This window comes from Miniopterus natalensis, chromosome 11 (genome assembly GCF_054644295.1).
Source record: "Miniopterus natalensis isolate mMinNat1 chromosome 11, mMinNat1.hap1, whole genome shotgun sequence".
NCBI classification, from domain to species: domain Eukaryota; kingdom Metazoa; phylum Chordata; class Mammalia; order Chiroptera; family Miniopteridae; genus Miniopterus; species Miniopterus natalensis.
The window spans coordinates 76,286,801-76,354,993 of record NC_142091.1 but is presented as its reverse complement, the minus strand read 5'-3'; the positions used below and the strand labels follow the sequence as shown (position 1 = coordinate 76,354,993).

At 60.1% G+C, this 68,193-nt stretch overlaps 3 protein-coding genes across 3 annotated transcripts; 1 reads left to right on the top strand and 2 right to left on the bottom strand.

The window, feature by feature from the left end:
• Nucleotides 1-11,740: 11,740 nt before the first annotated feature.
• Nucleotides 11,741-12,608, bottom strand: MRGPRG (MAS related GPR family member G). The gene is given in 2 exon segments (XM_016217096.2): nt 11,741-11,788; nt 11,790-12,608. Coding segments are annotated over 2 exon segments (867 nt in total).
• A 9,546-nt stretch (nt 12,609-22,154) lies between these two features.
• NADSYN1 (NAD synthetase 1) lies at nt 22,155-42,352 on the bottom strand. Its single transcript, XM_087822069.1, has 21 exons — nt 42,136-42,352; nt 40,659-40,719; nt 38,905-39,021; nt 36,328-36,381; nt 35,936-36,025; nt 34,628-34,679; nt 33,976-34,064; nt 33,715-33,832; nt 33,492-33,623; nt 32,190-32,264; nt 31,224-31,348; nt 30,835-30,883; nt 30,118-30,220; nt 29,417-29,585; nt 28,891-29,026; nt 27,855-27,961; nt 27,495-27,626; nt 27,052-27,121; nt 24,610-24,738; nt 24,013-24,189; nt 22,155-22,397 (listed from the first exon to the last, which is right to left on the bottom strand). Exons 1-21 carry the CDS (start codon nt 42,218-42,220, stop codon nt 22,347-22,349), a joined length of 2,121 nt encoding a protein of 706 aa, XP_087678195.1. The 5' UTR covers nt 42,221-42,352; the 3' UTR covers nt 22,155-22,346.
• Nucleotides 42,353-54,051: 11,699 nt separating this feature from the next.
• DHCR7 (7-dehydrocholesterol reductase) lies at nt 54,052-64,156 on the top strand. Its single transcript, XM_016217107.2, has 7 exons — nt 54,052-54,154; nt 54,561-54,783; nt 55,959-56,049; nt 57,670-57,883; nt 59,943-60,147; nt 61,039-61,170; nt 63,692-64,156. The coding sequence occupies exons 1-7, from the start codon at nt 54,084-54,086 to the stop codon at nt 64,154-64,156; spliced, it is 1,401 nt and encodes a 466-aa protein (XP_016072593.2). The 5' UTR covers nt 54,052-54,083.
• The last annotated feature ends 4,037 nt before the right edge of the window (nt 64,157-68,193 follow it).

Here is a 68,193-nt window from a genome sequence, read left to right as displayed (position 1 = left end):
TCAGTGCCCGCAGCACTTGGCATTGAGGAGGGGGCAGGGCCCAGGTGGGCATTACCGTGAGGTGGGGTGATGTGCCTGGGAAACCTCTCACGGTAACAAAGAAATGCCCGGAGGTCCCACATCCTGGACAGTGCCCGGAGGAGTGGGCAGGCCGCTCTGCCCTAAAGGGCCGCTTTCTCCCCGGCCTTGGGCTCCTGCAGGGCCACCTGAAGCTCAGCTGGATCACCTGCAGCCTGAGTCACCTGCTGCCTCTTCTCGGGACTGGAGCAGCACCAGACTCAGGGCTGGGACCCAGCTGGAGGAGGTGCGGGCAGTCCTTGGCTTGCGGACACATCCCTCCTGTGGCTGCCTCCGTTGTCCAGAGGGCGTGTCCCCTCTGTGTGTCTGTGTCTCAAATCTCCCTTTCTTTTCTCATAAGGACACAGGGTCCACCAAGACCGTCCCAAATGATCTCATCTGGACTCCTTCACTTAATTACACTAGCAAAGGCCCTACGTCCAAGTTAGGTGACATTGTCAGGTGCCGGGGGTTTGGATGCGGGGCCCAGGTGTCTGTGAGGGCCCTGGTTTCTTCGCAGCACCTCCCTGACCCCTCAGTCTCCTCCTCCCCCTCCAGGCTGGCCCAGGGCCAGGCCCCTCCTGAGACAGGGGCGTAGGGAATGCTTAGGCCAGAACCAGGGTGGCCCATCTGGCAGGCCTGCCAGGTACTCCCTGGTCCCATGCTGGGCAGGGTTGAGGGTGGACCTTTCTCTTTCTACAGGGCCCCCTGGGCTTTTGCTGGCTACTGGGGCTCTCTTGCAGAGTGTACCCCCTTTCACAGAGAGCTCCCCTGAAATCCAGGAGGAGGTTCTCTGTTTCTGTTTAATGGCCTCTAGATACCTACTGCTCTGCATCCTATCTGCTTTGAATGGGTTGCAGTAGCGGTCCCTGCTAATTTATTCTAGGGTGTGAGTGGCTGCTAGCTTATCTTGAGTCATCCATTAAGAAGCTTTCTGCTCTTAATGGGAAATGACACCTTAATCACCTTGATCCAAAAGGCTTGTGTGATAATCCTGTCCTCCCTCAAAGATAACTGTTGAGCAAGGGGGGTGGAGAAAGGTAGGGATGACTCATCCGGAGAGCTGAGACTCCAGTCTAGTAACAGGTTGTAGAACCTTTCTGAGCCTCAGCCACCCCATCTGTAAAACGGAGATTTTAATAACACAGTCTGGGCCAGGGTTTTAGGATCGGACGACAGAAGGCCTGTGAATGGCGGGTCCTGGGCCTGGCTCAGGAGGTGCTCCACGAACCCCACCGTCAGGATGGGTGAGTTCCGGTGCTGGGAGAGGCCCTGGCCCTTCGCTGCAATCCACACGAATTCATTAACTCACGGAGTTTCAGCTCCCTGTCCATGGGTGGTCACACGGAACATGGGTAGCCTCTGGCTCTGGCTGCCCAGCTGGGCACAGCTCGGGTCTCAGCTCTCTCCCCACGGCTCTTCCCACCCCACCTATTCCCTGTGCAGCCAGTAAAAGGAGATGGGACAAAAGCCACCCGTGGCCATTCAGCAAACCCTTACCCCACAGTGACCGCTGCTGGGGGGAGCGGAAGTTGCTCTCTCCCCATGGGAACACCGAGGCCTCCCAGGGCTCTGACTAGGGTCTCAGGTGGGCTCACGTGTGGTGACAGAGAGCAAGTGTTCCCAGGGCACTGAGGTTGGGCAGTGATTGGCCAAACCAAAGGAGGCCCTGATGCATCTTGGAGGAAGGGAAAGATGTCTCAGGTGTGGGGGCTTATCAGCTGGGGATCTGGCCTGGCCTTGGGGGCCCAGGACCTCTCCACCTCCTCCAAGGAGGCCTCTTGGCAGCTTCCTGTCTGGCCTCTGCTTCCGGTCCACCCAGGTCTCTTTACTGGAGCTCTGGCTGCACCGTAAGCACCTCCAGGCTGGGTGGGGCCCCCTCTTCCCCAGCGTTTGGTAACATGGGTGCAGAGGCTGCTCAGCCGTGTGCTCAGTGGCCACATGCGCAGGAAGCCCTTAGCTCGGGCCTGGCACCCAGGGCCTCCTGCTGAAGCACTGGGCACAGCCCCAGCCCACTGACAGGCTCAATTAGGGACAGGGACTTGGGAGGATGGGAGGAAGCCCCTCCTGTCCGAGTCCTCTGGGCACTGCAGAGAACCCCGAAGGGCAGAGAAGGTCGCGGGAGGAGACAGCGGAGACGGCCTTGCCGACCGGCGTGGGGCGAGCTATAATTCGAAGCAGCTGACAGGCCCCATCTGTGCCAGGCGCCCGCACAACCTGACTTTCTCCTTCACACACCTGGCAAGGTCGGCTAAGGCCTATCCACGGCCACAGCGGGCTGCAGGGTGCCCGAGACAGCAACGGGGCGCCCCCAGGCCTGGACAGCAGGCTCTGAGTTCTGGGGCCATGGCCTCCCTGGCAGGTGTGGGGGCTGCTGGAGCTCAGGCCCCGGGAGGGGCACATCCAAGGGCAGGCCAACCGAGGGGGCAGCTGAGCAGCGTCCCCTGCTGGCTCCCACACTTGAGCCCCTGGAACACTGGGGCTCCGGCCCCAGGAAGATGGGTCTCCAAGCAGCCCCTTGTGCGCAGCCATATGTTGGTCTGGAGACAGGCAAGGGGAGGAAGTCCCTCGTGGTCCACGGGCTCCGTGATGGGGACGGGTCTGTAAGACCAACATGCGTGTGACAAAGATGAATTAGCCAAGGACAGCCATCCAGAAAGTGCTGGCTCCTGACTCAGTCCGACAACTGACATGTGAAGTCGGCCAGTGGGATTCAAGCTCAGATCCTGGGTCACCCTGGTGCTGGCCACCGAGCAGTCTTCTCTGGCTGGCAGCGTCGGGGGTGCCCTTGGCCCTGCTCCAGTCTCACCCACGGCAGTGTGAGGAGGAGGCAGGAGCCTTGTGTGCTCCCTGGTGGGTGTGGGGACCGGGAAAAGCAGGAGGCAGCAAGGGTCTGGGGAGGAGGGAGCCCCCTGGGAGGGAAGGAGGTATCTGGGCCCAGGGACCCGGGGGCTGTGGGGGCTCCTTGGGAAGGGGGACAGGAGCTCAGCCAGGAGGCTGCCCAGCCCCCCTCATTCTGTCACCCCCATAAGCCCTGCTCCCCACCAGCCTATTTGTACCCCAAAGCATCTAATACATGCTCCCAGCTTTCTGCCAGCTCCAGCGGCCCCCAGGCCGTCCCCACCCCATCTCCACAGTTTCCCTGTAGGAAGAGAGAGTCTAGCTGAACCCCTCCAGCCAGAGGCTTCAACCCAGGCTCCAGAAGGACCTGTCTCGTGGCTCTGAGGGTCCTCCTTTGGGGACAGACCCAGCAGCTGGGGTCCACTGGGAGGAGCTGGGAGGGACCCAGGACCACCCCCCTCTGCTGCTGACCCCTCCGTTCCAGGCTATGGGACAAGAGCTGAGTGTCTGGTGTTTGATATTCCCCTTGGCCCAATTAGTGTTCCTCTCTGCACCTCCTCTGCCAGCCAAGGCCGTGGGGTGTTGAGGAACTGGAGCCGGGTCCCCTGGGGGGACAGAGGGTGGAACTTTGTCTCCTGGGAGGGTGCGGCCCAGCCCAGGGCTCCTGCCGGGGCACCGGGTGCCGAGCAGAGCAGACTCCCCTTGCTAAGGGGGCTGGGTTCCTATGGAAAGGTCGGGGCGCCTCCCCTGCTTGCTTCTGGGGTGGTTGGTGTCCTACCAGCCGGGTGAGAGGCTCAGACCCAGGGCTGACGGCTCAGAGCCTGGGGGTGCAGACCCCAGACAGATGCCAGGCACACACAGGGCTGCAGCGTTCACAGAGCCCATGGCCGCACACCGTGGGGCCATGCGCCCTGAGTCCAGCACCTTTCTCTACCTTGCCCACGGGCACCTATCTTGTGCCCACCAGCCTTTTTAAAAAAAAAAAAAATATATATATATATATATTGATTTCAGAGAGAGGAAAGGAGATGGAGTGAGATAGAAACATCCATGATGAGAGAGTCATTGATCGGCTGCCTCCTTCATGCCCCCTCCTTCATGAACCCAGGATGATCCTGCAACCCGGGCATGTGCCCCGACCTGGAATCGAACCGGGGTCTCCTGGTTCCTAGGTTGATGCTCAACCGCTGAGCCATGGTGGCCGGGCCCCGTCAACATTTTGAGGGCTACCTCTTTATCTGAGACTTAGATTTGTTGGCTCTCAAAGATGAGTAGAAAACACAACCTCAGAATTAATGAATGTTGCCCGGCCGGGCGTGGCTCAGCGGTTGAGCGTCGACCTAGGATCCAGGCGATCGAGGCTCGATTCCCGCTCAGGGCACAGGCCCGGGTTGTGGGCTCGATCCCCAGTCAGGGGCCTGCAGGAGGCAGCCGATCAATGACTCTCATCACTGATGTTTCTCTGTCTCCCTCTCCCTTCCTCTCTCTGAAATCAATAAAGATATATTAAAAAAAAAAGAATTAATGAATGTTCATTAAGTACCTGGTGACAACAGCCAACACTCACACAGTGTCCTGCCCCGACGTGCTGGGCACCCCGCACCCTGGCAGAGCCCATTTAATTCTCACAGAGACGGCGAGCGGGCGCGACCGTTGATATCACCACCCATTTCACAGGCGGGGAAAGTCAGGCAAGGAAAGAGCGCAGGGAGCGCGGCCCGGGAAGGACCGGGGATGCGAACCAGGTGTGTGATGTAACCTGCAGGCCCCGCTGGTCAGCTGTCCGGGTCTGACCGCAGGCCCGTGGAGGCTCCTGGGCTGGCGCTGCCCCACCTGAGAGTCTCCCTCTCCGTGTCCCGGAACCAGCATGTCACATAAACACCAGAGGAGACAGCACAGCGGGGGCGGGTCCCTGGGGGCCAAGGGGCTGCCTTCCCCGGCACCAGGCGAGCCCAGGCTGGGACAGCACCAGCTCATCCACCATCCCATTTAACTGTCACAGCTCCGGGTGTGTAAATTCCCATTGTCAAAGGATCTCAGAAAAGTCAGGAATTCACCCAAAGGCAGAGAGGGGATCTGCTCCAGCGCCTGCTCCCTCCCCAGGGCTGGGGGCTTGGGTCAGCCACTGGCTGCTCCCCATTGATGCCAGGACCTGAGCCCCAGGTCAAAGGTCAGCTCTCCCCCAGATCTCAAGCCTGAGCGGCCTTCCTCTGGGTGTCTGGACTGGCACTGTCAGCCTCCCTGCGTCCGCCTCCGGGGCTGCACCCGAAGCTCCGGTTGCCACCTGAGCACCTCTCAGTGTGGCCCTGCATCCTGCCAATGCCATTCGACCAGAAATTATAAAATATCCCTTTTCGGGTCTGTTTTTTAAAAGAAATTGTTGGGGCAAAAGAATGCAGAGTTCAGGTGGTGGTCATTGGAAGGTGCCTCAGACCCTGAAAGGGACAACCAGCTGCTTAAAAGTCCTGAAGCTACTGCCCACCGGGTTCCCCACCCCAGGAGGGGGATCAGCGGTGCCCTCAAGGTGGCGCTGGCGGAACTAACTGCTCAGAGGAGGGGTGCGGGCGAGCTGCGGGTGCAATGCAGCATGGCCCCTGTGGGCCCTGTGTGCTGTCCTGGGGCCCGCTGCCCACTTAGCTCTGCAGCTGGGCATTGCTGGGGCTCAGTGGGCAGACCCAGCCGTCCGGCCAGTGTGCCAGCCCCTGAGGAACTTGGAAGAAGTCAGCAGAAAACTCAGCTCCCGGACACCTGCCGCTCCCCAGCCCCCTCCCCACGAGGTTCCAGACACCCAAGTCCAGCGTCCACAGTGCCCACCCCCGTGGCTGCAGTGTGGCCCTTCCCCCAGCACCCGGCAGAGCCCCCCCGCCCCCCGCAGGCGGTGGCACTCACCGTGCAGCAGGGCATGAGGGTGCAGCGTGGCTCCCCCCTCCAGGCTGGTCCGCACCCCCCTCTCCGAGTCTCTCTTCAGCTCTGCCACCAGGGTGGGCTGTGACCGCCCAGCGGACCGCTCAGCCAATGCCAAGGACTGGCAGCCCCAGCCGAGGCTCTTCTAGGCGGGTCGCAGCTCCAGAGCTGCCCTGGATGTGAAGGGAGAGCCCAAGAGGTCTCCGGGCTGGTGTTGCCGAGGCTGTGCAGTGAGTGGGGTGCAGGGGACGGTGGCTCCCGGGGGTGCGTGAAGGAGACTGTCGTCCCAGCTGAACGCACAGCTGCCCTCCTGCACTTCTCTGGAGCCTGCAGTGTCCCCTTTAGCAGCCACCAGCAGGACCAGTGCTGCACCGCCTCTGCCTCCCGCCTCCCCCCGCGGGCGCAGCCAATCTGGGCTGGCAGCAGCTGCGGTCCGCTGCACGCTGGATGCTACCTAACTTCCTGAGGTGCCCACCTCCCTTTGTCAGGTTTGCTTAGGGGTCACCGTGAGAAACAAACACCAGGAAGACCCTCCTGAAGGGGCACCCCCATAACCTCCCGTGGCCTCTCCCTCCAGGGGGAGCAGAGCCTGAAGCACAGAGAGGGTACACAACAGGCTGAGATCACACAGCAAGTCCTGGCTGCAAGACTCAGCCGGTTTTCCCGTATGGTAGTGTCACTCCCCACCGCCTCGGGGACCCAGCTCCCTCCCGGCACCAGCCCAGCCCAGCCCAGCCCAGTCCAGCTCACCCTGCTCTGTCCACACCCCCACGCCCACCCCGGCTTACCCCCACTTGCCCAGTCCTGCTCAGGCTGGGGGGGGGGGGGTTCCGGCAGCATTGCTGGAGCAGCAGCTGACAACTCATTCCTGGGAAGTTGGCTTGGAGAGCTGCAGGTCCCCAACACAGAAGTGACTCCTTATGTGGGCAGTGGGACAGACTGACTTTATCTGGAATGTGTTAGCCACGGTGTCCCTGGTCCTCGGTTGGAGGTATTGCTGTCTCCCAGGTGCCAGTCTCTCCCTAACATGCTCAGCTTCACCGCTGCCCAGGGTGGCCCTCAGGCTGTAGCATTCAGGGCCAGGGTGCTGAGAGGGGTGGCCTGGGCGGCCCCGTACTCTCTTGTAAGCATGACCCTTGAACCGCTGCTCTCTTGCCCAAACTTCTCACATTGAGGTGGAGGCAGAAAACCTGGGCTTTGTTGACACATCTCTCACCCGCTGGGCAGGTCCCTCAGCCTCTCTGTCCCTCAGTGTACCCAACCTCATGAGGATGGGCCTGTGATCGCGCCTTCCCCGCCCCCCCTTTCTCTCCCCCATCCTTCTAATCAGCTTTTACTGAGCCCCTGGCAGTTCTGGGCCCAATACAGGGAGTACTAAGTCAAAACACAGCTCCTGGCCCCCGCGCTCACCTGCGCTTGCCAACAGGCGAGTACACCTGCCGAGGAGGCTGGTGTCCGTTAGGATTTAGAACTGCTGAGGTCAAAGCCATGAAACTGGGAGACCTGCTCCGTGAAGGAGGCTGCATGTGTGCATGGGACCGGGGAGGGAGCTGAGGCTCGCGAGGGGCATTAGGGCAGGCAGTGAGCTGAGGTGTGCAGCGTGGAGGTGTGGGGTGGCTCTCTTCCTCCCTCCTTTTTCGTCTTTGGCAAGGAGCAGGGATGCCTTGAGGAGGAGGAGGAGGAGGAATGAAGAAGATGGTGATGGTGATGATGGTGATGGTGATGGTGATGGTGGTGGTGATGGTGGTGATGGTAATGGTGGTGATGGTGGTGATGGTGATGGTGATGGTGGTGATGGTGATGGTGGTGATGATGGTGATGGTGATGATGATGGTGATGGTGGTGATGGTGGTGATGGTGGTGATGGTGGTGATGGTGATGGTGATGCTGGTGATGATGGTGGTGATGGTGATGGTGGTGATGGTGATGGTGGTGATGGTGATGGTGGTGATGGTGATGATGGTGGTGATGGTGGTGATGATGGTGGTGATGGTGGTGATGATGGTGGTGATGGTGATGATGGTGATGCTGGTGATGAGGGTGATGAGGGTGATGATGGTGATGATGGTGATGATGGTGTTAATAATGATGATATAATAGAACAATAAAAATGGGTGCTGTGACAGGCACCTGGTGTGTGGTGGCATCACTGACCCTGGGCTCTCCTAGAGGCCTGGTGGGTCTCCCACTCCCTCTCAATGTGGCAGTCAGAGCCACGTTTAACCTTGAAAAGCTGCTCTGCTCACTCCGTGGCGGCTGGCCAGCCCTGGGAGCCCATCTCTACTCTCTCACTTCCTGCTCTAATTAGTAAATCAGTTAATCCCCGCTCCCCCCTGAGTGTGATGCGGGCGGTGGAGGTTCAGATCCTGTGAGGGGCAGTGGAGGCAATGTTTTGGAGCAGGCAGTAACCCCATCCTCAGATCCGCTCCATAAAGGCTGCTCTGTGAGGGGTTGGCCCTCTCCCTGCAAGCAGATGCCCGGCGGCCTCCCAGTGAGACGCTAATGAGGAGGTGGCCTTGCCAGGCCGGCCTTGCTGACTGCAAGGGGACCTCTCAGTCTGTCTGCTCCTGGCTGCCTGGTCTCTGGCCAGACTGGGGCCTGGCTACCCACCGGGAGCCACCAAATGTCCTTAATCGGTTCCTCAGCCACCTCCGCTTCTCCTGCAGGCCAGCTCTGCCAGGCCATTAGCCCAGCGCAGGCCCCCTGCTGCCCCCGGCCGGAGGGCCAGGCTGTCTGGGAGGCCGCTCACCGGAGCCCCCAGGGCCTGTGGCCCAGCATCTCAGATGTGCTCATACCCATCAGAGAAGGCCTGGCGCCCCTGCTGCTCCAAGCAGGACCCGAGGAAGCCCATCCTGCAGGGCCTCAGCATCTCCAGCTCTGGAACGAAGGGCCCAGTCAGGGCGGGGGCTCTTACTCTCCCGGGAACTCAGTGCCATGTTAGGGATGAAGGAACATTCACGACACCTGCTGAAAACAGCTCTCCCCTGTTTTTCTCAAAACAGGGCTCCCTGGGTCTGTTTTGCCCCACTTTTCACCCTAAATAAATGGGAGGAAAGGCCCCGTCACTTTTCTCTTCAGTCCAGAAGACAGCTGTGCAACATGGCGAGGAGCTGCCTGGGGCCAGGGTGACAGCAGACAGGCCCCCCGCCCTCCCCTTTGGCCGGTGGCCGGGCAGTGAGGCTTGCGGGCCTCTGACATTCAGGGGGAGGCCGGAGTCTGAATTCTGAAGTGAAAATTCCCGATTGTTAAGTGCTGGCAACCAATGAAAAAGGACCCATCCTCGAAAGCTAGCAGGCACCTGTCTGCATCCTGCTGGCCATCGGGGGCTGACCGCTGGCCACAGGCCACCAGGGGCTGACCTCTGGCTCAGGAACTGACCGCAAGGCCTCCCTGGACCTCAGAGCAGTTTTCGTCCAGGTCCCACATCCATTCCCTCGAGCCCTTGACTCCTGCTCGGGGCCAGCCTGCACCCCGAGCCAGCGGAGCACAGGGCTGAGGCAGGGCCAGCTCTGAAGGTGCAGCACACTCTGGAGCAGTGACGACAGCCCTGGGCCCTTTCCTGGGATGGGGGTGCTCACCTGAGGCGCCCCTGGGGCGGAGAAACCACCTCTACAGCTGAGTTTAGTCCACTCTCCGCCCTGCTGACCCCTGTAGTCTCAGGCCTGGGTCTGCCCCTTTCACTGTGACCAAGTGCCCAAACCAAACCTGAGTGTCGAAGCCCTAACCCCAATGTGGTGGCATTAGGAGGTGGGACCTTTGGGGGTCCAGACACTGGGGCCACATTGCTGTGTGTCCATACCTTGAGCTTCGGCCCATTGCCCAGCAGGGTGTTGGGGTGAGGAAGTTGAGGGGCCTGGGGGTGGCTGTGCTTTGCACTCCGCCCTCTGCACTCTGACCTCTGCACTCTACCCTCTGCACTCTGACCTCTGCAGGGAGCCACCTGGGCCTCCCCAGTCCCATGTCCCACTCAGGCTCCAGGTCAGGGGCCAAGACTCAGCGGGCCAGGAAGGTTCCAGGACCAGCTTGGTCAGACTCCATTCAGTTGCTCTGTTGCGGCCATACCACTGTACACCAGAGGAGCTGAGAACATGCCCTGCCTCCTGCCAGGAAGCTCCCTGCGTCACAGGACAGACAGACAGACACAAAGACAGATCCTGCTGGCTGGGCAGGAGGTGCCGGGAGCAAGGACGCCAGCAGGCAGCTGGGTGGGTGTGCTGAGACATGGGGCTCTGCCCCGACAGGAGGGGTGTCACTGTGGACCTTGTGGGTCAGGCCTGGCCCGCAGGGCCGCCGCCCTCGGTCCCTCCCGGGATCCGGGAAGGACACGGTGCTCTACCACCTTCTGCTGTCGGTGACTTACTGGAGGTCGCCCAGCTCGAGCGGTGCCGGTAGGATGGGAGCCCGGCCCGGTGACAGCAGGTCCCTCCAGTCAGCCATGCGCTTCTCCGGGACCAGGAACACTCACCAGCTCATTGGAGCTCATCCGGCCGTTCCCACCCCAGCAGCGGGTGTGAGGCCAGAGGTCCCAGGCTCCCCATCTGTCGGGACTGGTCTGTTGATCACGAGCCCCAGGCCCTGTCAGCTGCTGGCTGCCCACCTGTCCCCATGGCGCATACAGAGGACGGCCCCACAGGGAGCCCTGCAGCTATTTCCTTTGGGCTGATCCCTGGGCACCCCTCTTTTGAAGCCGCTCCTCACCCCATTCTGGCCCCCCAGGAAGGAGGCCTCGCCCTCCCCGGGGTCTGGCAGGAAGCACTATAGGAACGGAGAGCCCCTCTGGTCCCACTCCCCAAAGCCAAGCCTCCTCCACCGATGGGGGGCACGGGTCTCACCCACCTCCCTGGGCCCTTGCCTCCCTCTGCTGGAATCACCCGGTCCTAAGGGCGAGACCAGGCGGGGACTCCATGTGGCCAGAACCACATTGGTCCCAGGGAGGGACAGAAAAGGTGGGTGTCTCCGGGTTGAAGCCTTTCTCCTTCCCGCTTCTTCATACTCCCAGATCCCCATAAGAGGCCGCACACCACTCTCGAGTGAGAAAGCCGACAGCCTCATAAACGCGCCCCCGCGGCCGTGAGATGCTGGCTCGCAAGCTGCGCACGCATAGAGAGGGTCCTCATTTAGGTGAAAGTAGAAATTTCTGTGGCCTGTTGAACAGGTTCTGCACCCGAAATGTCTCCCCTTTCTGGGTCCTAAGAGTTTGCTGATTTCTCTCCGTATTCCCCGTAGGGCTCGGATGTCTTCACAATGACCATGAACCGTCTTTTTATTAATCATCAGAAAGCACAGGGAATGATTTGTGCCTTGAAAGCTAAAAAGCGTGGCTTCATCTACGCCTCTGCCTGCCTGCCTATCTCCGTAAGGAAAGCCAGAGGCAAACCCTGGCTGGGTGGACTCTGCAGGGTCGGGGAGGGATGCGGGGAAGGGGTGGGCAAAGGACTTGGGGAGGAAGGGAAGCTGGGGGTGGGAGCTGGGCAAGAGCGCCCTCCAGGCGGCAGGGTGTCCGGGACACTTGGTCCCTGGGGGCTGGGCTGGGAGGGAGGGCGTGGCCCCCACCCTTCCGCACAAAACCCTGGACGGGGTGCGTTTGGTGGGAAGCAGCCGCACCTGGTGGCCAGTTGAGGCCATGGGGGTTCGGGGACCATCAGCGACACAGGCCAGGGCCTGGCCTCTTTGACTCTTTCGTGGAAGCATCGGCCTTAGCGTGCGCAGTGAGGCGACAGCCCCCCCGTGGGCTTTGGGTCACCTCTCTTCACGTCCGCCCCCATCCTGGAGGCTCCCTCATGCTCCCCTGATCTTCCCAGGCTCCCCATGGGGGTCAGGACAACGGCTGTCACTCTGTCCCGGGCCCTCTGGTCCCAGAGCAACTGAGCTGGGCGGGGTGGGGTTCCGCACGGTCCTGCAAGGTGAGGGGTGGCCGGCCAGGCAGGGCCCAGGAACCCTACACGAGGCCCATGGGCAGGGCCAGCCCCCCAGCCCCCAGCCCCCGGCCGGGGCCCGTCCCCCAGCGCCCTCTGGAGGGCGGCCCGCAGCGGCTGGCGTCTCCCCGGCTGCCGGCCGGCCGCGAAGTAGATGAGCGGCCTGGAGCTGGCGGGGACACAGGCCAGCAGGGCGGCCAGCGGCGGGAAGGTGGGCAGCAGGAAGGCGAGGAGGGGCCGCAGGCTCCAGTAGGCGACGTAGGGCAGGCCGCAGAGGGGCAGCAGGAGCACCGAGCCCAGCGCGGGGCGGTAGAGCCTGGGCGACGGGCGCGGGGAGCAGCAGGCCACCCAGAGAAAGAGGCTGAGCCCGGCCACGCAGGCCACGCAGGCCAGGCCCAGCAGCCACGCCACGCTGGCCACGTGGTACCGCAGGCAGGCGCCCGGGCGCGCGCCCCCGCCCAGCGAGCCGCAGGCGCGGGCGGTCAGCAGCACGGCCGGCGGGGTCAGCGCCCAGACCAGGCCGCACACGAGGCCCGACGTGTGCCTGGGGCGGCAGCTCTGGTAGCAGGTGGCGAAGACCTCGGACAGGCAGAGCTCGAGGCTGAAGGCCGCCAGCAGCCAGAGCCCCGCGGCGAAGCCCAGGAAGGAGATGACGAAGGAGAGGGCGCTCTGGGAGCCCAGGGCGGCCTGGGCAACGCAGGAGGCCACCTGGCAGCCCAGGAACAGGAAGTCGGCGGCGGCCAGGTGCAGCACGTACACGGCCAGGGGCCCCTTCCTGACGTGCAGGCCCAGGTGCCAGAGGACGAGCCCGTTCCCCACCAGCCCCCCACAGCCGAAGGCCAGGGTCAGGTAGAAGACCACGCTGGTGAAGGCTCTCCACAGCCCAAACATGCTGGCAGGCGGGCGGCCGTCGGAGGGACCCTGGAAGGAAGCGGAGACGGTGCTGCTGGCATCCTTCAGCCACCTCAAGGGAGGGCAGGAGCACTGCCCCGGTTTGCAGGGTGTCCTCCGGGCGCAGCCGGTGGACAGGGCTCCAGCATGGGGACCCCCCTTCCAGGTGAAGCCCTAGCCCTCCAGCCTCACGAACCCCTTTGTAGGAGGACTGGGTGAGGCATGGTGCCTCATGCAACATAGATGAGGACTGACCAGGAGGGGGGCCCTCCCCTGCCCCCTCCAGCCCCGCCCCAGCCCGCGGGGTGCACCATGCGCCAGGGTTACGGGCCCTGCGTAGGGCAGTGCGGCCCCGCAGAGGTTGCTGGGTGGACAGGTCTCCGCAGGCAAGGGGAACACCCATGGGGACCACAGGGGAAGGGACCTCCTCCCTCCTCCATCAGGGGCCCTGCGGGTGTAGGAGCTTGGTGACAGGCCGCAGGGCCCGGGGTCCTCTGGGGGAAAAGCTAATTCAAGGGTTTGCTGTTGGCCAGTTCCCAGCAGCAAGAGGCCAAGTCCTGTCCTTGTCCAGGCCGGCGGCCTCGCTCTGGGACATCCCTCGAGGGGAGAGAGAACCGGCCACAGGGAAGTGAGGCTGGGGCAGCAGAGGGTCTCAGAGCAGCCCCTGCCTCTCCCGTGCCCCCTCCCCCGGGGTCCCCACGGGTCCTTGATCTCAGCCAGGGTAAGGGGTCAGCTGAGGGGCCATCAGGACCTTGGCGCTGAGGCAAGGGGTATGGAGGTGGGAGGGCAATGGTAGGGAGGGGAGAGACAAAGACAGACAAAGAGAGACAAAGAAAGAGACAGAGAGACAGAGAGACAGGGACAGACAGGGAGGCAAAGCTGGAGCAGGAGAGAGAGTAGGAAAGGGAGACACAGAGCGCACCGAATACACGCCTGGCACCCCTGGCCACCTCTGCGGGGCCGTGCCCCTGCCGAGAATCCTCGCTCCCTCCCCCCTTGCCTGGGCCCCAGCTGCTGCGAGGCCCTGGAGCCTCCACAGTCCGGCTCTGAGCCCCCTGCCTCGGACGCACCCCAGTGTCCTTACTGGCTCCTTTCCCTGTGGCCGGCCTGGCTCCCAGTGGGGGTCTCACCTGGCCCTGCAATTGGCACACAGCGGTCCTCTCCTGGGGGTTCAGTGAGCCAGGGCGGCCTCTGTGTCACAGGGTGACTGTGCTGACCCTCCCTCTCTGGACCTCACTTTCCCCAGGGTATATGGAGGGAGCTGACCAGGCTTCTGGGCTGTTCTGGGGAAAGTGAGGAGGGGGCTCTGCTCCTGGACGGAGGTGAGGGGGTAGGGGGTGGGCTAGGCGGTCATCAGAGCTCTCAGGTGGGCGCACCTGTCCCTACACCCAAAGGAGGGAGGACTCAGAGCCCTGGCTTTAAAAACTACCCCTCAGTCTGCTTCCTGCCCCCATGCCTCACTCCCCTCCCTGCAGTGGAAGCCAGACCACCCTCAGAGGTGCCCAGAGCTGACCTGGGATGAGCAGGGCCGCTCCTCGCCTGGGGAGCGGGTGGGCTGGGCTGAGGGGCTCTGGGCCTTCTCGCCTGCTGCCTGGTGCCTCTCAGACCAGCTGGGGCTGCTGCGCTCACCACCCGGGCTCTAAATTCCCCAGGGGCCCGGCGGGCTGGACCGTGGGCATCGGGCCAGTTCCCTGGAAGTGAGAGGAGTGAGCTCCCCGTTCCTGGGATGAGCTCAGATGGAGCTGCCCTCAGTGTGGGCAGGTCCTTCCCTTCCTCCTCAGCTGACCGCCCGCCCAGCTGGACCGCAGGCTCCACACCCGAGTGCCCCGCCCCGGTCCACGGGCTGGGTCACACCTTCCCGTGGCTGGGTCCACTGTGGTGGCACCTGCTCCGGCCCTTTAGCTTGTTGTGCAGGTAAGTGTGAGCCAGGGGCTGTGGCATGGCCTGACCCTTCCTGGCTGTGTGGCCCTGAGAGAATGCCCTGACCTCTCTGGGCCTCAGTTTCCCCTCTGCTTGGACTGACTTTCCATGGACCGCTCAGCGCCTGGCTCGGGGCTGGACCCATGACGGCTCACCCGCGGGCGGTCGGCAGACGTCGCCGCGCCCTTCAGAGAACCTCACCCCCCCTACTGTCTCCACTGGCCAACCTGCCTCACCTCCGGGTCCCGGTGTCCACGGGTCTTCTGGGGTTAAAACGCTTTTCCAAATATTGTCTGCAGAGCTCTGTACCCCAGGACATCCCTGATGAGGGGCTTCCCCTTTCCTGGGGGTACCCGGGGGCTGTGTTCTGTTTCTGGGTTGATCCCTGGCCCGGTTGGGGTGAGTGCAGGAGGCCACCAGTCGGTGTGTCTCTCCCCATCCCTCCCTCCCTCCCTTTCACTCTCTCTAAAAATCAATGGAAATAATATCCTCGGGTGAGCATTAGCAACAAAAAAGAATTACAATAGTTTGCATGTCCTGCAGGTCCCGTGGCCACCCCTGCTGCGGGGCCCAGGCCCCGCCTGCTGCTCCACCTGCCCCAGGACCTTTGCTCAGCGTGCAGGGGGTGCCTCCTTTCCTCCAGGGTCGCCTCCACCTGCCCTGCCCTGCTGCTCCGGCCGCTCTGTCCCCACACTCGCCCCATCTCCCACGCGCCCCGTGTTTTCTGGCCCCTCTCTCCTGAGACCCGGGCCTTGTGCACATGGAGCTCCCAGCGCAGCCTGGAAAGAGGCATCTACTCTCAGGTGTCGGTGACAGTGACAAGAGCAGACACCCGTGTGAAGTGTGTCAGGGGCGGAATGGGGCCCCCAGGCCATACCCAAGTCCAGTCCCTGGAGCCTGTGAGTGGGGTGGTGTTGAGAAAAAGGGTCTTTGCAGAGAAATTGAGGATCTGAGGTGAGGTCATCCTGGGATGCCCAGGTGGACCCTGAACCCAGTGACAAGTGTCCACATAGAGAAAGGAGAGGAGAGACTCAGAGAGGATATGTGACGATGGAGGCAGAGGTTGGGGGGATGTGGCCCCAACCCCAGGGAGGCTGGGAGCCCCAGGAGCTGGAAGGGGCAGGAAGGACCCTCCCCCAGAGCTTTGCAGGGGGCATGCTTTCTGAGTGTGGCCTCCAGAATGAGAGGCTACATGTCCGTGTCCTGAGCCACCCTGGCTGCGATCCCTTGTCACAGCCACCCCCAGACACGGGTACAGTGACCACGTGTGCATTTCATTCACCCTGAGCCGGCCACCTCTCACCCCGCCTGCCGACGGGGAGACCGAAGCACAGGACACGGGACGGGCTTGTGGGAGGCTGTGTAGGCCTCAGCGGGCGGGGGGTCCGGCCAGGCCACAGAGGCACCTTCCTGAGCTCCTTCCACAGCTGGTGTCCCAGCTGCCAGCAAAGCTGGGTGACAGTGTCCCAGCCTGTCACAGGGCGGCTCCACCGCGGGGCGGGGCTGGTATCCTACCACTTTCACCACAAATGGGCAAGTTCACCCAGTTCCGACCTCAGCCCAGCTCTGTGGCCTGGGCAGGTCTGCGTGCCTCTCGGGCCCTCTGAGTTTTCTGGTCTGCGGGCTGGGCCGTGGTCTGGTCACACCTCTGGTGTGTCATGGGGACCCAGTGAGGAGCGCACGCTGGGAGGAACTGAGGAAATGTGAGCGGGATGGGCGGATCCAGGAGGTCCGGCCGCAAACCTCTCTGTTCCCCTAGTTTCCTTGGCCACCGTCCCATCCAAACCGCAGGACAAAATCGACTGACTCTGAGACCCAGAGTGGACACAGGAGGTTACCCAGGCCCCCCAGGGGCAGATGAGGAGCCCCGGCTCCCGGCAGTGGGGTGTCCTAGCGCCACGCCTGGCCCCACCTGTCTGCGGAGGGCTCTCTGGAGACAGGTGTCTCAATGCTCTTGTTTTTATCAGGATGGCACAGCGACCCACCGGGGACGATTGTCACTGAGGAGAGAGGGCTACTCACAGTTCTCTGGAGGAAGGGCACGCCGGGGACCAGCCGCAGGACCACCGCGGGGGAAGCCGGCTGGGGCAGTGCAGAGGGAACGGGGTGTGGTAGGAGCAGGGCCTGTGGTTTTCGAGAGGATGGGCGGCGAGGCGGGCGAGCGGGCGTGGGGTTGGCTGGTGTGAACAATTTCAGGGGCAGGGGGGCAGGGCTGTCCCTGGTCGCCTGGGACCTGCCCTGGTGATCAGGGCGGGAGATTGTGGCCTTGAGCTCAAGGAGGAACCGGATAGAGTAGCGGGCGCTGGGCAGTGGTTTTTAGTTGTAGGAATTGGTTCACCCTGGGGGGCAGCCCCGCCAGGCCTGCGCCCAGAGCTCAGGGCGTCGGGGGACAGGAAATACAGGACGGTCCGTAAGGCAGGTGCCCTGAACTGAGGGGCAGAAGGACGGGGTTTGGGGCTGCAGTGGTCCCTCTGCCACCTCCCAACCCCCGCTCCTCGCTCCCAGGGGGGTCGTGCTCGGCCCCTGCCTCCGGGCTGCCTGCCGCCTCCTCCCGGCCGCGGGGCGCGGGGGCCTGGCCTGGGCTCTCGGGCTCCCGAAGCCTCCGTTCCCCACGTGTGAGGTTTACGGGATGTCACGCGTGTCCCGTGCTCGATGCCGTGCCTGGCGCACAGGAAAGCTCGGGCCTGTGTTGGTTTTCATTCCTGTTGTAGCTGCAGTGGCCGTGATGGGAGTTTTATTCAGTTTTTCTATAAAAATACCCCTTTCCCGCCCTGGCCGGTGTGCTGCTCAGTGGTTAGAGCGTCGGCCTGTGGACTGAAGGGTCCCGGGTTCCACTGTGGCCAAGGGCACCTACCTCGGTTGCAGGCTCGATCCCTGGGGCACGTGCTGGAGGCAGCCCATTGATGTGTCTCTCACATCGATGTTTCTCTCTCTCTCCCCCTCCCACTCTCTCTGAAAAGCAAAGGGAAGAATATCCTCGGGTGAGGGTTGAAACAAACACACCTCTTTCCTAAAGTGACGGAGCTCGGCTGCTAAGGAGCACACGTGGCAGGTGGTGGGCACAGCCTGCCCGGCAGCCCCGTGGCCCCTCCACGCAGGGACCGGCCCCTCCCAGCCCCCGGCCCCCGGATGAAGGTCCCGGGTTCAGGAAGAATCAGGCAAAGTCCCGAGAAGCGGGTAACACTCAAGTAGATGTGATGCTTTAGGTCGAATATTTTTGTGGTGTTTCTCCAGCTTCGGAGATGATTCAACAGCTGAGGAGGGAGCTTGGTTTCACCCAGGGACTCGGGGGGGGTTAAGCAAGACCGTGCAGGAGGAGCGAGCGGAACCCAGGGGCGCCCGCAGACTTGCTCCCCCCGCCTCGTGGGCGAGGCCAGGCCGGGCGGGCACCCTGGGCTCTCCGCCGGCGCCCTGACCCCTCCACCCCCCCGGGCGGCCCGGCCTGGTCTGGGACAGACCCAGGTCGGCGCCCCGGGGTTGCGGAAAGAGCTTGTTGGTGGCTCCGTTGCTCAAGGCCTATCTGCCTCGCTTCCTGCAGCTGATAAGAGCAAAGCCCGTGGGGGCAGCGAGGCCTCCCCAGGGGCAGAGACGCAGCTTGGGGCTCCCGGTGAGGCCCCTGCAGGCCCGGCCGTGCCTGAGCCTCACTGCGGCTCCTGACGGAACACGGGGCCCCGGGGCACTGAAAGGGTCTCGGGTTCGATTCCCGGACAAGGGCAGGTACCTGGGTTGCAGGTTAGATCCCCAGCTCTGTTCGGGGATGTGTGGGAGGCAATCGATGTGCTTCTCTCACATCGATGTTTCTCTCTCTCTCTCTCTCTCTCTCTCTCTCTCCCTGGGTCTCCGCCCTCTCCCATTCTCTCTAAATAATCAATGGGAAAAAAATATCCTCTGGTGAGGTTTTAACAAAACAAACAAACAAAACAAAGAACCCTGCGCAGCACACGCCTCCCACAGTGTCCGCCTTCCCGAGGCCCTGGGCTGCGTCTCTGTCCCACACCTGTGCTCACGTCACGCCTGTCCTCACCGATCAGACTCCCGGCGACAGCGTATCGCTGGGGCTCTCGGTCACTGTGACGCCAACACCACCGGCTCCCACCTGGGTTCCTCCCACAACCTGTGCCCGAGAGTGACACCTGGGAACAGCACTGCAGGCTCGCTGGCACGGGTGACCAGGCCTCCTCCGTTCCTCGGTCCATCCCAGCCCCCCCCCCAAGTCCCGTGGCACAAGAAGAGGTCCCTCCCCGGGGGCCCAGGACTGTGGCGTGTCCTGGCCTCCGGGCGCTGGGTGGTCGTGCTCCGCCCGGGGAGGGCTGGGGTTTCTCGCCGCCGAGATCGGGGGACTCCCTCCTGCCGGCCGTGGTCCCTCCCACGCGTGCGTGACTGGCTGTCTTCCGCTCCTGCCGCGAGCCCCTCTGGACGCGGCCTCCCTGTGGAAGGAAACAGGGGGCTCCTTGCTTCCCCTTTGTGGTCACGGAATCGTGAGACGGAGGAGCTGGTCCCGGTTAGATCTGATTTATAGCAGAAGAAGAGTGTTCTGGGAAAGCCTGATTCATTGGCTCCGCTTTCGTGGAAGGGCGAGGGATACAGATGACGGGCATCGGTCATTCAAAGAATAAATGTTTTTATAGATCTCAGAGAGAGGCAGGGAGAGGGGGAGGGAGAGGGAAACATCAGTGATGAGAGTCATTGATCGGCCGCCTCCTGTGCGCCCCCCGTTGGGGATCGAGCCCGCAACCCGGGCCTGTGCCCTGACCCGGAATCGAACCCTGATCTCCTGGATCCCAGGCCGATGCTCAACCACTGAGCCACGCCGGCCGGGCCGTGGTCAATGTTTTTCTCTTCTATTATTTATCCATCACAGGGAACCGAAGGCAGCTGCTCCCCGATGCTCCAAGGCGAGGCGTGCTCTGGGTAGAAGGCACCTATGGGTGCCCCGTGGGAGTTTGGCTACTTCTTTCCAGAGAGAAAAAGCCCTTCCTGGGATGCCTGGGGAATCCCGAGGGGCTGCGGCGTAAAGAGGAAGCAGGAAACCAGAGTGGGTGCCCCCAGGAGGTTGGCCACAGCCCGGGCGACCCACCGAGACGGACGCGCCTCTCCCCCAGCCCGAAGTCACGGTGCCGGCCCGGCCGCGCGCCCTCCAGGGGCCCCCGTGGAGGGTCCCTGCTTGTTTCTCCAGCTCCTGGTGGTTTCTGGTCACCTCCAGAGAACCTGGGCTGGTGGCCACATCCCTCCTTCCCCACGTCCGTCCTCACACGGCTCTCTGTCCGGTGTCTGTCTCCTGTCTCTTAGAAGGACACCCGTGGTTGGACCTGGAGGGCACCCAGGTAATTCGAGATGACCGCATCTTGAGATCCTTAACTTAATTACATCTACAAAGACCTTCTTGCCAAATGAGGTCACAGACACGGGGCTTGGGACGCGCACACGTCCCCAGAGGCCCCCTGTTCAGTCCTCTGCAGGGGCCGGGACCCTCCAACCCCTTCCAGCCGGTGACCTCAGACTGGGAGGGACCTTCGAGGGAGGGAGGCTGGGTCTTCGGCTCGGACGTGTGTGGGCCCCGGGGAGGACACTCAGGGCTGGTTTGGAACGACGGGGAGGCAGGGTCGTGGCTGAGGCGAGGCGTGGGCTGCTGTGCCCAGTGAGAGGGGCTCGCGGAGCCCAGGGCCAGGACCCTGCCTGAGCAGCCAACTGGCTCCTGGGCTTTCGCCTCCATTCCTGGGGCCAGGGTGACACCGAGAAAGGGCCAAGTAAGGGAAAGAAAGGCCCCGGGGGGAATGCCTGAGACCCACTGGCCTATGGCTAGTTTATTACCCTTATCGATTAATATCAATATTATAATAATGTTAATTAATGTTACCAACATTAATCAATAGCATTATATTAATTATACTTGTAGTTAATTAGTACTTAACTTGTAGTTTAAAATATTTTAATTATTTTAAAATATTGTAATTATTTAAAATATTTTAAATTATATTTTAATTAAATATTTTAATTATTTTAAAATATTGTAATTTTAAAAAATATTTTAAAAATTTCTAAAATGTTAAATATAATTAATATATTGCTTGTTTATGGTTATGTAGTCATTATTAATTATAACCTTATATTATTTTAAATATAATTATTTAAAAGTTATATAAATTCAACTTATGATTTATTATGATAATCTCATATTAATGATTAGCGTTATCTGTTTATTATAGGGGCCTTCGCTGTAATAGATTAATATAAAGACTTGTGGCCGCCTGGATGTGGTTTGTCACTTTGGCGCCAGGGCACACACGGAGGCTCACTGGGGCGGGCACCTGGCCTGGGACAGCCGCCCGCAGGCTGAGGTGGGCGTCTGGGCAGCTCCCCCTGCGCCGATGTGGGGCCCAGGGAACCGCACTCAATGGCTGGAAGACGCGGGTGCCGCGAGGGGCCCGGGACACAGGCAGGCTTGAGAGGGCTCGAGGTCTGCTCCCTTGGTTACTCCATTTCAAACTGGACGTGCGAAAACGGGACTCTGCCGCCGGCAGGGGTCTGAGCTCGCGGGTCCAGCACGCAGAGGCCACCTCTGACTCGTGCATGTGACACGCGGCCGGGAGGAGAGAGGGTCCAGCTTCCACAATTCAAGTTTTTCGGCAAAACGCAGGCGGCCGTCACCGGGAACGGTGTCGAGCTCCTGACGGGAAGGTCCCTGTCCCAGGCAGAGGGCCACAGACTGAGGCAGGGCCCCAGGGGCCGCAGGGCGATGGGCAGCTCTGCACCCGGTGAGACCGGCCCTCGGAGGTCCCTGGGGGGCGTCGGCGCGGCTCCCGGGCCCGTCCCACGGAGCCCTCCCCTGGCCTCCTCCTATTCCTGGTTCTCCCTTGAGAATCATTTGTATTTTCAAACACAGGACTTTCCCCTTTCGCAGTTTTCCTGGTCTTGTGTGATGACAGTGGCTTGTTCGCTGTTCCGTGTTTGCTCCGTGTTTGTGCACCGCCTGCTTTCCCCAGCGCTGGTCGCGTCACGACAGGCACACGGAACGTGCGTTTTATTGTTTATTTTAAATATTTTGTTACTCATCACGCGAGGATATTTTTTCCCATTGATTTTTAGAGACAATGGAAGGGAGGAGGTGGGGGAGAGAGGGGAAGAAAGAGAAACATCCATGTGAGAGACACATCAATGGGCTGCCCCCTGACCAGGGGCAGGGATCGGACCTGCAACCCAGGTATATGCCTTTGACTGGGAATCGAACCCACAACCCTCCAGCGCTCGGGCGACGCTCTAACCACAGAGCCACGCTGGCCGGGGCTGAGGGTGCATTTTCCCTGCTGGGGGGTGTCAGGAGGCCGGGGAGGGTGGAGGCGCTGGCCCCGAGCACCACGGCTTGAAGCCTCGCTGGTGGCAACGGGACAGAGGAAATCTACATCCCTGCAGGTTCAGGTCCCCAGACAGACAATGACGATGACGGGAAACAAACGAGGGAGAGGAGGCAGTTTAGAGAACAGGGGACAGCGGGAGTCAGGAGGAGGGCAGAGGAAGGGAAGGAGACAGAGACTGCCGGGGAGTCCTCCTGCACCCCTCCCCGCCCGTCCTGGGGACACGCAGGAGCACGTGGACAGAGAGGCGGGGAGAGCGCTCCCCTCGAGAGTTAAAAGTCACCTTCTCTTTATTTAAGGAACTAGACTTAAAAGATCCCTCTCCCTTGAACCGTGAAACAAGCCTTGTTGGTGGTCCCCTTGCCGGGGGGCAGGGAGAGGCTGAGCTCCGCTCGAGGTCACCAGCGAGGCCGATGTCCCAGGCGGGGTCCTGGCAGGCGGGGCGCCCTCCACGCAGGGCCAGGCCTCAGTCCACGCCGTCCAGGTCCTGCCGCTCCCTCCTCTCCAGCTGCAGAACCTAGGAGGAGGCGCCGGGTGAGAAGGTGGCGTCCCCAGGCCGCCTTGAACGACCGCGCTGTTGAAATTCGAGAGTCACACCAGAGGAGGGTCGCAGCCTTGGACCCGGGAAACCAAGTTATCGCTCGGTATCGACCACGTGCGAATGTGGCTGGACACAGACACGTATCCGCACGGCGGGCCCCGCACTCGAGGGACGGCGGGGCTGCAGGTCCCTCTGTCTCTGCCTCCGTGGCTTCTCGGGTTTCTACATCTGCCCATCTTCTGGATGCGTGGCCTCTGGACCCCATTCCTGATCTGGGGGAACCACTGCTGGGCGCGTCGAGGTGGGGACCAAACCCTGCCTCTCGCCAACTCCATGTGGGGCTGGGGCGTCCTGTGCACTGTAGGACCCACGGACCCTCCCCGCAAAAGCGTCCCCTGGACATTGCCTGATGCCCCCTGGGGGCCACACACCCTCCTGAGAACCACGGCCGCAGGCCACAGAGTGCAGTGTGACCTGGCTCCAGCCCCAGTTACCCCTCAGCCCTCAGAGAAGCCTCCGGGTCACCAGGCATAAAGTGGGGGCTCCCCAGCCCTGTATTCTCTAGCTCGGTGGGGCGCTCAGCACAGCTCATGTCCGACGCAGCCCGAGCTCACTACTAGCTGTCGTTTTCCTCCCACCAGATGATCACATGTGCTCGGGGGTCGGGAGTCTAACCTCTGTCTGTCGTGGGAAAGGGAAGGAGGGGAGGCCTATGCCTCTTTTTTTTTACTTTTTTTTTTGTTAATCTTCGCCCCAAGATATTTTTCAGTTGATTTTTAGAGAGCGTGGAAGGAAGGGAGGGAGGGAGGAAGGGAGGGGGAGAGAGAGAGAAACACTGATGTGAGAGACACTTCAATCGGTTGCCTCCTGCATGTGCCCCGACTGGGGGTCAACCTGCGGCCCAGGTCTGTGCCCTTGACGGGGAATCGAACCTGAGACCCTGTGGTGGGCGGGCCGATGCTCTAACCACCGTGACACCCGCCAGGGCTACACCTGCTTTTATTTATTTACTTACTTTAATATATTTTATTGGTTTCAGAGAGGAAGGGAGAGGGAGAGAGAGAGAGAAACATCCGTGATGAGAGAGTCATTGCCCGGCTGCCTCCTGCAGGCCCCCGACTGGGGATCGAGCCCAAAATCCAGGCCTGTGCCCTGACCGGGAATCGAACCCTGATCTCCTAGATCCTAGGTCGATGCTCAATCACTGAGCCACACCGGCCGGGCTGTACCTACTTTTAAGATTGACTTTACTAACCCTCCCTTGAGTCTATTATTAATTAATTAGAAAAAGGGACACAGGGTGGCGTAGAGCCTGTGAAGCCATCTGCCTGTGCCAGCTGTCCAGCACTGACCATGACTGGCCCCATATTCAGACCGAGAGGGACAGCTGCTCATCCTGGGGTAGGTGACCCCAGTGAATACGGCACAGCCTGGAACAGCACACGCCAAACTCTGACGTCAGACCTGCCGATCCCTCTGCAGAAGGAAGGGCGATAACAATGCCGCCGTGCCCACAGAAAGCGTTCCAGCCCCCGACGGCCACGAGCTGGGGCTGCTCGCCGGGCGCCGGGCGGCCACGCCTGCCCCGTACCTGGTTCTCTATGCACCGGAACTGCCACGGCCAGCCCACGTGGTAGAGGAACGGCCGCAGGTCGAACCTGTTGTCGTCGGGGCTGTAGCTCTCGGCGTGGTAGGCGGGCGTGAGCGTGGTCATCTTGTGTCTGTTCATGGAGTACTTGGAGAAGAACCGCTTCACCTTGTCGGCCACCTGGTGGGCGAGCGGGCACCAGGCTTTGAGACAGAGGCCGGGGCCCTGGCCCGAGTCTCCCTGGGCGGCGCCAGCTGGCGGGTCCCTGCTGCATCGGAACGTGCCCGGAGGCGGGCGGGGACAAACGCCGGAACTCGGGCCGGGCGGCGGGCTGAGCTAGAGCCACGTGGGTTCTGAGCGCAGCGCCTGGGAGGCCTGAGCCGGGGTCCCGGGAAGATCCACCTCCCCAGGCTCCCCAGGTCCTGCGGGGACCAGGTCCTCAGGCTGCGGCCCTGGCAAGCCTGACACAGCAGACAGAGGTGATGGTCTGACCTCATGTCCACACTCTGACCCCACAGGAAGGGCGCGGGAGCGTGCTGTGAGCCCCGAGCCCGTGAGCGTGCCCTGGAGAGGGGAGGCTGAGCTTGGGCCGTGGGGTACCTGTCGAGGGCTGCAGGTGTCTCGCCACATGTGCAGGAGCTTGCAGAACATGCTGTAGGGCCCGGCCTTGGCGACCTTCCGGAGCCTCCCGAAGACCGAGAGCTCTGCGTACGTCATCCCCATGTCCTCCTGCGGGATGAAGGGTGACAGCCAGTCAGCGCCCGAGGAGCTCACAGCTTCCCGTGGAGACGGGAGCCGGGGCGCAGGGCGGGGAGGCATCCCCAAGGGCCCCAGGCGGATGCCAGGCCTTGTCCCCCACGCTGACCACCCGAGAAGGAGGCAGGTTTCAAAAAGGACCTGCCCCGGCCGGGTGCTCAGCTGGCTGTAGTGACGTCTCCATACGCCGAGGTTTCGGGTTCGATCCCCAGTCACGGCACATGCGGGAGTCAACCAATGAATGCACAGCTGAGCGGAACAACAAATTGATGTTTCCCTCTCTCTCCCCTTCTCAAATCAATTTAAAAAAACCCACAAAAGTAAAAAAACACCACACGTCATGAATCAGACGTTTGGCTCTGAGGACTGAGATGGGCCAAACGGCGGCCCCTCAAGAAGTATATCCGTTCCTTAAGCCCCAGAACCCCCAGATTGCGACTTCATTTGGAAAAAGGGTCTTTGCAGATGTAATTAAGGATCTTGAGATAAGATGAGCCTGGATTTGAGATGGGCCCTAAATCCAGTGACCGGTGTCCTTAGAAGGGACAGGAGGGGAGAAGCCGAGCGGAGGCCGTGGGAAGTCGAAGGGAGAGGCCGGGCGACGTGGCCACAGCCCAGGGCCGCCTGGGGCCCCAGGAGCGGGAGGAGGCAGGAAGGGCCCTCGCCCAGAATCTCCGGGGACGCGAGGCCCTGCCGACGCCTGGACCTCGGACTCCGGTGCGCGGACAGACAGCGAGCGAGTGAAGTTCCGTTGTCTAAGCCGCCCAGTCGGGGTGTCTCGTTAGAGCAGCCGCAGGCACCCCGATACAAGGACCAACCTCAGGCCCTGTGCCTGCCCCCGCTGGGCCCCTGCCTTTCTTAAGGACAGAGGACAGAGAAAAGGGAGCGGGCCGCGGAAATCGGGGCCACGCGAGAGGCCACGGGATGCCTCACGCCTACTCAAGGCTCAGCTTCAGGCTGAGGCTTCCGTGAGCCACACGCCTTTTTCAGCGCTGGCTCCAACTCCCTCTCATTTCCTGCCTCCAGCCCCCCCAAAAATGGACAGGGTTACAAATTAGTGACATAGAGACATTTTAGAAACTTACAAAATAAAAATAAATGGGAAAAAAACAAAAACTTTCACTCCTAGATAACTGATGGGTCAAAGGAGAAATCCTAGGAAAGTCAGAAAAACGTTGTGAGATGAACAGATAAGAGGACCCAGCGCCGCAAAGCTGCCCGGCTGCCCGGCAGCGGGGCTGAGGGGGAGATCGTCGCCGTAAACGCCTGTATTTAAAAGGGGAACCACCTCAAATCGTCAGCTAACCTCCCTCAACCCTTTTTGTTAATTTATTTGTTATTTTTCAATCCTCGCCTGAGGATGTTTTTCATTGATTCATAAAGGGGGGCGGGGGAGACAGAGAAATGTCGATGTGAGAGAGAAACATCACATCGGCTGCCTCCCCTATTCGCCCCAACTGGGGGTCGAACCCACAACCTATATATGAGCCCTGACCAGGAGCTGAACCCGCAACCCTCTGGTGCACAGGACGATGCCCGACCAGCCAGGCCATGCGGCCAGGGCCAACCTCCCGCCTTCCGACACCAACACGTGGAAGGAAGGAATAGGTCGGGGGGGGGACTCAGTGGGAAAATCAACTGTGTTTCCAGCCACTGGCAACAAACCCCCCCAACGTGAAATTCAGAAAACAATTCCATTTGCAATAGCTCCAAAAAGAACCCATCACTGAACACGTGAACTGAAGGAAACACACGCACACGCAGACCCTGGAAACCACAGAACGTCGCCGACGGACAGCAGCGAAGGTCCAACTAAACGGGAAGGCACCCCCGGTTCACGCGTCAGGAGGCAACACTGAGGGGATGGGGACTCCCCGACTCCCCCGGCTGACCGACAGAGCCAAGGCCACCGCTACGCAAAATCCACACTGGGTGTCCCTCCTGCGGCAGAAACTGACAAGCTGATCTCACAATCCTACGGAAATCCAAGGGACCCAGAGTTACCCTGAGAAAGAGCGAAGGTGGAGGGATCGCACGTCCCCATCTCCAAACTCACTACACCTTGTGCCACCCCCTCCTCGGGGCCCCAACCTCCAGACGGCCGCCGTGGCGTCCGAGTGTCAAAGGCCAGCAGTGGACGGACGCCTCGCCTGGGCTCCCAGGCCAGAGACGCAGCGCAGGGGCGCGGTTCCCAGGGTGGACAGGCGGCCACGCAGGAGCCCGGCACAGACGCGCCGGGAGCGGGGAGACTGGGCGGAGGCCCGGGGACAAGGCCACCCCCATTACCTCGTCGGTCTGGGACACCTGTCCGTTGGTCAAGGGCTCGAGCTCAGCGGTGGCCGGCGCGGCCAGGATGCTGCAGACAAGAGACACAGAGAAGTCACGGCGGCTGGACATTAAGTCAACAGAGGCTGCCAGCCCCGGGCCACCTACTCAGCACTGGGGGGGGCGCGGGGGGGGACTCCCAGCCTTATGATCGTGGGGGACGGGGTGATGGGGGACGAGGGATGGGGGACGAGGGGGCTGTGGCTGCCCGATCTGGACAGAGCCACGGGGACAGGGGAGCAGGAAGGAAGGGAGGGAGGGGGTCCCTGGTCGTGGGATCCCAGGTGCCACGGAAGGAGAGACTCTTCATCGGGCGGCGGGGAGCGGGGGGCGGTGGCCGAGGGGCGGGGGCGGCCAGGGAGGCTCAGGGCCGCAGCCCCAGGCGCCGGGCAGGCGGCACTCACCCCCGCAGGGCCGAAAGCTGGAAGCGCTCGACACAGAGCTGGATGAAGACGCGCAGGTCGGTCTTGCTGACGCCGCCTATGGGGTTGATGTCGGCGCTGGAGCAGTCGTACTTGGTCAGGTAGCCCAGGAGGCTGCCGCGAGAGAGCGCGGGGGGCTCAGGGCGGCCGACCCGGGGGGCGGGGGGCTGGCAGCCCAAGGCTGGCTTTCCCGGGAGGCCTGCGGAGCCAGAGCTGGGCCAGTCGGGGGAGACGGAGAAACCCCCGGGCTGAGGCAGGCCGTGGGAGGGCGGGGCTGCGGGGCTCACCCTCCGAGGCCCGGGGTGCGCAGGGCCCCTCGGGGCGCCCACCGGACCTACGCACCTCTCGTCCACGTTGGCAGATCCGAGCACCAGGAGTCCGCCTGGAGTGCCCCGGGACCAGAGGCTCAGCTGAGCGAAGAGATAGGCGAGGACCATCCTCAGCCGAGCCTGGACGAGAGGAGGGAACGCGTCACCCTGTGCGGGGCACGGGGGACGCGTGGGCTGCCACCCCGTCCCGTCGTGGCCGGGGAGGAAGGCTCGCCCCGTGCAACCTCGGACAACAGGACGGTTAGACGCGCTCGGCGTCCTAGTGTCCAGGGAAGACGGGGTGCCGGAGCCCCGCGCAGGCCCCCGGGCGGGCCCATCTCCACAGCGCCATGCGGGCTCAGTGGTGGCCGAGTCAAGGGCGGAAGGGCCCGGAGCCTGGGGCCGAGGGTTGGTGGATGGGAGAAATCTTGGCCACCGCGTCCACTCCTTTCACCGCTGGCCTTTCCGGAGGGGTGGCCGCCCGCGTCCAGCAGAAAGGACAGCTCCAAGCGCTGGAGCGCAGGGCCCCTCTTTGCCTCCATTCGGCCCCCCTGAGGCAGCCCCAGGGAGGGGACAGTGGGTGGGCCACTCACCGAAGATGCAGAAAAGACACAGACACGCTGTGCACACTCGCACCGCAGTCTCACCAGCGCACAGGTCCTCACACCCACACCCCCGCACTCAGGCACACACGTGTGCACTCAGACGCTCACAACCCGCGTGCACACTCAACACTCGCAGCCCCGTCTCCCTTGCAGACTTTCACGTTCACACTCAGCCACGCTCACACACACTTCCACACACCAGTCTCCGACACCTCACGCTTATGCAACACATGTGCACACGCTCACACTCCTATCACTCACCCGCACCCCCCCCCAGGCACCCTTGCTCTTACATGGTCGCACACGCACACGCACACGCATGCACGCAGACCCGGGCCTTGTCCAGGAGGCCGCATGCTCAGTGTCCCCAGTGGGGCACGCAGGCCACTGACCCCAGCGCGGGCCATCCCCAGGCCCCCCGCAGCCCAGCGCAGGGACCGTGGCCGGGCCGGGAGTCTCACTCACCTGCACGTTCTGCAGGGCCAGGTTCTCCCGGCTGCTTCCTCCGTGAGCCGCAAACAGAGGCCTTTTACCCGTGACCAGGCTGAAGATGCCCAGGACGGCCGTCACGGCGGGACCGATGCCGAGGCTGATGTGGTGGCTGGAGAGAGATGCACATGCGTGTGAGGGGCAGGCGTGAGGGGCGTGCGTGTGCGTGCGAAATACATGAAACTCACCACCCTAAGCATTACAAAGTGCACGACTCGGGCGTTTCGTGCACCCAGCTCTCTGGAGAGAGGTCCTGTCCCCACCTCCCTCAGGTTCAGGGGCTGGCAGCCTGCTCCACGTGACCCCGCACACGTCAGCCCCGCGGCCTGCGCCTGGGATGCAGGATGGAAGGAGGGTGGACATCGGACAGCTGGGATTCGGGGTGAGGCTGATACACAGGTTCCCTGAAGCCTGCTCGGCCCCTGGATGCACGTCTGGTCGTGGGCGCAGTTTCCTGCGGTCACAGCCACAGACCTGGGGCCCTCCCCCGGGACCACTCTACCTTCCGATCTGCTGGGCCAGCTCCCGGGCCCTGTCGCTGGTCTCCTGGGAAGAGTTCTCACTGGCCATATAGCAGGTGGTCAGGAAGCGCCCGCAGAGCTCACGGGGGTCCTGGGGGGTGTAGCTGTCCTGGCTCACGAGGGTCCGGACATCAGCCAGCACCTCCTGATCTGAAAGCCGCCAAGCAGAGCAGTGGCAGCCACATGCTGGGCGCGAGGTGCCCGAGGAGCTCAGTCCCTCCCCATCACGCCAGGAACCTTGTCCACGGCCCTGTTTTTTGGTTCTATCACTAAGGAGACGGCCAATGTCAAGGCCTGGAGGGGCGGATTTGAACTTGGGTTTGCCTGACCCGAAGCCTGTGTGCTCTGCACCGGCCACAGTACAGCACGGTACACGCCTGTGAATCCACGGCCACGGCACATGCCTGTGAACCCACGGCCACGGCACATGCCTGTGAACCCACGGACACGGAACATGCCTGTGAATCCACGGACACAGCACATCGGCCCAAAACCCTGGGCAGGGACTTTAATGGCCTTGCTGGCTCTGGGCCCCAGGACCCAGGCAGGTTAGGATAGCTCATGAAGCCCAAAAAGTCGCCTCCACCCGTGACGCCCATGACCTGGGGTTTTCCTCCGCTCCCCCCACGGGCAGCCTGAGCGCTGACCCCCGGAGCCTCCCTCAGGCACAGACGTCACCTACTTCCGTTTTTCACGGCCTCGCAGACCTGGTGGCACATGGAGTAGACGAGGCAGGCGGTGGCCGCACTGTCCACCCCTCCACTCAGGGGCAGGAAAAACCCCGCCTGGAACAGGCCAACCAAATGCAGGCGTGAGCACGGCCTCGGAGATGCGGTGTGCCCACAGCTCAGCCCCGCTCCACCCGCAGACCGACGGGCGCCCACAACGCTCGCGGGCGTCTGAGTGCACAGGGGAAGGGGGGGAACACGCCTTGCATTCCCCACTGTGGATTTTAGGGGGAAGGGCCTTCCATTGGGGGAGCTGCCAAGGCTGACTCCCTGGTCATTGGAGACGGGCATGGCCCTAACCTGGCCCTACACGGAGCCCTTTGGCCCCTGGCTAGTGCAGACCAAGCTCCTAAGTCCAAGTGGAGAAACGCTTTGGATTGCTTGCATTTAAAAACAAAATCACGCCCGGCTGGTGTTGCTCAGTAGCTGAGTGTTGACCCATGGACCAGGAGGTCAGGGCACACGCCCGGGTTGGGGGCTCGATCCCCAGGAGGGGGGTGCAGGAGGCAGCTGATCGCTGTTCTCTCATCGATGTTTCTCTCTCTCCCTCTCCCTTCCTCTCTCTCTAAAAAAAATCAATAAAACATAAAAATGAAATCACTAGCCTGCCACAGAATCAATGCAAACCAGCGAAAAGGGGAGGGTTGGCTGGGGAGACCCCGCAGTCTTACCTGGTGGCTTCGCCTTAAAAAATCCCAGAGCCAGCAAGCAGGTCCGAGGCTGGGGAGCAATGGGGGGGCATTAGGTTTGGGAACTGCTGCCCGGGGCCGCAGCTCACCTGCGGCAGGTGCCTGGGGGGAGTGGCGCCCGTGAGAACCGCCAGCAGCGCCGGGCTCTCCGGGCACCGGTTTGTTTGTTCTAAGAGTCTCACTGAACTGATGCATTTTAAGTCTCAAAACAGCCCTGCCCTTGGCCCCATGTTGAAATGGGAAAACCGAGATGCAGAAGGGCGAAGGCAGAGCCTCTGTCTCCAGGTCTCAGGGCAAGGAAGCGTGGGCGCGGGGGGTGGGGCCCGGCGGTGTGGCCCCGGGGTCCCCCCTGCACAGGAAGGGCAGCCCACCTGATCTCCTCGCCCGCACTGTGGTATTTCCACTCCACGGGCTCCGACAGCGGCTCCAGCAGGTCCTCGTGGCACGAGAGGGCAAAGTCCACCTTCACGCGGGGGTAGGGGCTCACCCTGCTGGCCTGTGGATGGAGAGTCACCGCAGATGGTGTCCCCCGAACCAGAACCCTCACAGGGTCCGCCACGGGCTGAGAGCAGGACCCTGCCAGCCGGTGAGAAGCGCACGTCAGAACCGCAGCGGCAGGCCCTTCGCACCCGCGGGACGCCACGGTCAGAAAGACGGACGGTCACAACACGGGCGGGGACATGGGGGGACTGGAGCCCTCGTGTGCCCATCACCGGTGGGGTCGAAAATCGGGCGGTTCCTCAAAAGATTAAAACGTAAAATAACCACAGGACGCAGCTAGTCCACTCCCCGCTCTAGGAGACAGGGGAGCTGTGTCCACACCAAAACCGGGGCCTGTGCTCACAGCCGCACGTTCGTCACAGACAAAAACGAGAAACGGCCCACGTGTGCGTCAACGGATGCGGGACAAACACGACATGGGTCCATCCGGGCAACGGAGTATTACTCGGCCATCAAAAGGAATGAAGTCCTGGCACAGGCCGCCACGGGGATGGACCGTGGAAACATTCTGCTCAGTGAGAAGCCGGTCGCGAGAGGCCACACGTGGTGCGAGTCCCTCTGTGTAACTACCTGGCATAGCCAGACCCACAGACAGGAAGCAGGCCGGAGGCCGCCCGGGCCGGGGGAGGTGAACGGGTCCGGCCCCACTTTGGGGCGCTGAAATGTTCTAATGTGGTGGCAGCTACGCCGCACAGGCACGAGTCTGCTAAAAACCACGGCATCAAGTGCTAATTCAGTGAACTATGTGGTGTGGGAAAGACATCCCAATAAAGCGGTTAGTTTTTAAAAGAAGTTTCCGGGTCTCTGGCCAGCATCCTACAAGGGTGTCCACCTACCGCCAAGTTTCGAGATGAGATCTCCGCCCTGTAGCTTCTGACATCCTCCAAATCCAACGTGGCGGTGAGGACTTCCTGGAGGAGTTTCAAAGGAAAGGGTGAATTCCTGTTCTCCCACGCACGCGTGCAACCCGGCCACCTTAACAGGTGCGACAAACGGCACAAGGTTGAGTCACGGCTTCCGAGGCCAAGACTGGGGCCCCGTGGACTCGAGGGGCCTGGGGAGGGGGAGGGCCGGTGCCGGTGCTGACAGAGCCTTGGCTGAATTCAGACACTTCCCAGCGACAGGAGGTAATTCTGTTGGTAAATGTCTGCTGGGGGCTTCTGAGACCATGGGGTACAGGGGCCCCTCTTCTGCCTTTGAACTTGACGGTGTGGAGATGGGATGGCTGGAGCCCCTGCAGCCACCCTGTGACCACGAGGAGGGGCCATCGGAGAATGACACCCACACAGGGGACGACTGACCAGGGGAATGGTAGCGAGGTGGAGCCAGAGCCCTGTGACCCACGCCAGGGTCCCGGCCCCAGTGCGCCTCTAACCCCAGGTGAAGCTGGGGTGGGGGAGGTTCTGCCGTCTATGGCAGAAGAAAAGAAAGGTTTTAATTTGCAAATGTTATTCCTATCTACAAAAAAAAGATTCCTCATCAAATCACATTACTAGAATATCGTCTCGCTACGTGCAAGCGTAGTGAGGGGACACCATGGGGTGACACGGGGTGGCTGGGGCCACCCTGCTCCTGCCACTCGGACTGTGGGCAGCTGCCTTGGTCAACACTGGGCCTGACTCAGGTTGCAGGGCCACGGAAGCCACTGCTTCTCACGTGAAAAAGGCAAAGAAAGTGTGAGGCCACAAAAAGCAAAGGGACCCTGGAGAGCGTGACTGTTCTCGTGAGAGGACCCCGCCCCACCTCCCCCCGAACACTGTCGGCTTCCGCACGGTGCCTGAGGGGAAGAGAGACGCAGGTGCCCCGGGACAGGGTCAAGCTCCGTGGTGGCTGAGACGTGTTTCTCTGCGCGTCTTTGGCAGATGAGGGAGGAGGCTGTGGGCGGCACTGCCTTGGGCCTGAGGACACTGATGCCACCTCCGTCCCTGAACACTTGGGCACAATCAGGCGGGAATGGCCCCGTAGACGTGCACAGGGATCCCTCTCGCCAACCGGGTGAAGGGGAGGCAATCAGGCGGGGCACCCACAGGCCCCGTACAGGACACCCCAGTTGTGGGGGGACCGAGAAACGGCCTTTGTACAAGGATGGTTGTGGAAGGGACCACACGTCAGCCCCACACGTGCACGTGGCCCCTCACCACATCGTCCAGCGAGAACTGGGACCCCTGAGCGAAGATGCTGCCGTTCATGGCGATCATGGCGCAGCCGTCGTAGTAGAGCCGGTCCCCGTCGCAGCCCTTCTGATTGGCCAGCAGGTAAATCCCACCGTTCTGGAAAACGCAGGGCCAACGGCGGGGTCGGCGGGGTCTGTGGCCGTGGCCCATCACCACGGCCGGCCACCGGCTCCTGCCATCTGCCTACCTTGGTGGTGGCCATGGTCACCAGATCCACCCTGGCGTGGGCTTTGCGTAGCACGTGGTGGCTGCTGGAGGCGTTGGTAAAGATCTCCACACCATCCAGGCCCATTTCGATGTGCGGACTGCGGGCAGAAGCGGGTGAAGGTGAAGGGAAGAGATTGCTGCGGCCCCAACCCACCCCCAGCCCCGCGAGCTCCCGGGCATCTCCACAGCCCAAGCCGGGGACTCCAGGCGGCCGTGTCAGGACAGGGCTCTGGGGGCTGACCTGTGGGGCGTCCAGAGCTCTTCGCAGATCTCGCTCCCGATGCAGGTGTCCCGCGTGGCCAGCACTGCGTCTCCAAAGGGCACAGTTTCCTGCAGTCGGGGGACAAGAGCACATGAGACCCAGGGCCGTCCCCGGCTGGGCTACGTGCTGATGTAGGACCCCGACGTCGCTCAGAGAGTGTCACGAAGGCGGCCGTTTTCTTTGAGCCCTAGTGCATCCTGAACTTGGAGCACGTCCAGCCCAGGGCCTGGCAGCGGCTGGCATCTCCCTGCTGACCTCAGGGGCCTTGGGTCACATATTTACCAGCCAGGAGCCAGGGTCCGAGCTGCCCCGGAGCTCCGTGGCTGCAGCAAATGGACTCAGCACTGGAAGTGTCCACTGCACAGATGGCCACGGTCATCATGGTCACGAGTGACCCAGCTCTCACTGGTCGAGGGCTCCTCAGGCCTGGCACGGCACTAAGTACCTTTCCACACGGTCTATGCGCTTGACGTGTTACTAGGAAGTAGTTCAACCCTGGGCCAGAAATGACCCGACCGGGTTCACGGTGGTCCCGTTACCTTGACCCGAAGGCTCCTGCCCCACCGGGTCCACCACTGGCCTCGAACGGTGACATCGGAGTGAGAGGTGCATTTTACTCCCCGAGACTCACCTGTTTCGTCAGGTCCTGGATCATCCGCGGGAGGAAATACTCCTCTGTCTGCCTGCAAAGGAAGCACCGCAGGTCTGAGGACCCCCCGGGGAGGCGGAGGACTCATCTGAATGGGAACCAACCCGGCTGGGGGCTGCGAGCCACGGGGCGGCGCCGTCCCCTCCGTCTCGGCTTCCCTCCCCACGCTGTGACCGACGGGGTCACCTGAAAAAAGGGCACATCACCCCACATACAATTACACCCTGCACCATCCCTGAAATAACGGGGTAACTTTGCAAGTTCTGTAAGATGGGACAGAGGAGTCAAAAGCACATGAGCACATGGCATCCCGGGGCAGAATTTAAAAAGTAGATGGTTCGCCCGGCCGGTGTGGCTCATTGGTTGAGCCACGTCCCAGGCACCAAGAGGTCATGGGTTCGATTTCCGGTCAGGGCATGTGCCCAGGTTGCCGACTTGATCCCCAGCAGGAGGCAGCCACTCGATGCCGATGTTTCTCTCTCTTTCTCCCCCCCCTCCCTTCCCTTCTCTCTAAAACCAATAAAAACATATTTAGAATAAATAGTAAAAATAAAAACAGAGCGTAAAGGTTCCATATACAACAGCAGCAACGATAAATAAGTAGTAGGAGCGACCCTAAGGGGAGAGAAAGCGGGGCAGGGCTTCTCAACCGGGGGCGATCTCGCCCCCAGGAGACCTGTGGCCACGTCTGGAGATTCTGGGCTGTTGCGAGCGGACGGGAGTCAGGTGGTGGCCAGGAACGCGGCCGCACACCTTTCCGTGGGTGGACAGCCCACGGGCGAGCGGTCCACCTCGCGCAACAGGTCCGGCTGGAGAAACCTGGACGTGCAGTCACTCAGGCTGGGGAGTGGTGACGGGGCTGGAGGACCGGGGTGTCTGGCCTGCGAGACACTGCTTATAACTGAAGAGCAGCATCAAAGCTGTCATGTCTAATTTTTATTTTTTTAAATATGTTTTTATTGATTTCAGAGAGAGGAAAGGAGATGGAGACAGAAACATCAATGATGAGAGTCATTGATCGGCTGCCTCCTGCACGCCCCCGACTGGGGATCGAGCCTGCAACCCGGGCTCATGCCCTGACCGGGAATCCAACCTTGACCTCCTGGATCCTAGGCCGACGCTCAGCCGCCGAGCCACGCTAGGCAAAACACTCCTATCTAGACGACAGATCCCGGGGGGCAGGGACTTTGCCCGAATTCTGTGGTCTCCCCTACGACCTGGACCACGGCTACGCACCGGGAAGACGTGTCATAAACCCCCGAGGAGCGCCCGTGTCAGGCCCGGACTCACCGGCTCCTGGACCACGGGGTGAACCAGCGCAGCTCGCGGTAGTTCCCTTCGTTTGCCAAGGCCATCTTGGGTCTGATCAGCAGGATCTTCCTACAGGCAGGGGACAAGAGTGTCCCTGAGACGGACGTGCCCGTAGGAGGGGCGGCCCTGACAGGGTGAGGCCCAGCAGGTATCGCTCGGCAGGCTGCCAGGGGCAGGGAAGACGCGCACCCAGCGCAACAGGGCCGCCTGTCCCCAAAACCGCCCCGGGGTCTCTCTAACGCCTAAAGGTGCCTGTGTCGGGGTGGCAGGGACCGGGAGAAGCAGCGTCACTTGCAGTGCCTGCCCGGCGCCTCGGAAGACACCTCCCAGGGGCCACGTCACAGCCCCAGGCCTGCGTGGGGGCCGCCTACCTGTTGAGAAATATCACCCGGCAGTTGTAGCGGACGTTCCGGTGCATCACGGGCCTGCAGAGAGAGGGGACGCGGGGGCCTGTCGGCAGCCAGCAGGTCATTCCCTCTCGGCTCTAATCCGCGCGCCCTCGGCCCTTTCAGGGAAGCAGAGGCTGCTGGGCACCTGTCTCAAATCAAAGTTAACGCGTGGGCAGCGTCTGGCACAGACCCTGAGCTGGGAGAGTCTCCTAAGCTGGCACGAAGCCGCCCTGCTCGGGGCTCCTCGCCCCTAGAACGTCCTCAGGCCTCCGGGGCGGCCGCCCTCCCTGTGCTGGGTCCTGCTGCCCTGTCACCGCTCCATCTCCTACGGGCCTCCTGCAAGCCCTGACCCCTCCGGGTTCTTCTGAGCGCCTCCCGGACGGGAGCCCCTGCCAGGGCGCAGGCTGCGTGCCGGGCGGTGGCGATCGGCCAGGGGCACCCGGCCCGGGCGCAGACAGGTTCACCCACGGCTCTGCCTGGACCCTCTCTGGGCAGACACTGTGCTTCCAGTCTCCTCCCCCGCCCGGCATGTCCCCTCTGCAGGACGGGCCTCAGCGGGAGAGCCGGTGGCGAGCCTGCCCCGGGTGAGAGCGCAGGGGGCTCGGGCGCAGGGGCGCGGACGCCGCCTTCCGGCAGCACCGAGGGTGGACCACCAGACGCAAACAAATAAGCTAGTAAATCATAAATGCCCAGGGACACAAGCAGGCGAAGCAGTGACGCTGGGAAGACTAAGACCACGTGCCACCCGTGTGGGCTTTAGAATCAGGTGGCCTGGGTTCCAATCCAGCTTTTTCTGGGCTAAGTCAGGCTGGCCTCTCTCTTCCGCCCAGTGCCCGCGGGGAAGTGAAGGGCAGGATGCACCCGTCCTCCCCAGTCCCGGCCTTGGACAGACAGGCAGCCCCCAGGACGCACTCCCACCATGATGGTCCCTATCCCTCCCCAGAGCCAAAGCAAAACACACTTGTTTCATGTTTGTACAAAATGTATACGGCATGTGAGGTAAACATATAGGGTGTTCCCCCCAAAAGCGTACGCAGTGTATATTAAGATATATTTCATTTTCAAAATGTAACAGGATCTAGAGCTATCAGCTGTTAGAGTGAGTTTACGTTTTTCGGGGACACCCTGTATTTTAAGTAAAACAGAGGCCCCCAGTGAGTATCCGATCTCTAACTGCAGTCAGCCTCTTAAACAAATAAAAAGCACTACAAGAACAATTTAAAGCTTAAAACACAGAACCAAACAGCCAACGCCACACGTGGGAAAGTGCTTTCATCCGGCGTGGGAACGGCGGTGACGTCTGCCCGAGAGAAAGGACCCCGAACACGGCACAAACGCGCCAGCTGTCGGAAAACCAGAGTCACGCAGCGGCCGGCCAGCAACAAGAAGTCCAGCTCCGCCGGGGTGAAAGCAAGTAAGACAGTTTCCAAAAGGTACCCGTCGTTCTAAGAGTCTCTGTTTCGTTTTTCTTTCTTATTTCGCGCCAGCCCTTTGCGACGGAGCCGGAGACCACGCGCCTCCAACCGCCAGAGCGGCACCGAGACTGGGCGCCTTCTCCAGGGGCGTAACTTGGAAACACAATCCGAGGAGGCGGACGTCGGCCACGACGCAACGCAGCTGTGAGACAGAGGACAGAGGACAGAGGGCGGGCCCCCCAGCCAGGGAACACTGGCACCCTTGAGGGGCTGGAAAAGGCCAGCAATGGGCTCCTCCCTAGAGCCTCCCGCAGGACCTGGCCTGCCTGGCCCACTTGGACTTCTGCCCTCCGGAACCCGACGGCACAACACGTGTGTTGCTTTTGTGTTGTGCCTTTGCGGCCACTTGTCACAGCCGCAACGGGAAACCAGCACCGTCCACACATCAGGAATCACGGTACATGTGGGCTAACTAAATAAACAAATGGAAAGCCCCCCCGTCCCTGCACTGCTTAAGAGAGACGCCACCGCTCAGGTGTCACAGCAGGAGCGAGAACGACGTCGGAGCAGGAGACCAGCAGGTGCCGAAAGGATGCAACGTGGCTGCATCTACGTGACACAGAACAGAACCAAAGAAGTAAACAGACACAGCACAGAGCCCACCGACGGGCTTGGTTAGCCAAGAGCGGCCTAGGCCCACATTAGAATAGCAAGGCCCATGTGACCCCCACCCGTGGGCCTCCACCCGTGGGCCTCCACCGCATATATCTACGCCTGTGGAACATGAACCACATCTGGTCGGCACGTCAACACGGAGGGACGTGGAACCGTCCCACGACATCCCTTTAGGTGACGGAAGGGCCGTCTCTGAGACGGGAACACTGCGCTCCCACCTGTGCGAAGCGTGTCACACCTGCACGGAGCTTCCGGAAGACCTCGCAAAAACTGCTCCCAAGGGCTGCTCCCGCTGCGGGGGGATTAGGTGCCTGTGGACCAGGGGGACCCACTTTCCAATATAAGGCCTTTTGTTTCTTGAGATGTGCAGATTCCACGGCCCTGAAGCTAGGAGGGCGCTGGACGCATCACGCCCCTGAACGTCCCTCTTTTCCGAGCCTGTCCTGTCATCGCGCACATCGGCACTTACATTCCCACGTCACAGATGATGTCCTGGGTGACCGGAGACTCCAGGAGGGCGGCCAGGACTTGCAGTGAATGCAAGAGGGTGTCCGACTCGTAATAATGATCCCAGCATCCGTAGCCGCTGCAGGGGGAGAGAACGGAGCAAATGGAGGGTGAGCCCCAGGGACATACCAGGGAGCCCCGGGTGAGGCGGGGCCGGGGCCCATGGCCCGATCGAGTCAGCTGTGCCCAGGGGCGACCAGGCACTGGGATCTTTTGAAAGCCTCCAGGTGATCCTAGAGGGCAGCTAGAGGTAGGATCCCCGCTGCAGGAAATGGTGCGTTACCGGTAATTAAGACACAGTGGGCCCCTGTCCCTTTCTCTCAGTTCTAAGTTACGACGAGACATTCTCATGTCAGAAAGTGTCTGCTTGTGTGCTTTTTTTAACCTTTAATGTGGTCAAAATCATACCGATCTATAGACAAGGGATGCAAGAGAAACAAAGTGGCACCCACAAAATCCAGACAGGGAAGAGCGTCACGACGGCTCAAAACACCACTCACACCGCTGCTCCCGGGCTTCCGCCACAGAAGCGGGCACTGGGCCCAACGGGCCCCAGACAGGTGTGCCCAGGTCCTAACTCCGAGTGGCGACACTGACCTTACGTGGAAAAGGGGTCTTTAGAGATGCAATTAAGGGTCTGGAGATAGGTGATCCCGGGTTGCCTACGTGGGTCCTCAATCCAATGACAAGTGTTCTCATAAGAGACAGAGGAGACACAGAGAGGAGGGGGAGGCGTGTGAAGACAGAAGCAGGGGTTGGGGTGACGCGGCCACAAGACGGGGAACCGGGAGCTGGAAGCCGGAGAGGCAGGAGGGACCCTCCCCCGGGACCTTCGGAGGAAGCGCAGCCCTGAGACACCCTGGATTTGGGCCTCTGGCCCTCTGAGCCAGGAGAGAATAAACTGCTGTTTTATCTACTCATTTATTTTTAAAGGATTTTTTTAAAATGTGTTTTTTATTGATTTCAGAGAAAGAAAAGGAAAGGGAGAGAGAGAAACATCAATGATGAGAGTCATTGATTGGCTGCCTCCTGCACGCCCCCGACTGGGGATCGAGCCCACAACCCGGGCATGTGCCCTGACCGGGAATCGAACCGCGATCTCCTGGATCCTAGGTCGACGCTCAACCGCTGAGCCACGCCAGCCGGGCATAAACTTTTGCTGTTTGAAAGCACCCAGCTCGTGGAACTTGGTTCCAGCAGCCCCAGAAACTGATGCAATTGCTCCAGGATGTCAGCAAGTCCAGGGACAATGAATAATGGTCCCACCACAGGGCAGGGGCCCAGAGGCCAACGGGAAACTAGGGAAGCGTGTGGCGCAATGCACACTGCAGTCAGAAAGGAACCTGAGGTTTAAGAGGCGCAGTGTGGCAACTAATCAATAATTTTTTAGTAGAAGTCAAGAAGGAAGGTCACTGCAAAAAGGCAGCGCAGAGTGGTCCCTACTCTCAAGCACAGAAAGGTGCTGAGACCACCCACGAAACCAGGAAACGGATGCCCTGGGACAGGCCCCGGGGCCACAGAAGCAGCCCTGCGCTCGCCAGCTGCCGGGAATCGAGGACTCCCCAGCCGCACGGGGCCTGCTCCTGGGCAGCCCTCTCCCGGGTTTCTGCCGGTCTCCTCCGTGCCCGGTCCCTCCTTCCTCGCCCTTTCGGCCGAGGGGCGCCAAGGCAGACACCTCCCTGCCCACCCTGGGGTGCTTCCGAGTTTTGCTCTCACCATATCTCCAGTTCTGGCCCAAGCCTGTATCTGGCTCCCTTCTGTTTGGCGATTTCGATGCCTACACGTAGAAAGAGAGAGAGAGGGGGGCAATTTCAGCACCTACATGTTCGAAGGCAGATAAACAGTCTGCCGCAGTGGGTGTGATATAAAAACAAACCAACCCGCCTGGCCGGGCGTGGCTCAGCGGTTGAGCATCAACCTAGGATCCAGGCGATCGGGGTTCGATTCCCGGTCAGGGCACATGCCCGGGTTGCGGGCTAGACAGCTGATCAATGACTCTCTCATCATTGATGTTTCTGTCTCTCTCCCCCTCTCCTTTCCTCTCTCTGAAATCAATAGACATATTTAAAAAAATAAAAAAATAAAAATAAATAAATAAATAAAAACAAACCAACCTAACCCACAAACGTGCTCCGTGGCCTCCCTGCCCTGATGCAGCCGAAGAAGGCATCTCCCCGACCTGTTTACACCTGCAGGACCTGACATACGGGCAGCACCCAAAGGCTGACCTTGGCACCAAGGGGGTGGAAATCTCTCCCTGGTGGTTTATTAACGAGCAAATGTGGAAGGAAAACCCAGCACAGCGAGGAGGCAGGACCGGGAGGCACCGGCGCGCAGCGGGCACCACAAACCTCCGGGTTTGGCCAGCAGCTCCCGGGTGCAGCCTGGCAGAGGCTGGCTGAGTGCAGCGGGCTCTGGCCACCCGAGATCACCCCTCCCAGATTTGCTCTGAGCTCTGATGCGGTGACAGCAGGTTGATATTGGGGAAAAAAAAAAGAAGTTGAAGGTCCAAGGCACCTGGCTGAGAAGACGCCCTCGACGGAATCATTCCGTGTCTACCGCCGTAAACAGCTGAGGACAAGACCACCTGGGGTGGCCACACCTGCAGGGCTGCCCAGGGCAGGTAGGCGAGCGTTCCTCTCAAAGGTGAGCCAGCGCAGGTGATAACGCTCTGGGAGGACCCCTGGCCACTAAGCGGCCTGCTCACCTTAATTCCACGTCACCCTCTGGGCCACCTCTCCCAACGCCCACCACCAGGTGGGTGCCAGGCACCAGAGCGCACCCACTGCAGGACGCTGCACAGCACCCTCTCCGGGAACTGGCCACCTCCTGCCCTTACACGCCACGAGGATGGGCGGCTAACTCTAGATAGGACCCCAGAGATACTTGAGGGCAGGTGCGCCCCAACCGCCCCGCCCCCCATCTGCACTCTGCGCCCAGACTTTCCCAGGTGTCCCCAGGCACTGGCGAGGGTCCCCCCGCCCGTCCGGAGGCGGCCGAGCAGGCGTGGTCATTTCCCCACCACCCGGTCCGTCCCCGCGCCCCAGCCGCGCGCTTCTCCGGGGCCAGGCTGTGCGCGCGTCCCGAGCCCGCCGGGCCGCCCAGAGGGGACCGTCGCTGCCCCGGCCCCCCGCCGCCCCGCCCCCCGCTGCCCCGGCCCCCCGCAGCCCCGGTCCCCCGCTGCCCCGCTCACTCTTTAAAATCCTCTGCAAATTGCCCTCGAAGTCCAGGGCCCACTGGTTCAGCGCGCAGGTGGCCACGGTCACCTTCCGGCCCATCCTGCCCACAGGCCCGCGGGCTGCAGGCGGGCGCACCGCGGGTCCTTCTGTCCGCGGAGACCGACGGCGCAGGGGCCGGCCCTTCCGGGGGGCCCCGCCCGGCCAGGCCCGGCGGACACTGGCCCGCGGAGCCTCGCGTCAGGCTCCGCCCCCAACCGCCCCGCCCCTGGAAGGCAGGCCGCGCCTGCGCGGTGAGGGACGCCCGTGGCTGCAGGTGGCCGTCGGCCCCGCCCCGCCCCGCCAGGCCCCGCCCCCGCCAGGCCCCGCCCCCGCCAGGCCCCGCCCCGCCAGGTCCCGCCCCGCCAGGCCCCGCCCCCGCCAGGTCCCGCCCCGCACGCCCGGCCCCCGCCGCTCCCGGGTTCACAGGCAGGGGGGCCTCTGGTGCAGGCCAGGCCTGCCCGTGTCCCCACCCCTGTTTTGTCCCACCCTTCCCCACAAGCTGCACCTCAGGGTGCTTCTGCAACTTGGTGGTTTTCCCTGTAGTGTTGTTACCAGCCGAGGGCAGGCCTGGGGTGTGGCAGGAAAGATTTCACAGCAGGCGTCCCGGTGACTTTGAAAGTAAATCTGGGATCAGGGAAAGGAAGGAAGGGCACCGGGTAGGAGGGACAAGGGACAGCCTAGGCGGCGCTGCTTTGGCTCCCTGGAAACCTTATAGGAAAGAAGTGGACCACGCTGGGCTGCGTGAACTCACTGAGAAGAAGGCACAGTGACAGGCCCCGGCCGGGGTGGCTCAGTGGTACTGTGTCAGCCCATGCACCCAAGGGTCTTGGGTTTGAGTCCAGATCAAGGGCATGTACCTGGGTTGCAAGTTTGTTCTGGGCCTGGTCAGGGCTAGCGTGGGAGGCAACCAATCCGATGTGTCTCTCTCACATTGATATTCCCCCCTCCCCCTCCTTCCCTTCCACTCTCTCTAAGAATCAATGGAAAAAATATCCTCTGGAGAAGATTAACGCCTCCCCCCACTCAAAAAAAAAGGGTCATAGTGACAAAAGTGAGCCAAGGTGGGGCTGCTGTTAGCTCATTGGAAAGTCAGAGAAAAAGGGGGCCTTGAAGACGGTTCAAGGGGTGAGCCTAGGACGAGCAGTTGCTATCTGTTGCTCCCAGGTAGCAAGTCTTGTGAGGACCCTTAGAGTTTAGGAGAAAGAAAGTGAAAAATTTCATGCCGAGAAAAGGTGTGGGCATGCTTCAGAGAGAGCCTGAGCTGGCATCCTTTGTCTTGAGGGTTTTTGATCTCTCTTCTGCGGGTGGAACCCTAGGGGAAGTCTCAGGGGAGGGTCTTAACAGAACATTTGTTTTCCAGGTGTGCCCTTCAATATGTTGATTCATCAAGATGAGCGGATAGGGGGGTCAGGGTCATTCTCTGGTCAGTTTCATCTTTAAAGAATGTCATTGAAGAGGGACCAGGACTGAGGCAGGTCCGCCTGGCACAGTTTGTAATGTGCAAATTATTTGCTCCTAAGTGTCCTTGGTTAGGGAAAAAGAGACTTTGTGATTCAGTAGCTGGCTGTAAGCTGCTCAATTTGTTTGGCCTTGTTTCATTACTTTGTCTCAGCTTCTCTCATTCCATTCGCCAAAGAATTTTCCTAGCTTCTTACTATCCTGCCTTAGTATCAGATACATTCTTTCCATTATTTTTGCCCCCCCCAGCACAATTTATCGGTTCAATAAATTACTACTAGCGTCCTACACACACCCAAGCTGTTGCCATTCCCATTCCTATAGGCCTCTCCTTGGGGCCGCCTATGGTGCTGTTAGAAAAAAGAAGTCAGAGTGGAAGGACTCCCACTGGCCAAATATAGGACAATTTGAAAGGCAAAAAATAATTTTAAAAAAAGTTAATGACAGTACAGAATTATAACTCAATGAGGAAAAAAACCTATTAGTCCATACTGACAAAAAGTTAAATAGGAGAGGAAAATTCTGTACAGAAAAATGCCAACATAGATGTAGAAGGAGCGATGAAATGAGAAAATCACCCTTCTGCACCAAGAAGTCAGCGATTCTAGATGACTGGGTGAAAGGTTGTGGGAGCAGCATATTGACACAGTATCAAAGTGTCACTCCTCAGGTTACTTTTTAACCATTAGAGGAAAAATGGTGACACGTGGCAGAAACAACCTGAACCACGTGTTCCAACTTACCATTGACAATGGGACAAAGTGACATCGTGTTGCGTCCTGATATGATGCGCAAAGACACGACATCATCTGCGTAGCATGTTATCCTGCCCCAAAATGCACCACCTAAATGCAGAGTTGAGGAAAACAGCCAGGCCCAAAAAGAGAGAGAGCAAAAAAACTAGCCCTGGCTCTTCAAAAATGGTCATGTAGGTGATGTCATGGGAGACCAAAAAGATACGGTGAAACCAGTTATAAAGGCTGCGTCCCTGCTCTAGACTAAGGAAGGCTCAGGAGCCAAGGCAGCTAAATGCACCTGTGGTTGCCTGATTAGGTCCTGGGTTTTTAAAAAGAGCTATAAAGGACATTACTGGGACATTGGGGACACTGAGTATGGACAATATATCAGATACTAGCATTGCATCGATGTTAAGTTTCCAGAGCCTGGTCATTTTATTTCAGTAATATAGAAGAAGGGCCTCATTTTTAGGAGAGGGACACTGATGTATTTAGGAGGGAAGTATCATCTGTAGCTAATTAATCGTTCAGGGGGAATGTGGGGAGGGGAACACATACACAGAGGGAGAGGAATGTTGACATCTGCTGAATCTAGGTATATGGGTGTCACTTTGCTAATATTCAACGGGTGTGTTTGACATTTTTCAAACTAGAAAACTGCAGGGAAAATAAATGTCTGTGAGGGACATAGAGACGTGCCCAGCAGATCCCTCTGACACCCCAGGTGTAGGAAGTGAGGTCTGCAGACACCTTCAGCTGCCCACCTCTCCAGGGATTGCCTGGTTGTAGGTACGGCTGCCCAGCCCAAGGTCATGTCCTTGCAAGGGTGGCCCGTGTCCAACCACTGATGGAGGCGGGAGTATATGGTTGGGCCCTTCCTGCCCAGTGGGACAACTCTGAGAGGCTCTCTTGTCACCGGGGCCTCCCCAAGCGTTTGGCCAAAGCTCAGGGGTGGGCTTTGCAACTTGGCTTCTCCCTCTGCCCAACCACGCTGCTTCCTCCGCTCCACCTGGGCGTGATCACAGGTGTGATCACAGGTGTGATCCCTGATAAACATCCTACTCTAAACTCCAGGTCCCGGCATGGCCTCGGAGCCGAGAGCCCTGCCTGCCACTCCCAAATGAAACTGCTCCGCGCACACTCCGTCCGCTCCCCTCCTTTCATCTTCCCCACACCGCTCCCACCGCCTGACCCCCTATATTCCTCCTTGGTGGTTTATTGCATGTGTCTCCAAAAGCAGGGAGTTTTGTCTGTTTTGTGGACCCGGCACCAGGACACCAGATGCTCTGTATTTGAAGCCTCACTGGCAGGAGAGGAAACTGAGGCACGGGGTAAGCAGCCGGCCCACGCCCCGCACAGTTGAGGAGGGACAGAGCCTCGTGGGGGTTCACGTGCTCGACCCCCCACGGCGCGGGTGCCCCCCCCGCCCCCCGCTCCCCGCTCCCCGCTCCCAGTTCCCAGCTCCTGGGTGCCCGGCTTCCCGCCCCCCGTGGGGCGGGGCATCCTGGGGGCGGCCCCCAGCTGTCAATCTCGCGCCCCGGCTCCGCGGAGTGGCGGCCGAGGTGGTCCGGAGTCAGCTCAGGGGGCGGGGCGAGGCGCCGCGGCCAATCGCGGGGCGCAGGGACGCCGGACGTGCAGGGGCCGCCTCCGATTGGTCGTCGGCCGCGACGCGTTAGCGTAGGGGGCGGGGCCACGGCTGGCTAGGTTTGCGGGCATCCAGCAGCGCGCGGGTGGGAGTCCGCAGGTGAGCGGGCCGCGTGCGCAGGTGCGGGCGGCGCGGGCGGGTCTGCGGGGGGTGCGCGCAGGTGGGGAGCGGCCGGGGCGCGGGCTGGAGGCGCTGCGAGCGCGCAGGTGAGATGGGGGCCCGGGCTCTGGAGCCGCGCGCAGGTGGGGCGGGGCCGCGCGCGCTCAGGCGAGGGGAGCCTGGGTTTAGGGGCGCGGGTCGGCTCACCCCCAGCCGGCTCTTCGGGGACGCCTGCTCCCCGGGTGCTCGGGAGCTCGCGGGGGGCGGGGGGAGCCGAGGCAGAGCCCGGAGAGTGCTTCCTGGGCCCGGGGCCCCGCCTCTGCTCGGGCGCCCCACGCGGGCGGCGCAGTTCTCTGTTTGAGGAAGTCCCCGTGCTCCCGGGATTGGGTAGGGACCCTGGACGGATTGACCCGGAATGGGCTCCTTAGGGCGGGGGCGCGGGGGCCCGAGATTGCCCAGGGCGGACGCACGAAGGGCCCCCTCCTTTCCCACGTCCGTGCCTTCCCAGCCCTTAAAATAGCGCGTTTCCTGGGCATCTGATAATTTTATTGAAAAGGCTCTTAGGGGTAGAAATCGCTCTAGTAGAATCTCTGACCAAAGGTAAAGACGGGAGGGGAAGGGAAGCTGGACGGGAGGGAGGTGGTTATCCAGAGTCGTGGGTGACCTGTCACTCCCTGGGCGTTTCCTGAGTGTCAGGCCAGGTCCTTAGGGCTTTAAGGTTAATTCTCAGAACAGCCTAGTGTTAGGCGTCACCCCATTTTACAGATGAGGAGACTGAGGCTCCCAAGAGGTGAAGTGACCTGGAGAGTCACATCCGTAGAGGGTGGCAGGGTCCAGGTTCAAACCCACAACGCGGGCGACGTTGCTTTGGTTTGGGGGAACAGCTCTACCTGCAGGGCCTACATTTAGGGTGTCCCAGACACCCTCCCCCTCCAACCCCCTGGGCTGGTGGGTCAGGGCTGACCAGAGAGCATGGATTCCAACATGCCTGCCTGGTTTCTTTTGCCTAAATGTTTGCGTTTTTCAACTGTGACTTTATGGCCAGAGCTGAGGAAGGAGCCGGGTGGTCTGCCCCCAGGTGCACCTGGCACCCAGCGCCCTGCTCTTCCCACAGCTACGTAGGTAAAGAAACAGGAACCAGGCCCCATTTAGTGCCACGCTGGGTGCTCAGAGTTAGGACAGGACATAGAGGAACCACCCAGTGGAGTGAAAAGGGCCCACCCTTTCTGAGCCCAATTTGGTGAATCCCCCCCCCCTTTTTTAAATTATGTTTTTATTGATTTCAGAGAGAGGATGGGAGAGGGAAAGAGAGAGAAACATCAATGATAAGAGTCACTGATCAGCTGCGTCCTGCACACCCCCTACTACTGGGGATCAAGCCCGCAGCCCAGGTGTGTGCCCTGACTGATCGAGGAATCGAACCTCCATCTCCTGGGTCACAGGTGGATGCTCAACGGCTGAGCCGCGCCCGCTGGCGCTAATCCCTTTTTGACAGAGTCCTGTTCATTCTAGCAAACGTGGATGGCTGGGCTGAAGGAGCTGAGAAGCTTGGGGGCTGCGGCCGGGTGTCTGAAGGCACCTGGGGGGGGGGGGGGGGCAGCTCTGGGAAGATGGATTCTCCCACCTGCAGGACACTTTACCCCCAAAAACCCAGCACGGTTTGCAGGCGAAACTCAGAAACATCCAAGCGCAACCGGACGACTGCTAACACAACCCTCATATGTGATTTGTGGCTGTAAATGAGTAAAGTGGCAGGTTCGTAGAGTAAACGTGTATCGTAGGACGCTGCGCACCAAGACCGCGCCAAGGGAAGAGGCGACCTTGTGGGAGAATTTGAGTGGGAACCAGGGTTTGGAAAAGGAGGGAGCGTGGGTGTGTGTTGTGTAATAGCTCACGAAACCGCGCCGGGGTTAATGAGTCCTGGGGATGGGCTGGAGGCAGGACGAAGGCCAGGGGCCTGGACGTTTGACTTTTAAACTTGTGTTATTGTGAGCATAGTCATTCCAGCTTTTCAGGAGCAGAGCCCTAGAGCTGCTGTCCAAGCTGCATCTCTGGGCGCGTTTCCTTCCACTGAGGGAGGGCACACGCCTATTTCTGGAGGGTTCCAAAGTGCCCCAGCTGGGACCCCAACTGTGCCAGGGTAAGCAGGGCCATAGCTCTCCAGCGCCAAGAGCTCAGAGGGGCCACACACCTGGGAGCATTTGGCAAGTGGAGCTTGTGAGCGGCGTGGGTGAGCTGAGGCAGGGACCACACAGCCTGCAGAGGGTGGGGTGGGGGAGCTTCAGGAGGACCCAGGCATCACCTCCACAGTCATTCTCACCCTTCCTTGGGGACAGATGACCTCCCAGACCCCAGTTGGAGCCACAGATGTTCCTAGAATTGCGGATCTTGTAACTCCAAGAGCTGTGAAAAAAAAAACCCTCTTGTTGTTGTTAAATTATTTTATTATACAAGTACATTTCTACTTGAAAAATTAGGAAAAGAGAGAAAACACTCACCTGTATGTCCAGTTTAAGGATATGGCGCTTGGCTTGTTAAATAGTCTTTTTAATGATAGACTATCTTGTAGCTTGTCCTTGTGCTGGGACATGCCAGGGAGTCATTTCGCATGTTGAGCTCAGTGGTTTTAAAAACTGCTGAGTATTCCAGTGTATGGAATACACCTGACTTTCTTGACAGTCATGCCGTTGTTGCCAGTGTTTGCAGGTGTGTACAGCAAACTCCAGCGGAGGTTTTTACGTCTGTGTGTTTACTCGGCCACCTGTGTGTGTCTGTGGCTCAGGAAACATCCTGCGAGGAGATGCTGGTCTGCCCGGCCGCGGGGAGAGCTGCTGCCACCTCCTCACCGATCCTGGATTTTATCATTCATGTTGGTCCCAAGTCCAGTTCGAGGCATGTCTATCTGTCTTTTTCAGCCTCTACCACTCCCTCAACTGACACGTTTCCAAAACAGACCGCTTGCTGTTCTGGTGACAACGTGTGATTCTTTGCGTGCATTGGAACAGGCCTGGCCCAGCGGGGAGACCCATCGGTGGCTGTCGTCACCTTCATTCTGAATTTCGCTGCACTGCCTCTCAGGTGTGGCATGGAGAGTGGGGTTCCCGAGGCCCCAGCTCTGTCCCTTTAGATCTGTTAGCAGAGAATAGCTCGCTCCACCATCTTGCCTGAACTTGTTCATCTGTGAGACGGGCTCGATCATGCCAGCTGTCCAGGGCCCGTGTGGGAACGCAGAGATCATGGGTGCCTGGAACTTGGCAGGTGCTCAGAAGCTAGTTGTTACCTGTGACAGGTTGTATCACCCAACAATGGCCCCCAAATACCTCATGTCCTTCTAAAGTCTTGCCACCCCTTGAGAGGCAGTGTGTTCAGGGGGTGATGGTTACACCTTCCCAGGCCGGGTGAGAAAAGGCAACCTCCGCCGAGTTTGCTGGAGCCTCGCTGGTCCTCACACCTCCCCCTCCCAGGGCCCTGAGGCCACCATGCTTCAAGGAAGCCCAGGCTATCCCATGGGGGACCCCCTGAAGAGCAGCTGCTCCAGGAGACCCCCAGTCATTGCTGCCTGGCCAGTGTCTCCCTAAATTCCTGACCCACAGAAACAGTGAGAGACGATAAAACACTGTTGTTTAAGCCACTAAGTTGAGGGGTAACTGACCATGGGGATGGGCTGCGGGTGCACTTCGCCCTCAGGGGCAGGTAGGTTTTGTAACCTCTGCCAGTGGGAACCCAAGCCCAGCTGAGCCTTCCCGGGCCTGCATGGTGCCCATGGGAGCATGGGTGGCCGCAGTAGCATGGTGCCCACGGCAGCATTGGCGATAGCTCTCTCGGGGACTCTGACGAGAGTTGTGGAAGGCTCTGAGCCCTTGGCACCCGACCTCTTTTCCTTGACAAAGTGGGTGGCGTGATTGTTTTATGACGGGAACCAGGCCTCGCGAGTGCAAAGAGCTGCTCATGGTCACATAACTCGAATTCCTTGAGGGGACATGCTGGCAACAGGAAGTGGTCCTGCAGGAACTCGTGGCCTCAGTGCTGACCATTGGGCCTCCTGGGCATTCACAGTGCTGGTCCCCGGCCCTATGGTCCTGGGTCTCTGGTCTCATATCATTAAGCCCTCAAGATGCCATGGGGCTGCAGCCACTGGTTTTGTTGGTCCCAGCTTGGTGACCGGGTGCCTGGGGTGCTGGCCCAGGTCCCCCCAGTGGGGCAGTGCTGTGGCTGATGGCTCGATCTTCCTGCCGTCACAGGACGCCCTCGGTACAAACCACAGAGGAGCTCAGAGGACCAGGTTTATTACTGACAGGTCCTGGGGATACACAGCGTGAGGGGGCCACACAGCGAGGTCACCGGCTGGGAGCGGGGGAGAGAGACAGAGACCTGGGCTCCACCTTGGTTAGATCAAGGATGGATGTCTAGGGGTTCCCGGGCTCTCTAGTCTCTAATTTACAGCCTGAGAGCGGGAAGTTGGGCGCTGGAAGGGAGAGCGGCTCAGCCGAGTGGGTTTAGTCTGGTGGAGGCTGTGTCTCGAAGCTGGCGCTGTTTATTAAGGCGGATGTGTCTGAAATGAACACCTCAGCAATCAAAAAATTTTAAACATTTTTTTAAGTTGATTTCTGAGAGAGGAAGGGAGAGGGAGAGAGAGAGAAAAATCAATGGTGAGAGAGAATCATTGATGGGCTGCCTCCTGCACCCCCCGACTGGGGATCGAGCCGTAAACCCAGGCCTGTGCCCTGACCAGGAATCGAACCTTGACCTCCAGGTTTATGGGCTGACGCTCAACCACTGAGCCACACCATATGGGTTTAGCAATCAAAAATTTAATCTCAGCCGTCTCACTACATCATCCCAAACCCTCAGGAACAAGGTCCCTTTAGCTTTCGTCTCGGGATTCCCATCCAGGGAGCCGATGGGGCGCCAGACACACCGATCTGTTTTCCGGCTCATCTCCTTTCCCAGGTGTGGACACCCACCTGCCTTTATCCAGCTTTAAGGATAACCGCAGATGCTCGTGTGCGCGGGCGTTTGTGCCCAGCACAACCAGGGAGGTCTCAGGTTCTGCGAGCAAGTAGAGAGCCAGGCTCCTAGCCCACGTTACTCTGCTGCTCCATGGTGGGGCCTCTCACTGGCTCCTTGAATGTGCCTATGGGCACAGGCACTCTCAGGTGGGCTTGATTCGGGCTGCTGGGTTTAAGTCTACAAAGAAAACACCTCTGGGTCTGTCGCTGCCCCCCAGGTGTGCATCTGCCTGTTTTACGGCTCATGTCCAAGTTGACATGTCCATGAAGGCCTCCGTCCAATCCCACCCATTGTCACGAAGTACCTACTATTGGGTGGACACTGTGTGTGCCAGGCAGAGAAGCTGCCAGGGGATGGGTGGCACCCCTACATGGGGCCCCGTCTGATTTTTATTTTTTAATTCTCACCTGAGGATATTTTTCCATTGCTTTTCAGAGAGAGTGGAAGGGAGGGATGGGGGGGGAGAGAGAGAGAAACATCGATGTGAGAGACATCGATTGGTTGCCTCCTGCATGCGTCCCGACCAGGGCCGGGATGAAGCCTGCAACTGGCCCTTGGCCAGAATCGAACCTGAGACCCGTCAGTCTGGGGCCGACACTCTAACCACTGAGCGAAACCAGCCACGGCCCCTTCTGATTACGAACCTGAGCGCTGAGGTGAACCCCTCACTTGGTTCTAACAGTGGGCCTTGAATAAATGTCATCTAGGCTCCTACCTGCCTCAGATCCTGGAATACCGGCTCCCTGAGTGTCCTCCGCATCTCTGTGTCCCTGCAGGACTTCGTTCAGCGGGTGGAGAAGCGCCAGGCAGGCCTCTTGGGTCACACGAGTTGAGAGGTTTTCGGGGGAACCGTTCAGGAAGGGAGAGCTCCGTCTGCCGTGACTCCCTGACGAGAGGTTGGAGGTGAGCACCGTGGTCCGTGGCACAGGCGCCACCTTCCGGCCTTGAGAAGCGGAGACAGCAGGTGCCTCCATGCTCCGTGCCAGCTCCCCTCTGCCAGTCTCGGGGGAAAAGGTAAGATCCTCCCAGAACCGCCTCCCTGCTCCCTGCTCCCTGCTCCCTGCTGCAGCCGTCCATTGCCAAGGATGCTACACGCTCACCACACAATTCAGTGCTATGACACAGAGGTGCCTCCCAGGTGAACGGACTCGGTAATAAGCTCAGAATATGTATTTGCCTTATTTTTGTTTTTTTTCTTATTCCCTAGGAGGTCTTCTTTTAGCAGCATCCTCCGGGTGGCTTTTCCACACCAGCTCCGAAGTTGTTTTTCCTGGAGTTAACGGTGGCCTCACCTTTTCCGTTTGTTAAGGTGTCTAGGCATTATCTCTGTGTTGTTTTTTTATTTTTTTCTGAATGTTCCAGTGGAGCTGCCACAGGTGTCAGTAACTTTTCTACACACTCCAGCACAGCAAAGTTTATCACCTCCATTCTCCCTCCCCCGTCGTTCTTCTCATTCCGAGATGGGCCGGTGACTGTCGAGTCCACTGCACAGCTGTTGTCCTGGGACCTCCCCTGCCCTTCCCCTGGGCCTTGTGTCTTCTCCTCTGAAGGACAGTTAACCTGGGAATAGAATTCTTGTTTGAAAAAAGGTTGTCCTCAGCATTTTTAAAGTTTTCCATCGTGATGTTCTAGCATCCAGCTTGCTGCTAACATGATTCTTTTTTTAAATTCTCACCCAAGGATATTTTTTCCCATTGCTTTTCAGAGAGAGAATGGAAAGGAGAGAGAGAAAGAGAGAGAGAGAAACATTGATGTGAGAGAGACACATCGATTGGTTGCCTCCTGCTTGAGCCCCGACCGTGGCCGGGATCAAATCCGCAACCCAGGTACGTGCCCTTGACCAGGAATCAAACCTGCGACCCTTCAGCTCACGGGCCAGCACACTGACCACCGAGCCACACCAGCCAGGGCTGCTAACGTGATTCTTAATTGTACATTTTCTCTGAAAGTTTCTAAGGTCATCTTTTTCTATCCCTGATATGTTGAAACCTCACAGTTGTGAGCTTGTTCTGGAAATGGGGGCGTCATTGCTTCCTCCACAGTGTAACCATTCAGAGCAGCTGTAGGTGCTTGGATGATCCAGTTCCTCCCCCTCTGTCTGTGGAGTGATTATTTACCTGCCGCCCACATGTACCAGACACTCCTAGGTCCTGGTTGGAGAGGGGCGGATGGGACCCGTGACTCCTGCCCTTGGGGAGCTCACATTCTAACTGGGGAGACGGACAGTAAGCATGCGCCCCAATGAATAGAATTCTACCTGGTGGGAGGAGTGACTGAGAAGGTGGAGTAGCAGGTAGTGACTTCCAGAGCCCTTGGGTGCAGGCAGTGTAGACGGCTGGCCAGCTTGAACACTGACCGGTACAGGATAAATGGCTCTGGGGGGGCGGGAAAATGCAAGGATGGCTTTTGTCGTGTTAGAATGTGTGGAAACATTACTGACATGTATGACAGCTGTTAGAGCGTGCAGAAAAACAAGGCGTGGAAACCTCAGCAAACAGAAAAACCGAGGCAGCCGTTAACTCCTGGAAAAACAAAAAGCCATACCGAGGAGGGGACACTTTTTACGTGAGACCAGCGCACCGTGTTCTGCATGGAGGAGTAGCAGGTGTCATGGACAAGATGAAGCATATTTAGGGGTCGGTGGGGACCCTGTGTACCTGCAGCCGTGGATACACGGGGTGGCAGGCAGAAAGCGGCAGGAGCAGGTGGCGAGAGGGTCCCAAGCCACGGTGGCTCCGTTCACACAGCAACAAGGGCATTCTGCCTTTTAGAGAATGAACCCGGACGAGTGGGAGCAGGGAGGCCAGGCGGGGGTCGTTGTCTAGAATATGCTGTCCAGGACAAGGTCACGGTCGAGGGAAGGGGTCAGCCCAGCAGGCCCGTGATCCTGGTGGAAGTGGCAGGAGATGGTGTCTGTTTGCGGGATGATCTGAGCAGACTGTGTCTCCCTCCTCCCTCCCTCCCTCAGGGCCCCATGGCTTCGAAATCCTACGCTGGTGCTGTCCGAGATGAGGCTGCGCCCCGGGGGCAGTGGGGCCGGGCCTGGTAAGGATCTCGTCCGCCTTCTGATCAGTGGTCTTAGTGAGAGGAGGCCAGCCGTGGGGGTCTCATGGGCCTGTTACAAACGTGTTAGTTGTCAAGGCTGTCGGACAGTAAGCAGCTTCCTGCTGTATAAAGTAAGAGGTTAAAAAAAAGGAACTGAGCACTCCCAGGCCGGCTGGTGCCCCAGCTCTGGCGCTGCTGTTTGGCCGTCCTGGACGATGCGGGGTGGGGGCGGCCTCGCTGCGCTCAGACGCTGGGCCCTGGGCTTCCTGTGGGTGCCCGGCTGGGTGGCGGGAGGGTCTGCGTTGAGTGGCCTCTCGGGAGGTGCGGGCTGGCTCAGACCCAGGGGACCGCGCGGGGCGCTGGGGTCAGCGGGCCCGCGTGACCGCTGCCTCCCGGCCCCTTGCAGGGAGGTGGACTGGTTCTCCCTGGCCGGCGTCCTGTTCCTGCTGCTCTTCGCCCCGTTCATCGTGTACTACTTCATCATGGCCTGCGACCAGTACAGCTGCTCGCTCACCGCGCCCGTGCTCGACCTGGCGTCCGGCCGCGCGCGCCTCTCCCACATCTGGGCCAAAACGCCGTCCGTGACGAAGGAGGCCGCCCAGATCTACGCCCTGTGGGTCTCGTTCCAGGTGCGTCCCCCACCGCTGGGTGGTCAGGGCGCCTTGGGTGCTGGGTGGCACCTTCCGCGGGGACGGCCGAGGCCACTCGTCCCGGCTCAGGTTGGCATTCTTGTTCCCGGGACCCAGGGGGACATCACCTGGAGCCAGGTGTGCCTGGCCGCTCATCAGATAGAGGGTGTCTGACGCCTCCCGCGGTTCAAGAGGGGCCGCTGTGTGCAGGTGCTCCGGCTGGCGCAAGGAAACCCCGGACACAGCAGGGATCTTACCCGACAATGGCTGTGGGAAGGAGCACCCCCGCCTCCCCAGAGGGACACATGGTTACAAAGCCAGGGCCTGGGTTCCTGCCGGGGTCAGTCCTGGCCAAGGACGTCCTTATTGGGACCCTACTGGCCTCCAGACTGGAGGTGCCCACCTGGAGGGGTTGTTTGCACAGTGAACCTGGTGAACAGGTGGAAGTTGATTCTTATCTGAGCCCAGACGTTCCCAGTGAAGTTGCCTGGAGGAGGCACCCGTGGGCGTTCTCACTGTTTGTCCCCAGGGCCCCAGCTTTTGGGCTTCGTGTTCCCTCTCACGTCAGTCCCGTTGGGCATAAAGTGATCTGGGGCAGCCTGAGTCAGGGTGGCCTGAAAGTGGAAACAGTCCAAGTGTCCGTGGAGGAATGAGTGGACAGGCAAGTGTGGTCCGTCCACGAGGTGGAGTGTTAGCCACAGTTATGTGAACGAAACTCCCAGGACAGCGCGTCGCGGAGGCAGAAGGCAGATGCGAGGTCGTCGGGAGCTGGGAGGAGGCATGGGGAGTGCCTGCGGGGACATGGTTCCCTGTTGGGGTGAGAATGTTCTGGAATCAGATAGTGGTGATGGTCGTACAACCTTGTGCAGGTGCCAGGTACCCCTGAATCGTGCTCCCTGAAAGGGTGCATTTCGTGGTCTGTGAGTTGTGTCCCAAGAGTGAGTGGGCAGGGTCGCGGGTGGGGTCACGGGAGGCCACGGTGCTGCTTCAATGGTACTGGTCTGCTCAGGAGCCCCTCGGAGCTGCAGTCCTGGAAGGAATACCGACCCGAGTCAGGGTTTCTCGCCCTGTGGTGCCTTCCCCGCCCCCCCCCCCCCTCGCCACCTCGGTCAGTACAAGCAGGTGGTCACAGCCAGGCCTCCCGGCCCCGTGGCTCAGCCTAAAATCTGTTTCAGGTGCTCTTGTATGTGGGGCTGCCGGATTTCTGCCACAAGTTTCTGCCTGGCTACGTGGGAGGCGTTCAGGAGGGTGCCTTGACCCCCGCAGGTAACCCCCGAGCTCAGCCCTCCGCCATGTCCCTGTCTCTCCCTCCTGTGGGGCGTCCCTCCCCTGAGCCCTTCCTGTCCCAAAGTCTTCTCACCGACCCCGTGAAGGTGCTCGGGAGTTTCCCCAGGACCCGGCCTCGAGACGCCTGAGGGCAGCCTCAGGAGTGTCCGGACGTGAGGTCAGTAGAGGGACCTGAATGGCCCCTGGCCCCACAGCCGGTGGCAATAACTGGACTAATGGATCCACTTCTCTCCGAGAATGCCGCAGGCCCACTGGTGGTGTCCAGGGTGTGGGTGTCATGGGGGGTTTAGTTTTGAGGGATGCCCGTCCATTCATTCCCCATGGTCTCCAGGACCCCAGGAGCCCGGCAGAGGGTTCCCAGCAGGCCTGGAGGGGAGGAGTGCCGCTCCCTGCGTCCCACAGGCTTCCCCATAAACGCTTCTCCAGCCCAGCCCCAGGCTGACACCGTGCAGGCCGGCTGCTCAGCCCCTCTGGTTGTGACCGAACCGGTGAGGGTCTGTCAGCAACACCCGCCCGCCGCACAGCGGGGGCCAAACACCAAACACGGAGTTTTGCAATTTTTTTGGTGAAGAAATTAGGGCAGTTTATTGGCAGGGGCCAGGCCAGGAAACGGGGAAGCTATGGCTTAGAACCCAAACTCCCCACGATTTTTAATCAGGGTTTTTAAAGGCAAGGTTGAGGGTTAGGTGCTGGGGGTCCCGGGGAAGCCGATTGGTTCCCATAAGAGCCTCAGCTGTTTTCCTCGCTCAGGTATTTAGCTCCGACGGCACTGGGGATAGAGCCTGCGACCGAGGTGCGTGCCCTTGACTTGGAATCGGACCTGAGACACTTTGGTCCTCGGGCTGATGCTATAACCACTGAGCCACACCAGCTAGGGCGAGAAGTGTCCTTTTTTAAAACTTTTTTTTTAAGAAAAAAATATGTCTTTATTTCTGAGAGAGGCAGGGAGAGGGGGAGAGAGAGAGAAACGTCAATGATGAGAGACATCGATCGGCTGCCTCCTGCACCCCCCCCGCTAGGGATCGAGCCTGTAACCCGGGCATGTGCCCTGACTGGGAATTGAACCTTGGATCTCCTGGATCCTAGGTCGATGCTCAACCGCTGAGCCACGCTGGCTGGTCGAGAAGTGTCCTTCTAAACATTTCTCCTGGCACTTGCTTTGCCGGCAGGCCTCCCGGACACAACCGACATACTTTCTTAATCTTTGGCGATGAGCTACATGACAACCAAAGCAAGTGAACATTTAGCAAAAGCCCATCCTTGCACCTCTGGACTCTGTGATGTGTTGTCTAAACATGATCACTGTTAGCGCTAATTTCATGGCCATCAGGGAGAATCAGAACCAGAGGAATCACCTGGGCCCTGCCCTTGCCCCAGACTCGCAGGTGGGAGCTGCTGTCCCTGGATTGGCAGTGTGGGGCAACCCCGGCATCTTGACCCAGGCCCGGATGGCTGCAGACGCCGGCCAGCTCTCTGGGCCAGAGCCGGGGTGCCCTAGACAAGGCCCTGAGCAGCTGAGGCCCCAGAAGCAGGTGGGACCCGAGCCAGCTGCTGTCACAGGCAGGAGCACGCTTTGACTTTTCAGCCTTCCCTCCACAGGCGTCATCAACAAGTACGAGATCAACGGCCTGCAGGCGTGGCTCATCACGCACCTGCTCTGGGTGGCCAACTCCTACCTCCTCTCCTGGTTCTCTCCCACCATCATCTTTGACAACTGGATCCCGCTGCTGTGGTGCGCCAACATCCTGGGCTACGCCGTGTCCACCTTCGCCATGATCAAGGGCTACCTGTTCCCCACCAATGCCAGAGACTGGTAGGTCCCGCATAGCTGGTCATGCCGGAGGGGAAGTGCGCATGCTCACCCCTGGCCTCGTCTGTTACCTGGCACAGGAGTTGGTGAGGCCCGCGGGCTGACAGTCCTTGACGGGGGAGCTCCATGGAACTTGTTTGATCTGGGAGCTCCCTTTCTAAATGTCTGGGTGGCTTCTCCGGCCTGAGGAAGGATTCAGTGAAGGTGGCCAAGTCTGCCTTTGGTGGCGGAGTCATGGGAGCAGGCAGGTTGGAGGGACAACTTCTGTCCATGGGGCAAAGACCGCACAAGGCCTCTTTTCCTGGAACGTCAGTGTGGGCCAAAGAATCTTAGTGAGGAGACTTGTTATTTCAGTGGCTTTAAGATAGTAGCCTCCCATGGAGGGTCCTTCAGTTCTCAGGGAAGCCTTGGGTTGGGTAGTTGTCATCTACTCATTCACCCATCTCTCTCTCCCTCCCTCCATCTCTCCATCTCCCCACCCACCATCTATTTCCCCATCCACCAACCATCTCTCCACCCATCCATCCACCCATCCATCCATCATTCATCCATCCATCCATCCATCCGTCCACTCACCCACCCATTGTCCACCCATCCACCCATCCATCTGTCATTCATCCATCCATCCATCCGTCCATCCATCATCCACCCATGCACTCACCCACCCATTGTCCACCCATCCATCTCTCCATCCATCCATCCATCCATCCATCCATCCATCCATCCATCCATCTATCCATCCATCCATCCATCTCTCCATCCATCTCTCCACCCATCCACCATCCATCTCTCCACCCATCCACCATCCATCTCTCCACCCATCCACCCGTTCATTCACCATCCATCCCCCTGCCCATTTTTCATCCCTCCCCTCTTTCTCCCTCACTTCATTCATCAACATGTTTGTTGGGTTCCTGCTGTAGACAGGTGTGGGCAGTGGGACTTTAGCCGTAAGATTCTTGTTCTTGGAGGGTGCATATGTTTTAGTCTGTGGCCCAAATAAAACCCAAGTGTGTTTCCTTTAGCTCTTGGGAGATGTCTGGACGACGGTGTTTTGTATCTTGTGTGGTCACCAGAGAGTAAGGCTAGTCTCCTGTGGCTCATGGAAGTCACTTTGCTGCTTAATAATAACATCACTAGCCCGGCCGGGCGTGGCTCAGTGGTTGAGCATCGACCTAGGATCCAGGCGATTGGGGTTTGATTCCCGGTCAGGGCACATGCCCCGGTTGTGGGCTCGATCAATGACTCTCTCATCATTGATGTTTCTGTCTCTCTCCCTCTTCCTTCCTCTCTCTGAAATCAATAAAGATATACTTAAAGAAAATAATAATAATAACATCTTATTGCAAATATTGAACATTTTGCTTCTATCTACTTATCTTGAAGGAGACTGACATGCTCTTGTTTCTATAATTAACACAAATCCCTTGTGTGCTCAGCAAGGTATACCTCACGAGGGCCTCCACCTGGTGAGAGGGCTGTGGGGTCAGGTAACCAGGGTGACCAGCGGTTAAGAAGCTTGTCTAGCGAGGGAGAATGTGAGCCTGGAGCCAGGCACCTGGCTCTGAGCGTGGTGCTTTTTTAACTCCCTATGTTGGCACACAGTTTATAATGTCACGCGCCCTGTGAGTCCCCTTCAGGCCACGCAGTTGGCTGCAGACTAGAGTTTTAGTCTGTTTCAGCCGGTCTTGCCCTCACCTGTGCTGGGCCTCAAGGGAACCTGGAGGAGGGTGGTGGGAAACCTGGGTGCCGGCCCAAGGAAGCCCCGAGCCCGGGTGCCATGTCCCCCCTCCCCTGGACTAGACCGAGCTGCCCTGGGGCTCCTTTCTGAGCTGGTTGCTGGGCAGGGCTGCCGGCCGCAGGGAGAGGGGCTGAGGCTGTGGGGAAGCGGGAGGGGCGCCGCCCTCCGCTGCAGGTTCTCCGCGGCTCATGCCAGCCCTCGGCCAGGTCACCTGCGCCTTCGGCACCGAGGCTGGGCCGAGCGCCTGGGTCCAGGTGCCCGAAGCAGGCCCCAGGGGGTGCCGTGCGCCCCTTGACTGATTGTGTCTTTTATATTTTTTAGCAAATTCACAGGCAACTTCTTTTATAACTACATGATGGGCATTGAGTTTAACCCGCGAATCGGGAAGTGGTTTGACTTCAAGTTGTTCTTCAACGGGCGCCCCGGGATCGTCGCGTGGACCCTCATCAACCTGTCCTTTGCTGCGAAGCAGCGGGAGCTCCACGGCCACGTGACCAACTCCATGGTCCTGGTCAACGTGCTGCAGGTACCTGTGTGGTCACAGGGGGAGCTCTGATGCTCGTGGGGGCACTGGGGAGACCTGAGGGGGCGGGTATGAAGGACCTTAATCCACCTTTCCTGGGTATCCCCCGGATTCGGGCTGGTGAGCTCGAGGAGGGAGAATTCCGTCATCGTGGCCAGGGCAGTGCTGGCCCTGGGGACTTTCCCAGGGGACACCTGCCACTGGACGAAGCATGTCAGTGGTGCTGGCATCAGAGTTGTGATGTCTTGGGACCCATGAGTGGTCCTGGCCACGTGTCACAGTTCGTGGCCTCCAGAGTGGTTGGTTTCCCCATGGGGTCCCCCACACATGTTCTCTGTGGGCCTTAGGTGACCCCTCAAGGTGGGGAGGGTGGAGCGTGATTTTCCCTTTATTCCATCTGTGTTGGGATAAATCAGTGTTTGTTTTCTCGGTCCTGTGGGACCCAGCAGTCACCCAGTCTGCCGGCCACATTACGTGTGTCATGGTGCTGCGGGGACAGCTGGCAGGACACACGTTGGGACGCTCACCCATGGGCAGGGGCTGCCGTGCCGCATGCGCTGTGGCGTCCCATACCCCCTCCTCCAGGGGACGTCCCGAGCCTTTCCCCCGAGCCATCTCACTCTCTCTGCGGCAACCCTACCGCCCCGGGTTACGTCCCAGGACATTGTGGGGTGCTCGAACCTGTCCTCTCAGACCACGGCCTCTCCGTGGACAAGACTCTCCGCCACCCCTCACGCCCCAAATCCCAGCAGGGTGGGCGGTGTAGAGCAGCCCAGTGGCACATGACGCAAAGGAGCCGAGCCATGCCCAGCAGCCCCCCATCCCAGAGCCTGGTTTTTCAGAGGCCCTGCCCTGCGGTGTCGTGGTTGGTACACAGCTGCTTCTCCTCTGCAGGCCATCTATGTGCTGGACTTCTTCTGGAACGAGGCCTGGTACCTGAAGACCATCGACATCTGCCACGACCACTTCGGGTGGTACCTGGGCTGGGGGGACTGTGTCTGGCTGCCGTACCTCTACACGCTGCAGGTAGGAGCGGTGCCGGCCCAGCGGGGCGTTTGGTCCCTTGGTCCCCAGGCCCGCCCGGGGCTCCCCTCCGGACGCATAGCTGAACACTGGCTACGCTTTGCTGCTGGTGCATGGCCTTGGGGGACGCGGAGCTGGAGGAGAGGGGCTGCTCCCTGTTCTCAGGAAGGAGGGTTAGTGTGGGATCAGCTCAGACAAAAGTCCCACAGATACTTACTGTCCCTGTCCCAGAGGCTGGAGGCCCAAGGTCCAGGTGTGGGCAGGGCGGGCTCCTCCTGAGGCCTCTCCGTGGCATGTAGATGGCTGTCTTCTCTCCCCGTGTCCTCACATGGTTGTCCCTCTGTGTGTGTCTGTGTCCCAATGTCCTCCTCTTATAGGGACACCAGTCACATTGGATCAGGCTGACGTCAATGACCTCACTTTACCTTAATCACCTGTTTAAAGGCCCCGTCACCAAATACAGTCACATTCAGGGGTGCTGGGGGTTAGGGCTCCAACATAGCAATTTGTGGGCACGACTCAGCCGCAACACTTAAAGAAGGTGCTCAGTAGACTTTGGGTAGAAGGGGATGATTTGGGAGAAGTGGGTGGATTTATGTTCTCAGTTATTCGAATCTTCATGCCTGAAGGTCAGGAGAGCATCTTTCTTGGCTTCATTTGTTCTGTAAACACTTCACCAGGGTCCGAGAGGCACCTGGCACCTGCTGGGCGCAGGGGTGAGGGAGATGCGCCCCTTCAGAGCTCACCGCTGGTGGGAAAGGCAGCCTGGTGCAGGAGGGGCGCTGACCCTGGGTGAGAGAGCCTCCCCAGCAGCATGGGGGTCAGCACAGCCATGGGGGGGGGGCTGAGAATGAGGGGGCTGGGCTGAGAACATTCCAGAAAGGTGGAGCAGCAAGGCAGTCTTAGTGGTGTGAGCATGCATCCGGGAGGGGTGTGGGGCACCCACAGTTCCACGTGGCCGGGACAAAGGACATGAGGTGAGGCAGGAGGAGTTGCCAGGCTGGAGGCTGGAGAACTGAGCAGAGCTCAGCACCGGCTGAGCGAGAGTGGACTTGGGAGACAGGGAGGGAGGAGGTAGGAGGAGAGCGGCCGGGCTCGCGGGGCGTGCCTGTGCCTGTGCCATGGGAATGATGCAGGCGATGCAGGCGTGGTCCTCAGGAGACACCAGGAGTGTCCCGGGAGGCGTGGAAATGCTGGCCCAGGGAGCCAGAGCTCACCTGGATGGCACCTTGGTGGGGCCATCAGCCAGGGGAGGGGATTGATCACTTATCCGGACATCTCTGGAAAATGAGGGTGGATGCTGTCTTCGTTAGGGCTTAGGGGTTAGGGGTTAGGGGTTGGGTTAGGGCACCGCGCAGAGCTGCCCCAGAGCTTATAAGGCAGTTGGGGGACAGGGGAGTGGCCTTGTCATCAGCCCTCCCCCCACTCCTCCCAGCTCGCAGTAGAGCAGCCCACCTTCATCGGTGTGGCCGCTGGCTCCTGTGTGAGGTGGACGCACTGAGGGCCTGGCCACAGGCCACCTGCTGGTTTCATCAGTCGGTGAGGAGGCCCAGGGACGAGGAGTGGACGTGTCTGATGCACCTGTCGTCCCGAACTGCGTCAGTGTGGGGAGAGCCTGAGTGGAGAGACTCGGGGGACTGTGCAGGGTACGCACCGGTCAGGCGTTCAGTGTTCACAGCCCGACCTGCAGGTGGTGACCCCGCCAGCCTCCCGAGGCCGGGGCCTTGGGGAAGCAGGAAAGTTGCAGAGTGAGCAGTGGAGAGGAAAGGGGGCTGGGGGCTGGACGTCCTGGGCTCTGATCCCCACGCTGGGTCCTTTGGGTGGGCCCTGTGCACCTGTATTTCTACCAGGCTGGCTGCGGGCTCACCAGTTCCCCGCTCTGTGAACTCCAATTTCTAGGCGTGCAAAATCGTCACAATAGATTTTGTGTGTGTGTATGTGTGTGTGTATTTATATGTGTCTGTGTGCATGTGTGTGTGTGTCCTGGCAAATCCAGACTCTTCAGGGCAGCCAGCGGGCTGGAGGTCCAGGGAAGAGCCAATGTTGCACTGGGTCTGAGGGCCGAGGCTGTCTGCTGGTCGAATTCACTCTCGTTTCCGGGAGGCTGGTGGTTTTTCTCGTAAGGCTTCAACTGATTGGGTGAGGCCCACCCACACTGTGGAGGGAGATCTGCTTCAGTCCAAGTCTGCTGATTGGAAATGTGTGTTTGACCAAATATCTGCGCCCTGGTGGCCCAGCCAAGGAGACATAAAATTAACCATCGGAGTGTTATAGGCAAAGGGCGTTTTTATAGTGTATGTGTTACGTTTCTGTTATAACATGTGTTTGTGTGTATAACCTGTGTGTATGTGTATGTACTTAGATGGACAGATAAGACAGGTAGGTAGATACACAGTCGTGTTGACTCATCTGATCCCAACCCCCCCCCGAGGCAGGTGCTTTCATTGCAGGAGGAAACGCAGGCCCGACCCGGGGAGGCGGGCAGAGCCCGCGCCCGCACCTGACTCCGCCCTGTCGCCCGCAGGGCCTGTACCTGGTCCACCACCCCGTGCAGCTGCCGGTGCCCCACGCCGTGGGCGTGCTGCTGCTGGGCCTGCTGGGCTACTACGTCTTCCGCAAGGCCAACCACCAGAAGGACCTGTTCCGCCGCACTGACGGCCGCTGCCTGATCTGGGGCCGGAAGCCCAGGGCCATCGCCTGCACCTACACCTCGGCCGACGGGCAGCGGCACCACAGCAAGCTGCTGGCGTCCGGCTTCTGGGGGCTGGCCCGCCACCTCAACTACACGGGCGACCTGATGGGCAGCCTGGCCTACTGCCTGGCCTGCGGCGGGGGCCACCTGCTGCCCTACTTCTACGTGGTCTACATGGCCATCCTGCTGACCCACCGCTGCCTGCGGGACGAGCACCGCTGCGCCAGCAAGTACGGCGGCGACTGGGCCCGCTACACGGCCGCCGTGCCCTACCGCCTGCTGCCCGGCATCTTCTAGAAGGCCGTCCTGCCTGGGGAGGGCCCCCCCCCCTCCGGGGGACTGGGGGAGCGTCGGAGCCGGTCCCTGGGGCCCGACATCCCAGCCCCACCCTCTGGAAGCCTCCGTTTCCTCCTGCAACCCGGGAAGTGCCTGGCACTTTTTCATGTCAATGTCTGCGTCCCTTCCCCTGGTCCCGGGGATTCGGAGGGTTACGGCTCCTGCCTTCTCACCAGCGCAGGTGACCCGTCTTTACTCTGTTCCGAGGACGGGAGGATGGCCGGTCCCCGCTGCCAGCCCGTCGGTGACTGTTTCTCCTCTGTGTGGGTGTGTGGCCCTGGTGGCACGTCTTCCAGCTCCGGGGTCAGGACTGAACTCACTCCTGCTAATGAGAGTGGGAGTGGGGTGCAGGGCTCACCCGTTACCAGGTGACCAGCTCAGCCCCAGAGGTGCCTTCATCGATGACCTGCCCTTGACAGTGGGCTGCTCCACCATCTCATACACTGAACATGACCTTGAACTTGTCGGAGAGGACTGAGGGTCACTGCGTGAGGATGGGGCTCCTCCCCGAGCCCAGGGGTGCCCTTTGTTTCCTGGTGGCTCATGTTGACGGGTGGGGACACACAGCCAGGGCACCATACCCAGACCAGACACGAGGTCCCAGTCCCGGCCGAGGCTCCCAGTGCCCGACTCCCTCTGGCACCCATCCACCCGCCAGCCTGCCCTCCGGAGGGGCGTTTCCTGCGCGCCCAGCGACTGCACAGACTGGCTCAGGCAGCCCCGCGAACCTGTGCACCGTGCCGGGCCTCCCTGTGCCTTCTCCAGTGAGGTCTGAACCCCGGCCTTGGGAAGGGGACCCCTCTGCAGTGTTTTCTTAGATAGGGCTCACTCCCTCAACCCTAGGGTGTTCTTGAAACTCTGTTAATGTCACTGCCTTAGATAATGATTCTTTATATTAAAGTTGCCAATTCAAACTTCTGTTTCGTTTCTGTCTCGCTTAGGCTGAGACTGGTGTGTAGGGGGGATGCCCAGGGAACATTGGGTCAGATGCTGGGGTGCTGCTTTGAAGCTTTGGGTGTCCGCTGGGGGCTTCCAGGGAGCGGTGCGGTGCTCCCCCAGTGGCAGCCCTTTGGGGGGGCCATTCTCTTGCAGACCATGGAAGTCTGTTCTGCTTGCCACAGAAAGAAACCCCAGCTTGGCCGCCTATCCCTCAGGCAAGTGAAGGAGGACCCCCAAAAGTGGTGCCAGGCTTGCATCCCACTGGAGAAATCAAAGAGCTTGGTGCCCACGTCCTGGACAGGAAGGGGACAGACCCAGGAGGCTTCCCTATCTTCAGGTCACAACAGGCTGAATGAAGACAGGCAGCCTCCTGAATGGGTCAGGGCTGGGCCCCCCCAGATGAGTGCAGAACACACTTGTTGGAAATATCAGTGTGTTAGCATTTCTTGCTCGCTGTAGAGGGCTTCTCAGCCTGGTTGCGGAGCAGAGGTCTGAGCCCCTCTGGCCGGCCTCTCGCCGCTGGCCGGGGTCGTGTGAGTTAGCGCCTCCAAGCTCCGGTGCAGCCTGCTCAGCAAATGCATGGCCGGGCTGTGCTGCCCCTCCTCGCTCCCCACCCCCTCCAGCCAGGGCGGGGTGACCCGGGAGGCCCCCTTGGTGCACAGCGAGATTAGAAAGTACATTAGGTTCTCAGTGAAGCCAGGGCCCCTGGGCCTCGGGGAAAAGGCCTCGCCCTTCTGGCTCCTCCCCAGGGGACCGGCTGCGGGGCTGTGCTCTGGGGGCCTCTACAGACATGGCAAAAGCTCTGTGGGGGCCGAGGGGTGGGGAGGAGGTGCCCCTCGGGAAAAGGCTCTGTCCCCTTGGCCTCAGGAGGTGCGGACACCCCTCAGGATAGGGCTGGAGCAGGAACCCAAGTGGGCACATGCAGAGGGGCCACTGACCAGCATTTACCGAGCACCGACCATGGCCTGGCTCTCTTGGGAGTCCCCCCCATGCCCTGAGGCGCGCTCTCCGCACCTGATTGGGGAGGTGGCCTTGTGCTGCCTGTTCCTGTCACACGGAGCAGACGGAAGCTCCGAGTCTAGGCCATATTCTCCAGGTCACAGTGATTCAGGGTGTGCAGCCTTACCCGGGCCCCTGAACCCTCTTGAAGGGCGGAGCTGAAGGGTCCTGGCCTCCTACCCCTGTACGCAGAATCCTAACAGCCCCGGTCTCCACTTTCCAAACTCTCGGGAAGAGAAGGCGTCTCCAGCTGGGGCGAGTTCCCTAGTGGTGGCAGTCAGCATCCGGGCGGCCAGTGCAACATGTCTGTGGAGATGGCGTTAGGAACCAACCCCGTCATGGCCCCCAGGCCAAGTCCCGACCAGCAGAGGCAGTGCCTTGGTGCCTCTTGTTACGGTTTTGGCCAGTGTCTCGGGCCTGTGAAAGATTTCGCAACTAAAAGAAGAGATGCAGAGAGGGAGTTTATCGTGTTTTCCCCCAGAAGGGAAAGAGCCGGTGCATTGCTAATCAATACAAGGGCAGGAGACAAGGGGTCCGCCTGCTCTTTTAAGGAGGTACTGTTGCTAGGCGACAAGGAAGGGGGGGGATGTCTTGAAGTTCAGCAGATAGGAGGGAGGTTGTCTTGAAAAAATTACACTTTGATTTCCAGGAGACAGTCCGGCAGATGTCCTAGGGAGGTGTCTTATTAGTATTTTTCCCGGGCCTGTAAGACATGCTCAGAGCAAGAGTTATAAAGACTTCAAAGGGGGCTTGTTTGAGTGGGGAGGGGAGGGAATGTTCTACTAACTAGAGACTCCTTGGTGCGAATTATCCTAATTATCCCAGCTGTGAAAACAGCTGGCAGGAGGGGCAGGCAACAATGTAGCCTTGAGAGTTGTGAAAACAGCAGGAGTGGATGCAACAATGTAGCCTTGAGAGTTGTGAAAACAGCAGGAGTGGATGCAACAATGTAGCCTTGAGAGTTGTGAAAACAGCAGGAGGAGTGGACGCAACAATGTAGCCCTGAGAGAAGATTCTCTTGTCTGCAGTTTGAACAGAAGGGCTGTCGGAACCAGAGGAGCCAACAATCCCGGGGCTTAATTACCAGGCGCTTCTCATAAATTACGGACGGTGCAGCAAAGAAAGAGAGGCCTTTTTCTGTCCTTACACCTCTGAGTCCACCGGTTCTAGAAATCCCATCACCGCCTGTTGCACAGCCCCACCTGCCCGAGGGGGTGCTTGTGGGGTCCCCACCGAGCCGCCCCCTACCTTCCACACCTGGCACGCACAGCGCTTTCAATCGAAGTGCTGGAATATCCGGCCCACTGAGGGGACTGCACCCTCTTCCGTCCCAGCCTTGTCTAGGACAGGACACCTGGGCCACTTCCAGATATCGCTGCCCCTGCCCAGGTTTGAGGGCAGCTCTGCCCACGGGTTCCAGCTCCCTCAACTCTCCACCCCCAGCAAAGGCTTAGGGAGGTCGACTGGGGCTGTGGGCCCTGTTGTCCTGTGCAGAACACATCCCTGGAGGGTTACAAGCTCCAAAACAGGGAGCATGTACAGAAAAAGTGGGAAGGCCAACAGACTGAGATGGCAAGCGGGGGCCACCTTAGGCTGGGGTGACACCCCTGAGGTCACCCAGTTACAGCACAGTGCGATTGTTGTGCAGTGGTTGTGCGGGAGGCCGGCCCGGCCACCAGGAAGGGCTGCCTCACACCGGCGGAGAGGTCTCTGAGCTCCTGTGGAGACGCGTGTGTGTTTACAGCTGTGGGTGCTGTGGGCCTTGAGGTGGTGGGTGACTCCGTTTCGGACACAGTCTGCCCCCTGGCGGGCAGGGCTGGCAGGTGCTGGGGGGGCTGCAGGGGGCCCGTCTCATAGGCGCTTTGTTCCAGCAGCTCTGCCTTGGGCTAGAGTTTTTCACTGTTTAACTAAAAACTCTTTCAGACTCTATTTAAAAAAATTTTTATTTTTATTTTTAAAGGGAGAGAGAATGTCACTGAGTGAGACCAACAATTGCTGAATAATCAGAACCTCCTCGAGGGTGAGGCCCACGGAGGCCGAGTCTCTTCCCCGAGCTCCAG

Excerpts from the sequence above, each read along its gene's own strand:
- NADSYN1 (XM_087822069.1), bottom strand. The coding sequence starts at position 42,220 with ATGGGCCGGAAGGTGACCGTGGCCACCTGCGCGCTGAACCAGTGGGCC. Across the intron at positions 31,349-32,189 it reads TCTCATCTCGAAACTTGGCG|GCCAGCAGGGTGAGCCCCTA; the intron begins GTAGGTGGACAC and ends CTCCATCCACAG. Across the intron at positions 27,962-28,890 it reads TGGCCCTGCAGAACGTGCAG|GCTCGGCTGAGGATGGTCCT; the intron begins GTGAGTGAGACT and ends CCTCTCGTCCAG.
- DHCR7 (XM_016217107.2), top strand. The coding sequence starts at position 54,084 with ATGGCTTCGAAATCCTACGCTGGTGCTGTCCGAGATGAGGCTGCGCCC. Across the intron at positions 54,784-55,958 it reads CCCTGTGGGTCTCGTTCCAG|GTGCTCTTGTATGTGGGGCT; the intron begins GTGCGTCCCCCA and ends AATCTGTTTCAG. Across the intron at positions 56,050-57,669 it reads GGGTGCCTTGACCCCCGCAG|GCGTCATCAACAAGTACGAG; the intron begins GTAACCCCCGAG and ends TTCCCTCCACAG.